The sequence below is a fragment of the Phoca vitulina genome, unplaced genomic scaffold (assembly GCF_004348235.1).
Source record: "Phoca vitulina isolate PV1807 unplaced genomic scaffold, GSC_HSeal_1.0 scaffold81, whole genome shotgun sequence".
Classification (NCBI taxonomy): Eukaryota; Metazoa; Chordata; class Mammalia; order Carnivora; family Phocidae; genus Phoca; species Phoca vitulina.
In genome coordinates, this window is record NW_022589784.1 from 5365215 (window position 1) to 5432682 (window position 67468).

General features: G+C 53.3%; 5 protein-coding genes across 10 annotated transcripts in view; 3 read left to right on the forward strand and 2 right to left on the reverse strand.

The window, feature by feature from the left end:
- Window positions 1-7502: 7502 nt before the first annotated feature.
- Window positions 7503-19751, forward strand: KANK3 (KN motif and ankyrin repeat domains 3). Of its 4 annotated transcripts, none has more exons than XM_032394725.1 (13): window positions 7503-7537; window positions 9814-9953; window positions 10049-10180; window positions 10477-10538; window positions 11353-12642; window positions 12720-12819; window positions 13022-13294; window positions 13402-13486; window positions 13996-14212; window positions 17943-18085; window positions 18204-18404; window positions 18488-18586; window positions 19384-19751. In XM_032394725.1, the coding sequence occupies exons 4-13, from the start codon at window positions 10505-10507 to the stop codon at window positions 19459-19461; spliced, it is 2520 nt and encodes an 839-aa protein (XP_032250616.1). In that variant the 5' UTR covers window positions 7503-7537; window positions 9814-9953; window positions 10049-10180; window positions 10477-10504; the 3' UTR covers window positions 19462-19751. The 4 variants fall into 4 exon arrangements, with proteins under 4 accessions (XP_032250616.1, XP_032250617.1, XP_032250615.1 ...); XM_032394726.1 differs by having other exon boundaries at window positions 10491-10538; XM_032394724.1 differs by lacking the exons at window positions 7503-7537; window positions 9814-9953; window positions 10049-10180 and having other exon boundaries at window positions 10412-10538.
- A 70-nt stretch (window positions 19752-19821) lies between these two features.
- Window positions 19822-20958, reverse strand: RPS28 (ribosomal protein S28). Its single transcript, XM_032394731.1, has 4 exons — window positions 20878-20958; window positions 20734-20781; window positions 20105-20238; window positions 19822-19906 (listed from the first exon to the last, which is right to left on the reverse strand). The coding sequence occupies exons 1-3, from the start codon at window positions 20914-20916 to the stop codon at window positions 20116-20118; spliced, it is 210 nt and encodes a 69-aa protein (XP_032250622.1). The 5' UTR covers window positions 20917-20958; the 3' UTR covers window positions 19822-19906; window positions 20105-20115.
- Window positions 20959-21042: 84 nt separating this feature from the next.
- NDUFA7 (NADH:ubiquinone oxidoreductase subunit A7) lies at window positions 21043-28397 on the forward strand. The gene is made up of 4 exons (XM_032394729.1): window positions 21043-21126; window positions 21538-21587; window positions 24702-24851; window positions 28175-28397. Exons 1-4 carry the CDS (start codon window positions 21076-21078, stop codon window positions 28263-28265), a joined length of 342 nt encoding a protein of 113 aa, XP_032250620.1. The 5' UTR covers window positions 21043-21075; the 3' UTR covers window positions 28266-28397.
- A 2604-nt stretch (window positions 28398-31001) lies between these two features.
- On the forward strand, window positions 31002-35400 carry CD320 (CD320 molecule). Its single transcript, XM_032394728.1, has 5 exons — window positions 31002-31260; window positions 33738-33851; window positions 34195-34428; window positions 34688-34846; window positions 34948-35400. Exons 1-5 carry the CDS (start codon window positions 31134-31136, stop codon window positions 35088-35090), a joined length of 777 nt encoding a protein of 258 aa, XP_032250619.1. The 5' UTR covers window positions 31002-31133; the 3' UTR covers window positions 35091-35400.
- A 20938-nt stretch (window positions 35401-56338) lies between these two features.
- Window positions 56339-67468, reverse strand: part of CERS4 (ceramide synthase 4) — a 33214-nt gene continuing 22084 nt past the window's right edge. For 2 of the 3 annotated variants that reach the window (XM_032394694.1, XM_032394695.1), the window contains exons 2-11: window positions 65199-65372; window positions 62234-62351; window positions 61448-61566; window positions 61286-61343; window positions 60955-61005; window positions 60507-60599; window positions 60120-60248; window positions 59678-59784; window positions 57980-58136; window positions 56339-57889 (exon numbers count right to left, since the gene is read on the reverse strand). In XM_032394694.1, the coding sequence (XP_032250585.1) occupies window positions 57713-57889; window positions 57980-58136; window positions 59678-59784; window positions 60120-60248; window positions 60507-60599; window positions 60955-61005; window positions 61286-61343; window positions 61448-61566; window positions 62234-62351; window positions 65199-65371 (1182 nt within the window). In that variant the 5' untranslated portion in view covers window position 65372 and the 3' untranslated portion in view covers window positions 56339-57712. Of the gene's footprint in view, window positions 57890-57979; window positions 58137-59677; window positions 59785-60119; window positions 60249-60506; window positions 60600-60954; window positions 61006-61285; window positions 61344-61447; window positions 61567-62233; window positions 62352-65198; window positions 66993-67468 lie in introns of those variants that run through there. The other variant, XM_032394693.1, reaches the window with a different exon arrangement.

Genomic DNA, 67468 nt, shown 5'->3' on the forward strand with positions numbered 1-67468 from the left:
GGGTGGCTCAGTCGTTAAGCATCTGCCTTCGGCTCAGGTCATGATCCCAGGGTCCTGGAATCGAGCCCCGCATCAGGCTCCCTGCTCAGCGGGAAGCCTGCTTCTCCCTCTCCCACTCCCCCTGCTTGTGTTCCCTCTCTAGCTGTCTCTCTCTCTGTCAAATAAATAAATAAAATCTTTAAAAAAAAAAAATAAACTACAGACTCTGTTCAAATTTTATCAATCGTCCAATAAGAGCCTTTAGAACAATGTTTATTTTCAGCTCTCTGGTCTAATCCAGGATCATGTATTGCATTTGGAGGCCATGCCCCCTGCTTTTCAAATTAATTAATTACTTAATTAATTTTTAGAGAGAGAGAGAGAGTTGGGGGGTGAGGGGCTCAATCTCACGACCCTGAGATCATGACCTGAGCCCAAATCAAGAGTTGAGTGCTTAACTGAGTGAGTCACCCAGGCTCCCCGTTGCCCTTTTAACTTCCTTCACCTGGAACATTCTTTCTCCTTTACCTGTCTTTCGTGACAGTGACATTTTTGAAGATCATAGGCCAGTCATTTTATAGTATGGCCCTGTTTGGGTTTGTCTGACTTTTCCTCATGATTAGATTCGGGTTCTGCATCTTTGGGAAGAATGCTGCCAAGGTGATGATGTGACCTCTGTGCATGATATCAGGAGGCAGGTGATATTCATTTGCCCTTTTACCAGCCATTTTAACTACCTTCGCCTGGGGCAGACCCTATCTGTTTCTCATCTGCAGCCTTACAATTTTCTCCTTTGTAATCAATATGTATCGTATGGACAGATATATTGAAGCTCTGCAAAGATACTGTTTCTCCTCAGACTTGCACCCATTAGTTTCTTGCCTGCATCATTGTCCAGATTGGTTGCTTTAAATTGCTTTAAATAAATACTGAATAAGGACAAAAGGCTGCTTTTAACCTAGGTGTGAAGTGTACGAAATAACACTGCAACACACATTTGTGTAACTTTCAACCAGGCTAAGAAGGAGACACAGCAGAAGGAGAGAAACTCCAGCACCACTTCTGCCTGATGAAAGATACAGATTGTTCAAAGCTCAGGGGTGGGGCAGGAGGGCAGCAGGGAAGCCTGGGGGGATGGGGTCCTGGATTCACTGGACATGGATTCCAGAACTGTTCAGGTGGGGCAGCTAACAGGATGTGGACGGGCTGGATTTGGAGTCTGCAGAGAAGGATGGTGGCTGAGGCTGGGGAGTGGGTGAAAGGAGATACTGTCCTTCCAGACTCCCAACTGGCACCAATCAGCTCTCAGGTTTGGGGGAGTGAGTGTTGAGGGGTAGACACAGCCACTCCGGGGCAGCTGGACAGTCCAGGCTGGGGTGCGGGCTGCTCCGGAGTTCCCAGGAGGCCCTTGATCTGGCAAAGGGGCTGAAAGTGGCTCCCAAAGGGTTCATGTGAGTCTGGAGTGGCCAGGAGCCCCCATCTCTTCTTCTCTGGCTCAAGCCTCAGCTGGACAGGATGGGACAGAGAAGTGTCACATTTTCTACTGGAATGGTGTTAGGAATCTGGAAAAAATAATGCTTAACTTTTTGAGGAACTACCAAATCGTTTTCCAGAGTGGCTGTGTCATATTACCCTCCCACCAGCAATGGATGAGGGTTCCGATTTCTCCACATTCTTGCCAACACTTATTTTGATAATAGCCATCCTAGTGGGCGTGAAGTGCTATCTCATTGTAGTTTTGATTTGCATTTCCCTAATGACTGGTGATGTTGAACATTTTTTCATGTGCTCACACAGCATTGTATTGTATATGGTATTCTCCCCTTTTCCACGGAGCATATGCTCCAAGACCCCCGATGGAGACCTGAAAATGCGGAACGTACTGAATCCTATATGCTATATGTACTGTATTTTCTCTTATGCATATATACATATGCCAAAGTTTAGTTTATAAATTAGGCACAGTAAGAGATTAACAATAATAACAAATAATAAAATAGGACAATTATAACAATATACTCTAATAAAAGTTGTGATGGTGGTCTCTCTCTCTCTGAAAATATCTTAAATTGTACTGTACTCACCCTTCTTTCTGTGATGATGTGAGGTGATAAATTACCTAAGTCATGAGATGAAGTGAGGTGAATGACATCAGCATTGTGATGTAGCGTTAGGCTACTATTGAGCTTCTCACCATACGTTGGGAGGATCATCTGCTTCCTGACCATGGTTGACCGCAGGTAACTAAGACTATGTAAAGCATTGGGGCGCCTGGCTGGCTCAGTAGGTGGAGCATGTGACTCTTGATCTAGGGGTCATGCGTTTGAGCCCCACGTTGGGCATAGAGATTACTTAAAAAAGTAAAATAAAGAAATAAACCTTTTCCTTCTCCTCCTACTACAAAGAAGTCCTTCCCCCCCCCCAAAAAAAACCCATAGAAAGTGAAACCGTGGATGGGAGGGGTGACTACTGTATCTTCTTTGGAGAAATATATATTGAAGTCCTTTGCCCATTTTTGAATTGGATTGTTCATCTTTTGGTTGTTGAGTTGTAGGAATTCTTCATATATTCTGGACATTAATCCCTTATCAGGTATATGGCTTGCAAATATTTTCTCCCATTTTGTGGGTTGTCTTCTCACTCTGTTGATAGTGTCTTATGATATTGTATGATTATATATTGTGATTATTACATATATTATGAACGATATATTAAAACATATGTTATAGAGTATGCACATTATATGTACATGTAAAATATAATATATATCCCCTCCAGCTCTGTTCACTAAAAAGTCTGGACACAATTACCAACCCAGTAATGAACATTCCTAGCGCCCAAACTAATATACCTTCCCACCAAAAGAAACTAGGGTTTCTTGGAGTTTCTATCTGATGCAAGTGAGGGACAGAAGGTGTCTGAGATGAGCCTGGAACATCTGGTCATACGAGAGAGTAAGAGCACTATCAAAGACCACTAGAAACATTTTATTTTATTTTATTTTTTTAAAGATTTTATTTATTTATTTTGAGAGAGAGAGAGCGAGCATGAGCAGAGGGGAGGGGCAGAGGGAGAGGGAGAAGCAGACTCCCCGCTCAGCGGGGAGCTCCATGTGGGATTCGATCCCAGGACCCTGGAATCATGACCCAAGCCGAAGGCAGACGCTTAACCAACTGAGCCACCCAGGTGCACCCATTTGGTTTTATTTTAAAGATTTTATTTATTTATTTGAGAGAGAGAGAGAGAGCACAAGCAGGGAGGAGGGGAGGAAGGGAGAGGGAGAGGGAGAAGCAGGCTCCCAGGCAAGCAGGAAGCCCCACTCTGGACTCAATCCCAGGACCCTGGGATCATGACCCGAACTGAAGACAGACACTTAACCGACTGAGCTACTAGGTGTCCCCGCTAGAGACATTTGAAACAGGTCCCAACCTGCAAAGGCTCCCACTGGCCAGGTGGGCCCATCAGTGAGGATAACTACAATGGACTGAAACATGATGTGTTTAAATCCATAAACTTGTGATGATTTTTTTATTTTTATTTTTTTCCTTCTCTAAGTTTTTATTTAAATTCAAGTTAGTTAATACATAGAGTAGTATTGGTTTCCGGAGAATTTAGTGACTCATCACTATATAACACCCAGTGCTCATCATAACAAGTGCCCTCCTTAATGCCCATCACCCCTCTAGCCCATCTCCCACCCACCACCCCTCCAGCAACCCTCAGTTTGTTCTTTATTATTAAGGGTCTCTCATGGTTTGCCTCTCTCTCTGTTTTTATCTTGTTTTATTTTTCCTTCCCTTCCTCTATGTTCATCTGTTTTGTATAAGGACTTTTTAAATTATTATTATTATTTTTTTTAAGATTTTATTTATTTATTTGACAGAGAGATAACTAGCGAGAGAGGGAACACAAGCAGGGGGAATGGGAGAGGGAGAAGCAGGCTTCCTGCGGAGCAGGGAGCCCCACGCGGGGCTTGATCCCAGGACCCTGGGATCATGACCCGAGCCGAAGGCTGACGCCTAACAACTGAGCCACCCAGGCGCCCCTATAATGACTTTTTTTAAATAAAGATTTTATTTTTATTTATTTATTTTTTTTAAAGCGTTTATTTATTTATTCATGAGAGACAGAGAGAGAGAGAAGCAGAGGGAGAAGCAGGCTCCCAAGGAGCAAGGAGCCCGATGCGGGGCTCGATCCCAGGACCCTGGGATCATGACCTGAGCCGAAGGCAGACGCTCAACCATCTGAGCCACCGAGGCGCCCAAGATTTTATTTTTAAAGTAATCTCTACACTCAACGTGGGGCTTGAATTTACAACCCCAAGATCAAGAGTTGCACACTCCACCGACCTAGCCAGCCAGGCGCCCCCATAATGACATCTTTATTTATTTATTTTTTAAAAGATTTTATTTATTCATTTGAGACACAGAGATACAGAGAGAGAGAGAGAGAGAGCATGAACGGGGGAGAGGGAGAAGCAGGCTCCCCGCTGAGCCAGGAGCCCGATGCGGGGCTCGATCCCAGGACCCTGGGATCATGACCTGAGCCGAAGACAGACACTTAACCATCTGAGCCACCCAGGCGCCCCATAATGACTTCTTTAAAAAGCCTAATTCATCACCTTCAGAGGACGATGGGGAATGAATTCATTATTTTGAAGAGTGGTATATGAAGGGAAAAAAATCAAGCACTTGTCTTGCCTTTCTTATATGAATGCTCCACTGGGTAGCCAAATGGGATGCAAGGAGAAGCATCTGGCAGGGGAAGAATTCTAGATTATTAGTGAGGAAGAAAGGCTAGGAGGACATCACTGTGTTGCCGCCCCAGAGAACCGCTGGATCAATGGCTGCTAGCCCCATGCCGGAGAGACAACTAAAGTGTGGGGCTTTGGTGGAAGACCCTAGCACACCCTGAAGTTGTGCCAGAGGAGAAAGCTTGAGTCTGACCCCAGGTCCAGACCCAACTGCCAATTTGCAGGGAATGTGGAGGACAGAGGAACACAAGTGTGGGATCAGCAATACCTGGGCCGTGGGAAATGCTCCAGGACAAACAGCCTGAGTTGAGCAATTGATTTATCGTAAGGGAAGGAATGGAGGGGTGGGGGGGGACACGACACTGTGAATTAAAAGAGACTTAAAAGACATATCATTTCCTTTTTGGATGTGCAAGACTAAACTACAGTGTCTGCAGACCCCTACTTGGGTGACAGGCTATTCAGAAACACAAAGCAGGGATTATTACAAAAGTCACAACGTTGGGGGCACCTGGGTGGCTCAGTCATTAAGCATCTGCCTTCGGCTCAGGTCATGATCCCGGGGTCCTGGGATCGAGCCCCACATCGGGCTCCCTGCTCAGCGGGAAGCCTGCTTCTCCCTCTCCCACTCCTCCTGCTTGTGTTCCCTCTCTGTCAAATAAATAAGTAAAATCTTTTTTCTTTTTTAAGATTTTATTTATTTATTTGACAGAGACACAGTGAGAGAGGGAACACAAGCAGGGGGAGTGGGAGAGGGAGAAGCAGGCTTCCCGCCGAGCAGGGAGCCCGATGTGGGGCTCGATCCCAGGACCCCGGGATCATGACCTGAGCCGAAGGCAGACGCTTAACGACTGAGCCACCCAGGCGCCCCCCTTTTTTTTTAAAGTCACAACACTGGTTACTTTGTGGAGTGAGGAGTCACTGGGATTGGGATGTGGGGCATGGAGGGACTTCTGGGGTCGCTGGTGACACGCTACGTTTTGACCTGGGTGGGGGTTATCATGATGCTCACCTTCAAGCTGGGTTTCTCAAACTCAGCACTCTGGACATTCAGGCCAGATAATTCTTGGTTGGGGTGGGGGGGGGTGTGCCCTGCGTATTGCAGGATGTTTGGCAACATCCCTGGCCCCCACCCACTAGATGACAATAACAGCTCTCCCCCACCCCATCATGACAATCCAAAAATGTCTCCCAGATATTGTTGGATGTCTCCTAAGAACAAAATCGCCCCTGGTTGGGAATGCCCTCTTCAGTACTTCCAAAAGCTATGCATTTGGTTCATGTGGGTTCCTGGATCTGACTCTGTGTGTGTATGTATTTTATTTTACAATAAAAACTACTTTTAAATTTCCAGTGGAGTTTTCATGGGAAACTCAACTGACATCGGCAGGAAAAAAAAAAAGAAAGACAATGGAAATAGTCCAGGAATTTTGTAAAAAGAGGAGTATCAGATATTGAGCCATACCCTAAAGCTGTAGTAGTTAAAGCAGACTGGCACTGGGACAAACAAGACAGATGAATCTAGAAATACAATAAGCTCCCCATCTATGGAGCTTTGTACTTCTCCTTTGTATGTGCAGTTTATCCCATTTGGAGCACAATTCTGTAAGTGTCACCAGTACTGGCTGCCTCCCTGGATCGTGAAATTCAAGGATCAGTCCCTCCCTTTCCCTCCCATCCCATCCTGTCACCCCCTTACCATAAACCTTACCTTGAAAGTCTATCTCTGCCTCTCAGCTTTGTGGCCCAGGATGGCAGGAACTGTGACCCCTCAGGGACCTGCACAGTGCCTGGTGTATATTAGGTGCTCAATAAATGCTAAATGAATCAGGAGATGGGTTAAAGAATTCAATCTAATTTAAAATCATTCAACAGGGGCGTCTGGCTGGCTCAGTCAGTAGAACATGCAACTCTTGATCTCAAGTTCGTGAGTTCAAGCCCCACACTGGGCAGGGAGCCTACTTAAAAAAATTTTTTTTAATACTAAAAAAAAAAATCATTCAACAAACATTTATTAAGCACCTACTGTGTGCCAGGAACCCTGGATGAAGCGGTGACCAAAATCAATCAGTTCCCTGTCCTATGGTGCTGACACTTTAGAGGGGGAGACAGATGGCAAGCAAGTAAACAAATAAATGTCAGAGATTCTTTTTGTTTCAGATAATGAAAGTAGCTATCAAGTTAATAAAACAGAGCAAGGGAAAAGACAGAAACTGGAGAGGGACCACATTAAGCCTTTAGGGGTGGGAACACACAGGTTGAGCCCTCCAGAATAGAAAGTGCCCATGTGAACATGTGCAGGGAAGAACAGTTCAGGAAGATGGAACAGCTTGTGCAAAGATCCTGTGGTAGGAAAGAGCCAGGGTCCTGGTACCTCACCCAGACACTGGGACTTGAGCATCAGTCCTTCTAGCTTCCACACGAAGGATCTTCCAAACACACAAATCCCATCGGGTTAGTCTCTTGCTGTCTTCCCACGGCTCCCTAGCGCCCAGTGGATCAAATCCAAGCTCCTTAGTCCTGCGCTGGGCGGCACTTGGCCGTCCCCCCCACGCCCCCGCCCCCTACCTACCCTTCTCTGCCAGTAGGCGCACGGGGACAGTCACTTCAGGCCCCGCCCACAGCCCCGCCCCACACTCGGGCCCGGGCCAGCACCGCCCACCCCGTCACCATTGGACAGCTCGGAGAGCAGCGGGTGCTGGTTGGCTGGCGTGGCCATCAGTTAGGGTCGAGGCCTTGATAACCCGTCCCCGAGCTTCGAGGGGGCGGGCTCGGGTGCGGGCGCGGCGGGGGCTGCGGCTTCAGGTAATGCGCCAGTTTTCGGGGCCACCGATGGGGGTTCTGGGGGGCATTAGGGGACGTACCGGGAAGGGGTACTGCGCCTCCTGCGGGCTCAGTGCCCTGCGATGGGGCGGGCTTCGTGTCCTCTGGCTGGGACCCCTCCCACACTGGGAGCCCCAGGTGGGCAGCGAGCAGAGCTGGGGACTCTGGATTCGTGAGATCGCCCTTCACCCGCCCTTAGGAGCCAAGTGGGCGGCTTGTTCGCCCCCTAGCGCCCCAACCGACTCCGGGACTTTCCCAGCGTCGCTCCTGGAGAGCTTGGGGACCTGGTTCCAGCCCCTCATTCTGGACCTGGGTGTGGGGGGTGATACGGAAACGGTGTTGGGGGGAGGGACGGACGGCCCCCGGGCCAGCAGACAATGGGTAGCGGATGGAACCGCCCGGCGGCGTTTCCTGCAGGAAACTGCTCTGTCTCTACGAGGCCCTCCCGGGGGTGGGTGGGTGGGTGGGTGTGTGTGTGTGTGTTGGGGGTGGGAGGTACATGAGTATCTCCCCCTCCCACCATCATCAGCCTCCACCCCCACGTCAGGGGTCTGAGAATCCCGCCCCAACTGTAGGGGGTGCTACCATTCGGGGCCTCAAGCCGGGAAGAAACCCCTATCCCCAGGACTGGGATCCGCACTACCCGCCGAGTCCCCCACCCTTCGGGTTTCCTGATCACAACTCCGAGTCCCGAAATAGACCCTGGGGCGGGAGTGGGGGCGTATGGCGTCGGCTCTGACGGCCTAATGAGGGGGTCTCAGGCAGAGGATCCGATCTAGCTGACATCTCCCGCAGGGAGCAGAGAAGAGGGGAGGGCAGCCGCGCCCCCATTCTGGTGAGGCTGCAGACCCTGGAGCCGCCGCGGTGTGGGCCTGCTTCTTCCCCCATTAGGGAAACACGCAGGGATAGGTAGGGATGCAGGCAGGGAGGGATGAACCCCCTCCGGCTCTCTGCCCCTGCCCTGGAGGGGAGGGCTGCTTCTAGAAGGCCATCAAGTGGGTGGCCAATGCAGAAACACTGGCAAAACTGCCTGAGTTAAAATCCTGCCGCTGCCTATGTGTGACCTCGGACGAGCCACTTAATCTCTCTGTGTCTCAGTTTCTCCATCTGTGCAAGTGGGGTAAAGGATAATGATAAGAAAACTTCCCTCAGAGGGTTTAGCTAGGATTTTTTCTCTTTTTAAGTCAATAGCCATAAATTGCTTATAGTAGAGGGTGACCCATAGTAAATGGCAAAAGTATTGTTGTTGTTGTTATTACTTAGCCCAGCGCCTGGCCCAGCTGCTCTAGCTGATTAGGGTCTTAGGGATGGCCCACCGCTGTTTTTTTTTTTGTTTTTTTTTAAGTTCCCAGGGCCTCAAATTTGGGTGTGACCAGGTCACCAGAGGAGGGGGCTGAGCCCACTGAGTCACACCGCTGGCTGTGGGACCCAGACCCCTACGTGTCCCTGCTCACTATATCCCAGGGCCCAGACCCCTAAGTCAGCCCAGGTTTTTTTCCAGGACACAACTCTTCCCTGGCAGTTTCCTGAAAACAAGTTGTGTGGCTGCCCTGCTGGCCTGCCCCTCTCAGCCGGTGTGAGGGGGCAGGAAACAGCTGCTTCAGGACTGGAAGGGGCCCTGTCTGCCTTGGGGTGGGGTGAGGGAGGTTTTAGGGGCATAGGTCGGGAGTGGCAGAGTCCCCCAAGCAGTGGAGCAGGGGGTATTCAATGGCTGGTGAGTGTTAGCCACAGAGGTGGTCATCAGGAGTGCGGGAGGCTGGAGGGGGGTGATGACAAAGGTTGCCAGGTGGCTGGCACATTGAGCACGGGGTCAGGGAGAGGACAGATGGGTCCGGCAGGCACCTGATGGTGAGGCTGGGTGGGCAAGGGGTCCCTGGAAGATGGGCAGAGCCCAATCTGAGGGCATTTCCCACAGACAGCTGACCTATTTGCTCTGTGCCTCGGTTTCGCCATCTGGAAGATGTGAATGATAATACCTACCTTGCAGGACTGTATGGGGGTTGCATTTAATCAGGCGGAGCATACAGTAGGCACTCAAGACAAGCTGCTTTCCCCTCCTCGAAGGTTTTTCATGTGGGCTCTTCAAAGCCCCATCTTTCCTACCCTGTGCTTTCTGATTGTCCTTGTTAATTATCACATGAGATGTGGCCCAGTCTCCCTCAGTTTCTTAGAGCCTCCGTCATGTTTCCTGAAGAGTCCTCCCAGCCCCACGTATAGCCACAGCTCTGACAACCTGGGTACTTATGGTTCCATTACAGACTCTTACAAGCCAGGAGCAGAACACCGTGGCACTCCACTAGAGACATCCTAGGGAGATCGGTATCCATTGAGTTGCATCCTTGGTGCATCTGGCCCACAACCTCTCCATCATTCCCATGAGGCTCTCACAAGTGACTTGGTAAAAACTCAGATGCACAATTATATTTTGTTTGCATTTCTCTAAGGAGAAAAGAATTCAAATGATCCTATGTTTGTTCTTTTTTTAATATGCAGAATCTGACCAGATGATTTTCTCATGAGCCCATGAAGGGCTTCCAACTCTCACCTTCTTCTTCTGAAAGTTCACACCTCATCCCTTTGAGCATCAATTTCTAATTTTGCCCTGGGACTGACACAACTCGGCAGGTCTGGAATGACCCTTCCCTGCCCCCACACCCAGTTACTCATGTTCTCTGATCACTCTCCTCCCTTATCCTCTTGATGCCCTTCCTGCCCCCTCCTCCCCAGCAGGCTGAGGCCTGGACGTGGAGATGCCCACATTCATTCATTCCAAAGTTTCAAGGCCTCTTGAGGGAGCAGGGAGGACAGGACATATGTGTGTGGGAGGGTGGGTGGGAGTCTGTTTACTTACTTAGAGTCCAGGTTGACTCTAAAGGGATGGGGCCAGCTCCATCCTCAACCCCTCTGGGGACATTTTCCAGAGTGTGTCTTGCAGCTACTTCAGAAAACATGGCCAAGTTTGCCCTGAATCAGAACCTGCCCGGTGAGTGTGCAAAGTGGGATACATGTGTGTGCATGGATTGATACTTGGTGCCCATGTATAGGCACAGCCCTGTGGTTCCCACCTGTGCATGTGGCTAGAGAGCCCTTTCTAAAGGTCCATTGGATAATGTCACAGCCCTGCTTCAACCCTGCTTATGGTGCCCTATCACACGTGTAATATAATCCCAACTCCTCATTGCGGCCCAGGGAGGCCCCCCACGATCTGGTCCCAACCCACCTCTTCTACTCCTCTCCCTTCTTTCACTCTGTTTCGGGCACCCTTACCTCCACCTCACTGTTAACTCCTGCCCACCCTGCTCACTATATCCCAGGGCCTTTGCTCTGTTTTCCTTCAGGAACCTTCTGTCCCCAACTGTCATTTCAGTGCTTGACTTTTAAGTCCCTTCCACAGGAAACCTGCCCTGACAACTAGAGCCAAACTCACACACCTTCTCCAGTTATTCTGTATTTCATCTGTTATTATTATTAGCCCTAAGCATCATTTGGAATGATCATGTTTATTTATCTCCTATAAGAGGACAGGGGTTTGCCTGTCTTGTTCACTGATGTGTCCCCAGCGCCTAGAAAAGTGCTTGGCACATAGTAGGTGGGTGGGATTGCTTGACTGTTTGGTGCAGACAGGCATTTGGTCCTCTGGCATGCATGTGCGCAATGGCATGTGTACAGGGTTTGCTGCAGGGGGAGGCCTGCAGGACTGTCTCGCGGCGGTGGGGGACGAGCTCTATCTGTCCAGTTTCTCCCGGGTCGTCCCCCTCCCCCAGCCTGACGCCCATAACACCCCATCATGCCTGCAGACCTGGGCGGCCCTCGCCTGGGCCCCGGCCCCACCGCGGGCGCCCGCAGCCCGAGCTCGCCCTACTCAGTGGAGACGCCGTACGGCTTCCACCTGGACCTGGACTTCCTCAAGTACGTGGAGGAGCTGGAGCGCGGCCCCGCCCCCCGCCGCGCCCCGGGCCCCCCGCCCCCGCGCCGCCCCCGTGTACCCCGGGCGGGCCTCGCTGGCGCGCGAAGCCCAGGCGCCTGGACCTCCAGCGAATCCCTGGCCAGTGACGATGGGGGAGCGTCGGGCGCACTCTCCCCGGGCGCGCCCTCGGGGCTCCTGCTGCCGCCGCTGTCGCCGTGCGTGCCCGTCCGTAACCCGCGCGTCGAGCACACGCTCCTGGAAACCAGCCGGCGGCTGGAGCTGGCGCAGGCGCAGGCGCACGAGCGCGGGCCCAGCCCCGCCCGCGCCGTCCCGCGCAGCCCGCGGGGATCTGGCCGCAGCAGCCCCGCCCCCAGCCCCGCCTCCAACCCCGCCCCCGCCTCTCCCGGTCCCGCGCAATTGCAGCTGGTGCGCGAGCAGATGGCCGCGGCTCTGCGGCGCCTGCGCGAGCTCGAGGACCAGGCGCGCGCGCTGCCCGAACTGCAGGAGCAGGTGCGCGCCCTGCGTGCGGAGAAGGCGCGGCTGTTGGCTGGACGCTGGCAGCCGGAGCCCGACGGGGAGGCCGAGGCGCGCCCCGACAAGCTAGCCCAGCTGCGGCGCCTCACCGAGCGCCTCGCCACCTCCGAGCGCGGCGTTCGCTCCAGGGCCAGTCCCTGGGCCGATGGCCCCGACGGGCCGGCTTCTAGGCGCAGTGAGGGCGCACTCGAGGTCCCCGACGGGGCGCCGCAGACGCGGGAGGCTGGCGTCCAGGCGGTGCCCGAGACCCAAGACGCTAGGGCGCAGGCGGTGCCGGAGACCCGGGAGGCCAGCGTAGACGCGGCCCCCGAGACCCTCGAGTCGGACGCGTGGGTGACCGAGGCGCTGCTGGGGTTGCCCGAGGCCGCCGAGCGCGAGCTGGAGCTGCTCCGCGCCAGCCTGGAGCACCAGCGCGGGGTGAGCGAGCTCCTGCGCGGCCGGCTGCGCCAGCTGGAGGAGGCCCGCGAGGCTGCCGAGGAGGAGGCAGCTGCGGCGGCCCAGCCCCAGCCGCGCGAGGCTGCCACCCAGACCCCGTGGGGTTGTGCCGCGAAGGCCACACAGACCGAGACCCTCGCCGAGGCCCGTAGCCTGAGTCAGGAGAACCCGTCGGGACCCACGGATGGGGACAGAGCCGTGGCCCCTGCGGGTGAGTCTCAACCCCTGCCTAAGCCCTGGCTTGATGGCTTCTGGACTCGAACTCAGTACCCTCATCTGACCCGCCAGGCATCCTCAAATCCATCATGAAGAGGAGAGATGGTACACCTGGCGCCCAGCCCAGTCCAGGACCCAAGAGCCTGCAGTTTGTTGGGGTCCTCAACGGAGAGTGAGCACTTTACCCCTCCCCATGGCAGCATCTGCAGGGACATAGACTGGGGTTTGAATCCTGGCTCTGCCCCTGACGCGCAGTGTGGTCTTGGAAAGCCTATTTCTTCTTCTGTAAAGTGGGGACACACACTCCCACCTCGCAGGACGCAAGAATGAGCCCACAGGGGAGGCTCAGCGGCCGCCTCCCACCCTGCCCCCAGGTACGAGAGCTCATCCAGCGAGGACGACAGCGACAGTGACAGCGACAGCAGCAGCGAGGATGGTGCTCCTGAGCCTCCAAGGAGCAGCTCGTCCGGGTATGACAGCGGCAGGGATGTCGGGGACGACAGTGGCAAGGATGCCCTGGACCCCGAGCCTGAACCGGAGCCCGAGCCCGAACCCGAACCCGAGCCCGAGCCCGAGCCCGAGCCCGAGCCCCAGCCGGAGCCCCAGCCGGAGCCAGAGGCGGAACCTCAGCCTCGTGCGCAGGGGAGGTGAGCGGCGTTAGGGACACGGAGTGGGGACGGGGGCTTTCTTTCCTGTCCTGCGCGCACCCCCTCCCCCCCAGAGCCTCCTGAGCCTCTCCCGGCCACCTTGATAGGTGCGAGCTGAGCCCGCGTTTGAAGGAGGCGTGCGCAGCGCTGCAGCGGCAGCTGAGCCGGCCCCGCGGAATCGCCCGCGATGGCGTGAGTGCCAGCGAGAGCCCTTCACACATGGAGTCGCGGGCCCCATCGGGGACCTCCCCTGACGCCCTCTAGGGGAAGCCCATCGGATTTCGTAGAGTTGGGGGGGGGGGGCGGTCTCAAGTTCCACCCCTTGGCGCTTAGACCTCCACTGATCTCAGGCTCTCCAAAGGGATCTCCGCCCAGGGATAGCGCTGAAGTTTTCCCTGTTTCCCCCAAAAGGGTGCGCCCCAAGCCCCAGGCCCACCCCCATACTCCGCAAAGGCAAGCGCTCACCGCCTTCCTCCACTCTGGGTTCTCCCACAGGCTCTTTCCCAGAGGGGAGGACCCCCGCTGGCTTGAGCCTGAGACCCGCACTGGCTGTACTCTCTCCTGCAAAAGGGTGCGGCCCACGGACCCCCTCAGACAAGCAGCGACCATCCTGCCCCGCCTCGATTCCTAGCCCCGCCCCCACGCCCTCCCTGCCACCGCAATCCGGACCATCTCTGACGTCTTTCCTCCGGTCCCGGCAGGGCGCGGCGCGCCTAGTGGCCCAGGAGTGGTTTCGAGTGTCCAGCCAGCGGCGCTCTCAGGCGGAGCCCGTGGCTGGGGTCCTGGGAGCGGTGGCGCGCCTGGGACCCGAGCTCCTGGCGCACGTGGTGAACCTGGTAGATGGCAACGGGAACACAGCCCTGCACTACACCGTGTCCCACGGGAACCTGACCATCTCGAGCTTGCTGCTGGATACCGGTCAGCACCTTCCTCCAGGGTCAGAGGATCCTGGTGTCCTGGGGAGATTGTCAAGGGCCTTTAGACCTCTCCACTTTGAGCTCTACCCTGACACCTGCCTCTCACTTTGCAGGGTGCCAGAATACCCGGTTTTGAAGTTAGGTAGACCTAAATTTAGAGGACTTAACTTAGTGTCACCAGCCTTAGCTTCCTCATCTGGGAAATGGGATGCACCACCATCCTCCCTGGGCAGCTGTAATAACAGGTGTAGAATAGCGCCAGGCACGCAGGAGGAGGCCAGTCGCTGGTCACCATGCATTCTGTTGCTGAATCTCCAGTCCTGATGCTCACCTCAGTCCTGGGCCCCAATACCCAGCCACCTGCCTCTCCCACTGGTCAGGGTTCTGACCACCCTCCCAGGCTGGGCCACTGTGTCCTGTCCTCCACCCCCACATCCTGCATTGACTCCATTTTACACATTTCTATCCCCTGCCACTTGCTTGCTCATTTCCTGCCCCAACTTTCCCCCTCTGGAGCTGAGATACACACACCCAGGTGTCCCTGAGCCCACAGACATGTATTAAAAACCTACTAGATACTAGTATGGTGCTGGGGTGGGGGTGGGCCACCCACATACAGCTACTTTCCCCATGGGACTCACAGCAGAGGGGACAGTGCAATAGACAAACTGCCCACCAAGAGCCCTCCTGGGTGTCATCCTTCAGGTCCAGTATCTGCTGGGGCCTGCCCTTGGAGGCTTCTCACTCTCACTGCAGGCCAAGGCAGGTCCCACTGTTCCCTCCCTGACCCCACTGCCCCCAAACACACAGGTCTGTCCCATCCCTGAAGATCTTGGTGACCTGCTGGACCAGGAGCTCAAGCTTGGGAGGAGGGGACAATGCATGATTCAAGGCATCTGCCTTAAAGGGGACTGGGGACTGGGACAGGCAGCCATGGCGGTCAGTCACAAGAAGCTCAAGCCTTCATGGACACCTTTTATTCCTTGCATTCAACCCCCCACCCCACCCCCCAGGCTCCAACTCCCCAGACCTTGCCCTGGGCATTCTAGTTCTCACATCGATCATTCCCTCTGCCCCTGTCTGCTTGCTGCCATGTCCCTCCCCTCCCCCAGGGCCCTGAGACCTTAATGTACTCCCCAGATAGGGGCTGTTTCCTTTCACCTCCCTGGCACGCAGGGGCTGGACGCGACTGTGTATCCTTGCCCCTCATCTCCACCTCCAGAACTTTTCCCCTTCCTCCCTCAGCCCTACCTTGGAGCCTCTTATTGATTAGACCCCTATTCCCTCCACCACCTCTTCTGGCTTCTCCCTCCAAAGTGAGATCACTCTTCCCTCCCGGGGCCAGCTCTCCTTCTTTGCACATGAACCCTCACCAGTTTCAGTATCCTCATGGAGCATCACTCTTACCTCCAGGCTTCTCAGTTCCTTGACCCCCCTCCTCCCATCACCTTGGCCTCTGCCCTACATCAGCCTTACACTTTTTTTTTTTTTTTAAGATTTTATTTATTTGACAGAAAGAGACACAGCGAGAGAGGGAACACAAGCAGGGGGAGCGGGTAAGGGAAAAGCAGGCTTCCCGCTGAGCAGGGAGCCCCATGCGGGGCTTGGTCAAGACCCGAGCGGAAGGCAGACGCCCAATGACTGAGCCACCCAGGTGCCCCCAGCCTTACACTTGTAAAGTCACCCCAAGATCTTGATGTCACTGTAACCATGCCCCCTCCACAGTCTCGTCTCTTCTCTCACCTCTCAACATTTCGGCTCTCCAGTTGCCTGGCCCTAACAACCCTTGGCCCTCACAGGACCATTGTCTGTTGCTCCCCCTGCCTCCATTTTACTGCCCACCCCCCAGTCCCCTTGCTTCCTTGTTCACCCTCTGTCATTAACTACTCGTTTATGTCCCCTTTCAAACTCCTCCCCACGGCCCTCCTCCACCTCACCCTACTTGCGCGGCAGGCCCCAGCACGAACACAGTGATGGTTGAATGAATGAGCAAGCTCGCATGAGGGTATGGCTGTGAGCCTGTGCCTTGTGGGGAGAGGGGGAGTGGAGATGGACAATTATCAAGTAAAAACATTAAACAATTACAAATCGGGATAAGGGCAACAACAAAACATAACTAGGTGAGGAAATCAAGTGAGGTGATCCTTTGGCTTAGGAAGGCCTCGGGGGAGGGGAAAGGAGAGGGTAGGGGCAGATGGGGGGTGTCTTGGCTAGCCTGCAGAGACCCGACTCTGGTTACTCCTGTGTGCCTCTCCCCACCCAGCACACTCCACCAGTGTCACAGAAGCTTGTGGAAGCAGTGAGCACCTAGAGGGCAGGCCACACAACTAGGAAACCCGCCCTCTTCCTTTAGATACTCCTTAACCCTTTTTCTCCCCAGTCCATTGCCTGAGTCCCTCTCTATAGGGCATCCACTCCATGACCCTGATCCAAGCGCCCCTCCCCAAGCTTTTGTAGCCTCGTGGAACTTTCCAAACAGTGGGGGACAACAGCATCAGTCACTTTGGTAACTGGGCCCAGAGTAGGTGCTGTGAGGGACAGGCAACAGCCAGTAACCACGGTGCTCCTTTCCTTGAGCTGCTGTAACAAAGTAGCACAATGTGGGTGGCTTAAGAAAATGGAAATTCATTTTCTTGTAGCTCAGGAGGCCAAAATCCAGGTTGGCAGGCCTGGTTCCTTCTTAGGAGTTCAGAGCAAAGCAATCCGCTCCATGCCTTTCTCCTAGCTTCTGGTGGTTGCCTGCAATCTTTAGCATCCTGTAGCTGATGGCAGCTTCTCTTCTCTGCCTTTGTCTTCACCTGGTCTTCTGCCTGTCTCTGTCTCTTCTAAGGACACCAGCCACACGGGATAGGGCCTACCATAATGACCTCACCTTAACTTGATTACATTTGCAAAGACCCTATTTCCAATTAAGGTCACGTTCATAGGTACAAGGTAGGTAGGACTTTGTATCTTTTGGGGGGGGACACAACTCAATTTGTAACACAGGCTTGGAGGAGAAAGGGTTCCAGAGGAAGGGACAAAAGTTAGGTAACAGCCTCAGAAGCCATGGTGGACAATGGCCTGTATTCCAGGAGAAATGGGGAGATGTGGGAGGGTTTTAAATAGGTGGCTGGGCCAAATTTCTCTTGATCTGCTGCATGGAGATGAGTGGATTTGGACACCAGAGTGGACCAGTTGACATAGCTTTGTTTGTTTGTTTTTGGGGAGGGGGCGGGGACAGAGGCAGAGGGAGAATCTTAAGCAAGTTCCACTCCCAGCGCAGAGCCTAACATGGGGCTTGATCTCACGACCTGAGCCAAAAATCAAAGTTGGACGCTTAACTGACTGAGCCACCCAGGTGCCCCAAGTTGACCTAGTTCTCTGGGAGGTGGGGGGCCAATAATTGTGGCTTCGTGGGTGATAGCCACAAAAATAGGAACATCGGTTTATTGAGGTTGTACTATGTGGCAGGTTTTGTTCTAGGTACTGGGGGATACAACAGAAAACCAAACCAAGTCTCTGAACCAGCTTGCAATAAGCAGACTTGAGCAGAACCCTGAAGGGGAGGGAGCCACGTGGCTCTTGGCTGGGAGCACCTTGGAGGCAGAGGAAACAGTGAATTCATGATCCAGTTATCATCCCCATTACATTGATGGCAAACCTGAGCTGTGGGGGGAGAAGTAAACCAGGCTGGGCTGAGGGTGTCAGCTTCTTGGTTGACTGACTACCCCCCACCCCCACTCTCCCAGGGGTCTGCGAGGTTGACCGTCAGAATCGGGCTGGCTACTCAGCCCTCATGCTGGCTGCACTCACCTCTGTGGGGCGAGAAGAGGACATGGCCGTGGTTCAGAGACTCTTCCATATGGGCAACGTTAACGCCAAGGCCAGCCAGGTGCGTGGACATTTCTTCCCTGGGTCCCGGTCTGCTAGAGTCACTTCTACTTTGGGTTTGTCTCTGACCTCCCTTTCTCCAGAGCCCTCCCCAGCCCTGTCCCCTTCTTCCTCCCCAGACAGGACAGACGGCCCTCATGCTGGCCATCAGCCATGGCCGCCAGGACATGGTGGCGGCCCTGCTGGCATGTGGGGCAGATGTAAATGCCCAGGATGTGGATGGGGCCACAGCGCTGATGTGTGCCAGCGAGTATGGGCGCCTGGACACGGTCCGGCTGCTGCTGGCCCAACCAGGCTGCGACCCGGCCCTCCTGGACAATGTGAGCCGCCATGGGGTTGACGTGGGGATGGCAGGGTACCCATGCCTTGGTCCAGGGACCTGACTGTCCCCATTGTCCCTCAGGAGGGCACCAGTGCCCTGGCCATTGCCTTGGAGGCTGAGCAGGACGAGGTGGCCGCTCTGCTGCATGCCCACCTGAGCTCGGGCCAGCCTGACCCCCCTGTGAGTGCAGCCCCTAGCCCGGGGAAACCAAGCCTCCCAGCTGCACGATGGGTTCAAAGAGGATACCAAGTGTGCCCCGGGAAGGAGGCCTCCCTTTCTGCTCCCCTGGGGAATCAGCCAGGATTGGGAACCTGGGTTTGAAACTCTTGCACGTGGCTGGGATCTGATGTTCGCCCTGCAAAATACCCATGAGACACACCTCCACGTTACATGAGCCCGAGGTCTCCAGAGGGGAAGTGCCCTAAGATCAGACTAGAGCTGTTAGACCTAGCTCAGACCTTCCCTGTCAGTGGACTCCCGCTACTGCCTCCAAGAGGCTTCCACCAAAGAATAAGGGACCCTCCAGAATTAGGGAGGGGAAGTGGGGTGCAGGCTCCCTGCAAGCCAGAGTTTGCCAGAAGCAGGGAGGAAGGAGGGAGGGCCAAGCCAGAAGTAGAATACTCAGTTTACCTCCAAGTGAGAAAGGCTTATTCTCTTTTATAAAACAAGTGCCAGGCTGTTCTCAGTACTACTTAATTAAACTCATCCAATCAGCCTGCCATCCTGCACTCCCCTGTAGAGATGTGGGGAAGGAGAGCTGGAGGTGCCTCTTCCAGGTCAGATGGAGGCAGAGGCGGATTCAAAACCAGGCAGCCTGGCTCCACTGTAAAAGGTGGAGTTCCTCCTTAAGTGTGATCACAGGGTAGAGGGACAGAACCTCCATCAGGTCAAGTATCCCTGAGTGAAGGGACTGAAAGAAACCCTAGCATCCTGCCCATGGGTGACTGACAGGACCCCTCCCCCACCTCTCTCCCTAGTCAGCCCTTCAGCCCCCCACAGCTGTGCCTGGTGAAGGAGAATGCAGTGACCACAGAGAAGACCCCCAGCCTCAGTGAGCAGCCTGGCACCCTGGACCTGGATTGGGAGAGTCTGTTCCGTCCTCCACCCCAGCCTCTGGGGCACAGCAGGGGCCAGGGTTTGCTATCCAGATGCTAGCCCTGGGCCAAGAGAAAGGCTTGGATGGCTCAGTGTTCAGGAGAGGCTCACCTTGGACCAGCAGGGTGAGGAAGGGGCTGAAAAGTGACAAGGTCCCTGAGTCCACCCAATTCCAGAATAAAACATTACTAACTCAACTTGTGTCTTGTTTTGGGGACACATACACATAGCTCCCCCTCCCCCCAAGTCACTGGAGGACAAAGGGTGGGAGGGGCTCCCTCTGGAAGATTTTATAAGCCTAGTGACAGCGAGACAAGATCCCGAGTTTACATACAACATAAACGCTTTATTAACAATCGCAGATCATCCCTGTGAGCCAAGTGGTCGACCCAGACATCCAGGACCCTGTAAACAGACCCAAACATGAGATTCTGAAGGGACACCCAGCAACTGGCAAACTCCCACCCCCATCTCGCAAATCTCAGCAGACTCTTTCTACACTTCCCACCCCAAGAGCCTCTCACCCATGGATTTGGCGAAGCCTCCCTACCTCCACCAACGGTCTAATGGGCCCGCTGTTTCCCACCCCTGTCCCGCACTCACCAGCCACAAGTTCAGCGCAACCTCCGAGCTTCTCGCTCTGACTCCAATAGGGTGAGCACGTCCCCCTCGCGCACGGGGCCTTTCACGTTGCGGATGATGGAGCGGCTCGTGTCGTCCATGAACTCCACGCGCACCTACGGGACCCATCGGGAGGACGCAAACGAGTTAGGGTCAGCCGCGGGTAAGCACCGCGGGCTGGGCAGCAGGTTTCGATTCAGAGAACATGTTGGGACCGGCCCAGAGATACTTAGAAAGGGGACTCCGTCTGGGAGGCAGAGCCGAGCCAGGAAGGAAGCCCAAGAGAGCCAAGTCGTGGAGAACAAAGTTCTCGAGCGGCAAAAGCAGTCACCAGGAGGGAGAGCTGCAGCTCTGGTCCTGTTCGGGAGGGGAGCACACTCGGCAGGGCATGGAGCCACAAACAGGTCGCAGGACGGGCTAAGCCACGAGAAAAAGCAACGTCAGAGCCTGGGGAGTGAGGTCGACGGAGCTCAGACCCGGTGGGCAGGGCCCTAGTGAGGTCTCGGGGCACTCCGGGAGCCCTGGGATATAGGGACTCCGGTTCTCAGGGTCCAGCTGGCCAAGCAGTCAACAGGGCTCAGATCCCGGGGCGTCCCCCCCAGCGCGCTCACCTGCGTGCACTGTCCTTGCGAGCCGGTCCTGCCCAGAACCTTGGTGACCTGGCGGAGAGAAGCTGGGATCAGACCTGGGCAGCCCGACCCCCCCACACCCCATCTCTCTTCATCCCAGCCCCCAAATCAGGACCCCCACCTCACCCTGGCCAACTTGATGGGCTGCACACGGCTCGTGTCCATGATGGCGGCGCGGCGGCGGTCGGGCGGAGAGGGGTCACGTGCTCCGAGAAGAACTTTTATACTACATTCTAGCCCCTCCCGCTCTCGCGAGACCATCAACGTTCTTCCCAGCAGCCCTCGCGGTAGAGAGTCGCCACCGTCCTTCAGTGCAAACGGAAGATGGCGTCCGCTACCCGCTTCATCCAGCGGCTGCGGAACTGGGCATCCGGGGTGCGCGGGGCTGAAAGGGCCATACGGGGCGCGGAGGGGGCGCTGTGGGCTCCGTGCGCCTTGGACCCGCTCCCGCTAGTCCCCTTCCTCCTGCACCCTTGGGCCTGAGGCTTTTAGTGCCGAGATCCCCCTAGGCCGGAATCCGTGTCTCAGCCCGGGACCCCTAACCCGTGACTCCTTCAGCCAACACACCCACCTCCACCCCAGCCCTGGACCCATTCTGGCCTACTCCGGGACCTTCTTAGCCCTGTATCTTGTGGCCCCGGCCCTAGATTTCCTTTTCACCTCCAGGGCCCATATCCCTGTACCATCGCCGACCTTCCCTTCTCCACCCTTGGGATGCCCCTGTTCCCTCGCCCTCTCCTCTCCTGGAGTGCCCTGCGGGTTGACCTCCTTCCTCTCCTCCCACAGCACGATTTGCAGACGAAGTTGCAGCTGCGCTACCAGGAGATCTCCAAGCGGTGAGCCAGCCCCGCTCGCTGCCCACATTCCGTCCTTGTCCTGTTACTGTTACATCAAGAACAAAATTCGTATTCCGTTAGACCCCCTTTGCGCTAGGCCGGAATCTTGCTTCCGGTCCCTGGCAGGATGTGGAAGCAGAGGTTTGCTTTTAACTTTCCTGTACTCAGAGCCGGCTGCGCGTGGAACGGTCAGGTTAGACATGAATTCAGCGCGGGGATCGTGTAGCTGTTCAGACCACAGTCCTCAGTGTGGTCCTGCCAGTTGATGTTATCTTCTCCAAGCTACAAATGAAAAAAATGTGAGGTTCAGCGAGACAGTCATTTGCTTAAAAGTCACTCAGAAGCTAGAAAGTGACAGCTGGGATTTGAACCCAGAAGTGTCTTGATTCCAAACTCATTTATGTCCAAAGATTACTTAATATTTCCAAGCCCCTGCCATGTCCTCAGGGATACCAGCACCAACAAGAAAAGTTATTATCCTCATTCCTTTCATGGAGCTCAAGTTCGAGGAAGAGTGAAACATAGGGAAATAAACGCAACAGGTAAAAAGTATTCTGGAATTCTGTGAAGACAAAATGAAGTAGAGTAAGCTGGAGGGTGGCTACCTCAGGTCAGGTGGTCAGGAAAGGTCTTTTTTTCTGGGATTGACGTTTGAATCACCTGAATAATAAGGAGCCAAAGGGTAATTATTGAAAGAATATTTGGGACAGAGGGAACAGTACACGCCAAGGCTGTTGAGGCCCGACAGAGCCAGAAGTAGGAAGGAGGCCAGTGTGGCTGGAACAACACATGGAGCAAAGGAGGGATAGCCGTATATTGGAAGTCAGAGGAGTAGACAAAGGTAAGGCAGCCATTGAGGATTAGGATGAAAGGAAGACAACTGGCATTTGAATAACCAAATTTATGTGAATGCCTACCTGTTGTAACTAATTCCAAATATCAGAAGTTTGAAGTTGCTTTCTATCCAGGGTAATTGGTGGCCCAGTTAAGGAAACCCGTTTATAAAATTTCCAACCTCCTTAGGGTAGTGGCGCCCCCTAGTGATTCATGTGTGTCTGTTGGGCACCTGATTCTTAACCCTTTTGCTAGGTGGCAGAAAGCTATGGCCACACCCACAGGGGGGGTCATCTGCACTCCAGAAGTTAAGCAAATTCTAATTGCCCCATGGGATATTGCCTTTTTTTTTTCCTAAGATTTTATTTTTAAGTAATCTCTACACCAAACGTGGGGCTTGAACTCACAACCCGGAGATCAAGAGTCGCATGCTCCACAGAGCCAGCCAGGTGCCCCAGGATATTGCTTTTATTTATTTTTTTTTTTTAAAAAGATTTTATTTATTTATTTGACAGAAAGAGAGAGATAGTGAGAGCAGGAACACAAGAAGGGGGAGTGGGAGAGGGAGAAGCAGGCCTCCCGCAGAGCAGGGAGCCCGATGCGGGGCTCGATCCTGAGACTCCGGGATCATGACCCGAGCTGAAGGCAGACGCTTAACAACTGAGGCACCCAGGCACCCCTATTTATTTATTTTATTTTATTTTATTTTTTAAAGATTTTATTTATTTGACAGAGACACAGCGAGAGAGGTACACAAGCAGGGGGAGTGGAGAGGGAGAAGCAGGCTTCCCTCTGAGCAGGGAGCCCGATGCGGGACTCGATCCCAGAACCCTGGGATCATGACCTGAGCTGAAGGCAGACGCTTAACAACTGAGCCACTCAGGGGCCCCTATTTATTTATTTTAAAGATTTTATTTATTTACCTATTTAGAGAGAGAGAGTGAGAGTGTGTGCACACACGTGAGCTGGGGGCAGGGCAGAGGGAGCAGAAAGAGCATCTCAAGCAGACGCACACTGAGTGCAGAGCCTGACGGAGGGACCCTGAGATCATGTGGGACACTTAACCGACTGAGCCACCCAGGTGCCCCAGGATATTGGTTTTAATATTAAATTTTTATATTTTTATGTATATTTCTCATTTTTTTAATACAATGGCTATCACTTGTTTTAAGAAAAACTTGAGTCCTGGCAAAACAGTTACCAGACAAATCATTTTAAAACATGGTTGAATGAAAACCTGATGATTTTATGATTTCTCCTATTTTTTCGACCTTTCCTCTCTGCTATGTTTTCCAGGGAGGCTTCTCTTCTTTTGAGGTTAGTGTTTCCATTTTAGGCTTCTGGCTTCTTTGTAAATTCACCCTAGGTTTTAACCCAACCCAGGACAGAGCTCTATTCACTCGTCCACCCCCACCCCCTACCGCAGCTCTGGCTATAGTGTTGGCGACCAGGCAGGAAATGCAGGGACCTCAGAGGACAAGGTGCTCTTTGAGTAATAAGCCTTGATCCCAGTAAGGTTCTTCAGAGAGTTCCTGAGATAACCAGAAACCCAGGAATTCTGGAGCCTGGCCTTTGAAAACAAAGACCCTCAGAATAAGCTAAGTCTGGGGCTGTTGCCCAAGCATTTATACGGTGACTACTGGATATGAGGTGGGCAGAGCCTCAGACCCTGGCCTCTTCATTTCCTGAGCTCCTGCAGGTGGAAGTGAGGCCAGATGCAAGCTTTGGGCCATGGTGGGGTGGGAACAGGCCTGGGTGTCCAGTCTGGGCTGCCCCCTTCCCTGAGAAGCTTCAGAAAAGGTCCTCCATACATTTGGGGCATATCTAGGCCTTGCCTTCCAGCACCTTCACATTCAAAGCAGAGACTGCTCCCTGCTTCAGGGCCTTGGATCCTCCCTACCCGTACATCCACGACAGTGTGCCAGGGGATTCCCCTGGCCTGCAGCCCAGTGACTGAGGCGGCCGAGGCCAGCCTAGCCAGAAAGAGTGACTTTCTATTAGGGGTTCCTGGGGGGCTCATTCAGTTAAGCGTCTGACTGGGTTTCCGCTCAGGTCATGATCTTGGGGTTGGAGATCAAGCCCCCTGTCAGGCTCTGTGCACAGGGTGGAGTCTGCTTGAGAATCTTTCCCCCTCCTTCCGCCCTGCCTTCCCCTCTCCCCTCCCCTCCCCTCCCTTTGGGTGTGTGCGAGCATGCTCGCGCTCTCTCAAATAAATAAATAAAATCTTTTTTAAAAAAGTGACTTTCTGTTAGCTTCAATGGTGGTGTTTTTTTCCCTCAGAACTCAGCCTCCTCCCAAGCTCCCTGTGGGCCCCAGCCACAAGCTCTCCAGCAACCACTACTACACTCGTGATGGCCGCCGGGAAGCCATGCCGCCCTCAATTGTCATGTCCTCACAGAAGGTATTGGCGTCAGGCAAGCCTGCAGAGAGGTGAGGACATCACAGCCTGAAACGAGCCCTTTCTCTTGCTTGTGCTTTTCAAGGTCCCACTTACTGAGCCATCAGCTGTGTCAGGAACTGTGCTTCCGGGGCTTTTCAGGGGAGAGCTCTTTGAATCCCCACCCAGCCCAGGGTAGGGGTTGGGCCTCAGCCAGGGGAGTGTTTCCTACAAAGCAAATGAAGCTCCAGGCTCCCATTAAGGGCTCTGGGAGAAGACCAGGCGTTGTTTTTGTAGTGTTTTTTTTTTGTTTTTTTTTTTTTAAAGATTATTTATTTATCTGAGAGAGAGAATGGGAGACAGAGAGCATGAGAGGGGGAGGATCAGAGGGAGAAGCAGACTCCCCGCTGAGCAGGGAGTCCGATGCGGGACTCGATCCCGGGACTCCAGGATCATGACCTGAGCCGAAGGCAGTTGCTTAACCAACTGAGCCACCCAGGCGCCCCGAGTTTTTTTTTTTTTTTTTTTAATTGAGGCGTAATTGACATATAACATTATGTGAGTTTCAGGTGTACAATGTAAAGATTTGATATTTGTGTACATTGTGAAATGATCACCACAGTAAGTCTTATTTACACGTTTTTTTCTTGTGATGAGAACCTTTAAGATCTACTCTTAGCAACTTTCAAATATGCAAGAGTATTGTTAACTACAGTCACCATGCTGTACAGTACATCCCTGGGACTTATTTATTTTATAATTGGAAGTTTGTACCTTTTGGCCCCCTTCACTCATTTCACCCACCCCGTACCTGTCTCCTGCCTCTGGTGACCATCAGTCTGTTCTCTGTATCTTTGAGTTTGGTTTTTTGTTTTGTTTTTAGATTCCACACATAAGTGAGATCCTACAGTATTTGTCTCTGATTTATTTCACTTGGCGTAGTACTCTCAGGGTCCATACATGTTGTTGCAAATGGAGGATTTCTTTCTTTTTTTATGGCTGAAAAGTATTCCATTCTGTGTGTATACGTGTGTGTATTATGTATGTGTATATATACACACAAAGCGCACATCTTCTTTGTACTCTTCTTAAAGAAAGAATTGTATTTTTTTTTAAGTAGGCTCCACACCCAACGTGGGGCTTTTTTTTTTTTTAAGGTTTTTATTTTTTATTTATTTCTTCATGAGAGAGAGAGAGAGGCATAGGGAGAAGCAGGCTCCCTGCAGAGCAGGGAGCCCGATGCAGGACTTGATCACAAGACCCTGGGATCATGACCTGAGCTGAAGGCAGACACTTAACCGACTGAGCCACCCAGGCACCCCCCAACATGGGGCTTGAACTCACGACCCTGAAATCAAGAGTCAGATGCTCCACCAACTGAACCAGCCAGGCGCCCCAAAGAAAGAATTGTATAAATCTCAGGCCCCTTAAAATCGGTTTGGTCCCTGGCCTCAGGTGCCTTCTCTTAAATAAATGGGGACGATAACAATATCTACTTTAGGGAGTTTATCTCAGTCCACTTGGCTGCTATGACAGTATCATAGACTGTGGTGGCTTATAAACAACAGAAACATCTTTCCCACAGTTCTGGAGGCTGGGAAGTCCAGGATCAAGGTGCTGGCAGATTCCATGTCTGGTGAGGGCACTCTTCTTGGTTCACAGATGGCATTTTCTTGCTATGTCCTCACACGGTGGAAGGGTTAAGGGGTGTCTAGGATCTCTTATAAGGGCACTAATCCCATTCATGAGGGCTCCTCCTTCAGGACCTAATCACCTCCCAAGTGCTCTACCTCCAAATACCATCATGTTGGGGGTTGCAGTTTCAACATAGGAGTCTGGGAGAGACAAAACATTCGGTCTATAGCAGAGTTGTTATGAAGGTTAATCTTCATAATTAACATCTGTAAGGTTTTAGAATGGAGTCAATGCCATGCCTGCCTACTTACCACTCCACAAGTTAGGCAGTGATGGCCCCTGTTGGAGAAGAGGAAATCGAGGCACAGAGAGGCCACGTGACCTAACCGGGTCACACAGCTAGTGGGGAGCAGAAGCAGGATTTCAAACCAGTTTGCTCAGACCCCAGTGGTGTCTGGGCTCTACAGCCAGTTCATGGTGTGGTCTGCAGCCAGTGTTTCGGCTTTGTTGAGCCTCCGTTTCTTCATCTGTAAATCAGGGGTGGTGGGCTTGCAGTGTGACAAGCTCTGTAAGGTGACGAGGCCAGGTAGGGCCTGCTGTATAGTTAGAACTCGGTGAATGGTCCTTGTTACCTTCTGATTCGCCAGAGTCCAGCACCAGACTGGCACACTACCCAATTCCCCCCAGACCCCCTCACTTGCCCCTGGGATGCCTGCATTTCCTAGGGAGGCTGCTTCTGCCTCTTCCACCTCCTTCAGACTCCTGGGAGGGTGGGAGGCCCTGGAACCCCTGCTCCTGGGAGCGTCCTCCACAATGAGAGCCTGCCCGCCCGCCTCCTCTCCCTTTGGACTTAACCGTGTGTGCAAGCCTCTCCAGCCCTAGGCACCAGGGGCTTGGGTGTCTCAGGAGGCACCTGCCTTGGATTTGTCGTCACAGTGTCTCTCCTTGGGGCTCACTCTGGGCCAAACGGTGTATTCTTCTTCTTCTTTTTTTTTTTTTAAGATTTATTTATTTATTTTAGAGAGAGAGCGCTTGCATGTGCATACACACACAAGCAGGGGGAGGGGCAGAGGGAGAGAGAGAGGGGAAGTAGACTTCCGCTCACTGGGGAGCCTGACGCAGGGCTCAGTCTCAGGACCCTGAGATCATGACCTGAACCGAAACCAAGAGTCCTACGCCTAACCGATTGAACCACCCAGGCGCCCCAAGAGGTGTATTTTTCAGTTGCACTTGACTCTCAGCCTCATTAGACTATGGCCTGGTCTTAGCGCTGTGCTGGGGCACGTGCCAGGCCTGCCACGTGGCAAGTGTTCAGCACCCAAGGTAGGAGACAGCAGTGGGCACACGTCGCCTGATTGCTTGGCCCTTTTGCCAGTGTCCTGTTTGGGGGCAGCAGGAATGGGGTGCTCGTCCACCCTGGGGCCACAAGTGGGAAGGGGTGCTAGAGGAGGAGCCCAACTATTTATGGCTGGCTTTGAGCTCAGGAGCCAGGGCAGGTTGACTGGGGGTTCACATGGGGGTTGGGCAGGAAGGGGGCTGGCCAGCTCCCAGCAAGGGTTGGCTGACCCTTTGGGGGACCCTGGTGAAGGAGTTTGGGCGCTCTGAAACACCCTCACTCGGGCCTGCAGACCCAGAGTCTCGGCAGGCGTGGTCTTGCTGGGCACAGGTGTGGGCTCCCTCACATCCCTCCTCGCTGCTCTCTGGAGACCCGGCCCTAAGCAAAGTCTCTTTTCCCTTTCAGCTCGGCTGCAGCTGCCACAGGGAAGAAGGCTGTGCCCCCAGCTCCTCCTATGAAGAGGTGGGAACTGTCCAAAGACCAGCCTTACCTGTGACTCTGCGCACCCCCACCCCCACCCGGGGCACCTGGCTGGGCCCTCAGGGCCACCTGACTGCTTCCCCTCCTGGTATTCCTTCCCGGGAGAACGCGACCTAACATATGACAAATACACCTAGCTCTCCAGTATCACTTCCGTTCTAACTTTTGAAGCCCCGTACGACTTACCTGGATTTCCTGGTGAAGTCTCTTCACTCTGCCAGCACTCCAGGGGCAAAGGAGGGAGCAGGGATTCGTGAGCTTCAGTGTGACACGCTGTCACTGGGCACCGAGTCTGATGCCATGGGGTCCAGGGGCTCCGGCATTGTCACCATCCCTTCCCTGGGGTCCTGGCTAACCTAGAGAGCAGTACGCTGGGTTCCAGGGCCTGTGGGTGTTTGTGGGGGCACTGATGGTGAAGGACTGCGGGGCTGAACACAAGCTGCTCCCTTAGCTTTCTCAAGAGCTCCTGTTGCCGTTGCTCATGAGGACACTGGCCAGCACCCCTCCACCGCCACCCCCATCTGACTGTGAGCACCCTACAGCTTGGTGGGGGTGACCAAGGACAGCAGGGCAACTCCCAGGGAAGGCTCACCTAGGACAGGTGAGGGAAGGCCTCCCTGAGCCAGAAACCTTTCTGTGTGGGCCTGGGGAGCGAGGCGGGGTCAGCCTAGGAAAGGAAGGGGCTGGACCTTGTGGAGGAATGAACAGTTGAGTGAAAGCCAGAAAAGAAGCAACCCAAGTCTGGCCGCAGAAGGAATGGGGAGCCATGTAGGGACCTCAAGTGGAGGTGTGTCATGGCTGCCCTATGGAGGAACCCCACAGTCCTTCAGTAGGCAGAAGAGATGTGTGATGATCAGGGTGTTGAGACTGCCCTGCTTTCTGGAAGCGCAGAGCAAGGCAGGAAAGGGTCCCAGTCCCAGGCAGGATGTATCCTGGAGCCCCACAGTGGGCCATATAAATGCTAAAAGCTCATCTGGGAGAAAACCCTGGGCTGCAGCCCCAGGGCAGGCTTTCTGGAGGAGGTGGGACTCTAATAGGAGCAAAGGTTGAGTCAGATTCAGAAAGGAGATTGGGAGGGAGAGGAAGTCTGAGGGCACAAGGAAGGCAGCCCTGAGGGCTTCCACAGACTGCAGGTAAGATATGCCATTGAAGGTTTCTGAATAGTTCTTATGCACAGACTTGAAATTTCACAAGGGAGTGGGGGTGGGAAGGAGGTCTGATACCTGACCTCTGCGTGCTAGGTACTGTTTTGAGCGCTTTCAGGATCTCAGCTCCTTCGTGGAGCAATCCCGTGAGGTCATGGCTGGTGCCACACCCCCTCAGCAGAAAAACAGGAATGGAAGGACAAGAACTAGCTCAGGCTCACTGAAATTGAGCCTGGCAGCTGATGAGTCTGCCTAACTACTACAAATCCATGGCTTCTTCAGCTTTTATCCCTGCACCCCCGAGACCTCTGAGCCTCAAAGATGGGACGCTCCCCACCCCTGCAGTACACAGTCCTGTTTGTCACCTTTCCACCTGCCTCTGCACCTGTACACCTTAGCCTCTTACCCATTTCCCCTGGGAATCTGGGAGGTTTTGAAACAACAACCCCCCCCCCACACACACACACATATAATATACACTGTCCAAAAGCAGCTGTAACTTTCAACATTTTCAAATAGTGAAGCTTGCCAACAACCTGCAAACAGAGCCCCTTGTGGGAAAAATCTGGATGCTTTAGTGTTGCTTCCCAGGAAACGGGGGGTGCGGCGGGGGTGGTGGTGGTGGTGGTAAATGCTTGCATACCTAACACTGAGGGGCCGCCACTTGTCTTGGGGTTCTGCTGGCCGTCCGACCCGTTGCTTCTTCTGAAGGCAGAGCTATCTTTTTTTTTTTTAAGGTATTTTTTTTTTAAGATTTTTATTTATTTATTGAGAGAGATAGTGATAGAGAGCATGAGAGGGGGAGAGTCAGAGGGAGAAGCAGACTCCCCGCCAAGCAGGGAGCCCGATGCGGGACTCGATCCCGGGACTCCAGGATCATGACCTGAGCCGAAGGCAGTCGCTTAAACAACTGAGCCACCCAGGCGCCCGAAGGCAGAGCTATCTATAAAATATTTATTTTCAAGAAAATACAGCCTCTGATTGGCTAGAAGGTTTGTATTTTATGTGCTTATTGGTTGAGCATGAGAAGAGAAAGCCCACGGGCTGCCTTTGCACATCTTGTTCCGGAAGAATAATACCCACCTACCTGTGAGGAAGACTGCAGGAGGCAGTGGGCGTGGGGTGAGCGCATCCAGGTGCGAGGGACAGGACCCTTGATGGAAGCCAGGACCTTCTGGAAGTGTTTCGTTCATTTATTCACTAAATATTTAAGAGCCTACTATTGTGGCAGACGCTCTGCTAGGCACCGGGGATGCAGTGAACAACACAGCCTTCCTGTCCTGCAGTTGACCTTCTAGTGAGTCATCAGACACTAAGTCAAAGTAAGCAAGGTAGAAAAAGCTGGGTGCACAAGGGAAGCGGGAGGAGGGAGGGGCTGCAGCCTGCCTGAGGGGAGGGGCTGCCATATTAAATATGATAGTAACATTTGCTGCAGGATGCATGCAACACGGTCGATACTGTAAGTAGACAGCGACGAGTTCGTTTACATCCCCACAGTTTCTAACTTCAAATGGGCCCAACATCTTTCGATACACCTTGTCACTGGGAAAAGTGGGTTAGAGCCTCATATTGTGGGTCCCCTCGTATTCGGATGTTTACGGTACTCTTAGCCGCGGGCGCCGCGGATTCTCGGGGCGTGGGCCCCGCCCCCGACCGCGGCGCGCGTGCGCGAGGATAAAAGCGAGGACCCGTGGGTGCGTGGTCAGTGCCAGGGCGGAGGCGGTGCGGCAAGTGGCTGCATGGCGCAGGGCGGAGTGCGGCGGACAGCGGCCCTGGGCCTGACGCTGCGGCTGCTTCTCGGCTTCGGGCTGGGCCTGGAGGCCGCCCCGACCCCGGTCCCGATCCAGTTCTTGGCCCTGGTGCCAGGTGAGTGAGCTCCGCGCACCCCGCGCGCCGGCCGCGCCTCGCCATTGGCTGTGCCGCTCGTTCGTCCCGGACACTCCCCCAGCACGTGGCTGGAGACTGGCGTGCAGGGATCCCGGCTTGTGAGCGAGCCGTCTCCAGTGGGGGACGGTCGCCTGGGTGGCGCTGCCTGCTCACACCCCACTCCTGCTCTGCCTTGGCGGACCTCTTTGTCACCTCCAAGCCGCCCTTCAGCCCAGCGTGGGCAGGAAGGCTCGTTGTAGGCTCTGGTTGTCCGACCTCTGTGCATGGCCGGTCACCTGGCGCCTCTTGCAGCAGCTGCGCCCCTACACCCTTGTCCGACCCTGAGGCCATATGGCTGAGTTTCCTGGGCGACCAGCCCCCGCCCTCCCCATCCCTGCGCCTTCCTTCTCTGGCCTTAGAGAACAAAAGGTTTTTCTCCCTCCCTGTGACCCCAGGCCCTTGGACACCTGCTCCTGGGTCTAAGTGATCTTGATGGACCTCTCTGATGTTCCCAGAGGCAGCTGGGTGGGATAGAGTGACCTCCCTGTAGGCACAGGTGACCTGCCTTTCAGCTGTGAGTTCCCGTCTGATGTGGTCTCCTGCCTCACCCCAAAGCCCCTGCCTTTACAGGCTAAATGTTCCTGGTTCCTTTAAGGAGGCAGGACTCACTTTAACCAAGTACCAAACTCAACAAGTGGTCTCCTCTCCTCAGGACACTGAGATAGGGACTCTTAGTGTGCTCCTTTTACAGGGGAGGGAACTGAGGCTGGGAGGGAAAGTCACTGGTCACTTTTAACGCCTGTCTGACCCCACAGCCCTAGGAGGCCTGGTCTGCTGTGCTCTGCCTCCCACTTTCCAGGAAGAACACACTCCAGGGAGGGAAGTCTGGAGGTTGGCAGGGCTGAGAATGGCTAGGCTTGGAGAGGAAGCCGCACCCAGAGACCGCCAGACGCCCCCCCTCCCCAAGTGGGTAGGGAAGGAAGCCAGCTCCAGGTCTGGCCACAGCTCTTCCTGGCTTCAAAAGCTCAGGGACTGTGTGGGCCACAGGTATCATTGGGCCTGGAGGCCTGTGGAGGGACTGGCGATGGAGAGAAGGGGGTTTGGGGGCTCAGGCCCTCGGAGTAAAGGTGGAAGTGGCAAGAATACCAGGATCAACTGGAGTGCCACTAGGTTGGGGCCAAGCAGGTATTTGCACCCCCCTCACTGAGCCCAGGAAGAGAGCCTTAAAGGCCATTCTTTTCCTCAGTCTGTCAGGCTCCCTCCTGCTGGCCCACGTTCTAGGCCCTTCTGTGCTCCTCCAGATCAGCACGTAGCCCGAGCCTCACTACCTGGGGTCCAGGAAGGCTCAGATCTCAATCAGGACACAGCCTTGATCCTTGTGTGACTTGTATCTGTACCGCCCTGGGCTTGCATTCAGTACCGACCCTTATCTTCACTGAATGTCCAGTCTGTGTGGATACCAGTTTGAGGACCATTGTTGTAAGTGGAAGGCAGAGCTTCAGGCATCTCTGAGAGGTGCGTGAGACCCTTTCCAAGAAAGAAGCTGAGATCTGAAGGCTGAGGAGGAATCACCAGTTGCAGAGTGGGGGGAGGAGAGGAGGCATTGGGCCAAGGATCAGCACAGGCAGAGTCCCTGAGGTGGAAACGAGCCGGGACTCTTGGAGAACAGCGAGGAGTCCAGGACAGAGGGAGCTGGATGAAGAGGAAGAAGGAGGGAGGAGGTGAGGTCCAGGAAGGGTTCATGGCAGCGGGGCTGGGCCAGGCCTTGCGGCCACATAGACAAAATAGGGATTTGGTGTGAAAAGGGTCAGGGGACCAGGGCATGGTTTTGAGCAGAGGGGAGGGCAAGGGCAGGAGACTGAATGATGTGACTCAGTGAGGTCCCCAGTGTCCAAATGGAGATGGGGACGGGGCCTGGTGAGGAGATGGCACATTCAGGATGGGGAAAGTGGTCGGATCTGGAAGGAATTTAGGAGGTGAGTGGACAACCCTTGGTAACTAAGCAGGTCCTCTGCCCAGGGCCTCTGTTTCCCATTGGCTAAGCAGGTGGGCTATAACAGGCCCTGCTGACCCAGACCATGGGCCCGGTCCAGGGCAGGTTCAGAGATGGCCCGTACCCCAGTCTGTTTAACCGTGGATTTTGGAGGGCCTCTTGGGGAGACCATCCGGCCTGGAGCCTGCCTGGTAAAGACTCTGGGATCAGTGAGACCTGGGTTCATACCTGGGCTCTGCCACCATTCCTGCAGCCCGGGGCCTTGCCTCTCTCCTCCGTGCCTTCTGCAGCATGGGGATGGCAGTAGAACCTGCCCTCCAAGCCTCCCACGGACTAGGTCCTCAGCAAATGGTGGCTACCAGTGTCATTCCAACGCCCTGGGACCTGGCCTGCCTCCTGGTGGTCGCAGTCTGTAACCACTGTGCCCCTGGTAGTGGGGGGCGCGACTCGGGCCTCCCAGACCTCACTTGTGTGCATCTTGCAGGCTCGTGCCCGCCCACCAGCTTCCAGTGCCGCACCAGTGGCTTCTGCGTGCCCCTCACTCTGCGCTGCGACAGGGACGAGGACTGCCCCGACGGCAGCGATGAAGAGGAGTGCAGTGAGTAGCCGCGCTCCGGGGGCGGGGCTTGAGGGGGCGGGGCCGCGGGAGGGGAGGTGCTGTGTGAGGGGTGTGGCCTTCAGGCGGGAGGGATGATGGGGCGGGGCCTGAGGATGGGCAGGACTTACAAGAAGAGGTGGGTTTACTGGGAAGCGGACTTAGCGGAGGCCTTGGGAAGAGGGGCTTTCAGGGAGGCCAGTCCTTGGCAGGTGGAGCTAACAACAGGGAGTCTTTAGGATGCGTGGGTTTTCTAGGGTTACCTGTTTCTGGAAGGCCGGGTGGAGGGGCGTACTGCAGCACTGTTGGGTGGGTGTTTGGCACCTGACTGGCCTTGTAACCCCAGGAATCGAGCCTTGTGCCCAGGGCGGAGAGTGCCAGCCACCCACTGGCAGCCCCTGCCCTTGTGACAACGTCGATGACTGCCCAGATGGCATCGTGGAGAATGTTCACAACTGCAGTTCCCAGCCCTGCCCGGCGGGGGAGCTCCGCTGCCTGCTAGGCGGTGCTTGCATCCCACGCACCTGGCTCTGCGATGGCCATCCGGACTGTCCCGCCTCCAGTGACGAGCTTGGCTGTGGTGTGTGTCATGGGACCTCCGCCTGCCTGGAGGGCTGGGGAGGGCTGGGCGTTAGATAAGGACACCTGACACCTTCCGGTGGGTGACCAGGCTGAGGGTGTGGACGCTTGCATCTCCCGTGCCTGCATCCCCGTGGGGGCAGTGGAAGATGAGCCCCAAGGCCCCCCAGGCATTTGGAACACCTGTTCGTGTCCGACCCCCCCCACCCCCCATCCTCAGTGCCCACTCCCCAGCTGCTGAATGCCTGGACTTATTGCAGGAACTGAGACCCTCCAGGAAGGGACTGCCACGTCCACGGGGACCCCTGTGACCCCGCACAGTGTCCCTTCTCTCAGGAATGCCACAACGAGCCCCGTTGGGGACCAGGATTCCGTCCAGTCTGGAAACCGGAGTGCTTGTGGGGTTATCGCGGCTGCGGGTAAGATGACCAGGCCCTCCCACTCCTGGGGCCTGGGGAGGGGACAGGCTGCAGACGCCCCTTCTCCGTGTGGCTGACTCCTGCCTGTCTGTCCCCCGCAGTGGTGCTCAGTGCCGGTGTGGCTGCCATCTCCCTGTTCGTGCTCTCCCGGCTCTGTGCCCGGGGGTGCCTGCGCCCGCTGGGGCTGCTGATGGTCGCGAAGGAGTCCCTGCTGCTGTCCAACAGGAGGACCTCGCTGCTCTGAGGATGAGCTCTTGCCACCACAGCTGGTCCCTGAGCAGGGCCAGCTATGAGGACATGTACCCCCGCAGCTGCTGGCGCACCAGCCCTCAGACGTGGGTCCTTCTGGCCGGGCAGCACCCGGACCTGAGCTCCTGAGCTGGCCCCGGAGAGGTTGGGGGTGCCAGGACCCTCCCCCTGGATTCAGGGAGCCTGGGTGGGGAGTACGTCACAGCTGGAACTGAGGGGCTGGCCCCAGGCTGCTCCCGGGGGCGGCCCCACATGTAGACACTCCTGCTGCCCCCATCTGAAGGTGCTGATTAAAGTCGCTTCACATCGTCTGCCTGCCTTTGGGCCTCTGTCTCCCTCTGCCTGGGCAGCCAGGGGTCTCCATTCCAGCCCCTCCTCCGTGGTGGACGTGTCCCGAGAGAGTGGGACTCGGGGACCCAGCCCTGGGTGCTCCCTCGGCCACTCTGCCTCTGGCTTCCTGGGGTAGCGGGGTGGTCCGCATTACCCGCCGGCTCCTGTGCAGAGGAGAGAACTTGGGCAGGGCCCCCCGGAGTCCTGGGGGGCCGCCATCCATCAAGGCTTCTTCCTCTTTGAGATGTAAGCTGGGCATCCCAGGGTTGGTCTGGGCTCCACCCAGTTTTAAAGTGTAGGCTTGATTATTGTGCAGGTGTAGGCTGCCATTGAAAAGACAGTTCCCGAAAGACGGTGGGGCGCGGGGTGCACACTACACCACACAGGGGAAGGAAGCACCAGGGTCAGGAGGCAGAGGGAGGAAAATGTGGGCAAGAACTTTTATCGTGGTTCCCGTGAGAAGGAACGGGTGAGGCAGGGTAATCGGGTTTGGGATTGGCTAATTTGAATAATCCCAGCGGGCTCTGGGGCAGTGCTGTCTGTCCCATAGGTACCAGCTTGTTGACAGTGACACCACTGGCTAGGAACGCGTGGGGCATCCGCCTGGGTCTGTGCTCTGCGTGGCCAGCCCCCAGAGACCTTAACCATCTGCAGCCAATGCTGTGGCTGGGCCGGCCCTTGTGGTTCTTGTCGCTGGACGCACTTCAGCAAAGACTATCTGGGAACTTCGAGGAACGAGGGTGATGACTCACAAGTCCTCACAAGAGGGCGCACGGCACCCTCGTGGGCCACACAGCGAGATCACAGGTAAAGAGAGGCAGTGTAGACCTGGGGCTCTGCCTCTGTTAGGGTCCCAGGGTGGGGTGTCCAGGGTTTTGTGGGTTCACTCTTTACTGGTGAATTTATTTTTTTAAAGATTTTATTTATTTATTTGAGAGAGAGCAGGAGCAGGGGGAGAGGCAGAGGCAGAGGGAGAAGCAGACTCCCCCCTCTGAGCAGGGAGCCCGATGCGGGGCTCGATCCCAGGACCCTGGGGTCATGACCCGAGCCGAAGGGAGATGCTTCACCGACTGAGCCCCCCAGGCGCCCCTTCACTGGTGAATTTAAAGCATAAGAAGATGAATTGGGGCGGGGAGGGAGAAGTGGGGTCACTTGGGCAGTCAAGTATCTAGGGCACCCAGGGCTTTCGGAAAGAGGGAGCTTCAGGGGCCGGGCAACCGAATTCCTTATCTGGCGGTGTTGCTCAGAGCTGGGTCTTACTGCTGGCGATGATATTTAATCTGGAGGGACACTGGCAATCAGCTTGATGTCAGGAGCTGACAATGCACTGTCCTCAGCTGTCTGGCAATGGGCCCCGGGTGATCAGGGCAGCGGGATCCTGGCTCAGCATGTGGGCTCTGGACGGATTGGTTTGCACGTGAAATGTGCACTCCACTGGTGAGCTGTTTGCTGTCTCTGGGAACTGGCTAACTCCATGAGGGACGGTCCCTCCCGGTCAGCGAGGCCCCGGATGTGAGGGACAGTCCCTCCCGGTCAGCGAGGCCCCGGATGCCAGAGCATGAGGAATACAGAAAATCTAGATCATACGCACCCTGACTGCTGGGTGTTGAGGGCAAGGCTCTTACCTAATCCTCATTTTCCTCATTTCCAAATGGCATGGCCAGGGCCCCCTGTAGCCTCCTTTGCCAGGGCAGGACCTTCCTGACATCCCTGAAGCTGAACTGGGTGTCTTGCCCCCGGCCGGGCCCGTGCAGCCCACTGCTGGGAGAACACCCAGGGTCCCACGTAGGGTGTTGGGGCTCCCACATCTGGCAGGCAGGAAGCTGGCCCCTGACGATGAGATGCTGGGGAGGGGTAGAGTGAGCAGGTGCACCAGGGAGGGCTTCCTGGGGGTGATAAAGTTTGGCTTTGGGGCCCCACCTACCTCCCAGTGTGGGGAAGGTGGTTGAGGTAGGTTTTGGAGTCTGGGCCTTGGGCAGCATATGGGGGGCTGAGCGCTCCATCAGGCAGTGCGGGTGGGGGGCAGCGGGAGTGAAGGCTTGGGGGGTGGGCTGCAGCGACCATAGGGGTCCCATCTCCTGGGGTACAAGGCCTTCTCTTGGCACCTGCTCAGCCAAGGTATACTGAGGCAGAAGGAGAACAAGGGCTTCTTCCCGCTGACAAGAAGGAGTCCTACCACAGTGTAGGATTTTCTTGTTTTTAGGTTTTTCTCCCTTTTGCTCAGGCAGGGTCAGCGTCAGTGGGTCAGAGGGTGGGGGGGGTGGGTAGGAAGCCACTTGTCACATGCCACCTAAGCAGAGGTCTGGCTCCTCCGCGGGCGTCACGTGGACTCGGTGGAGCAAACCTCCCCCACGGGTTCGCTGTCATGGGTGCTCTTCTGTTCCACGTATCAAATGGTGTCCTCTGGGGGCGGCTTGGACGTCAGCATCTAGAATTTCTCTGTCATGTCTGGTGCCTTGGGGTGGCCGGGCAGCAGGACCACTCCCTCTCTCTGTGGCCCCCTGAGCAGGACGGCCTTCTTTCCTTCGTGGCAACTCAGGGCTCCTCAGAGTGCAGCGAGGAGACCACCAGATCTCCTCCAGCTGGGTCCTGGAACCGGGCCAGCGTCACTTCTGATGCATTCTGTTGCTTCCATGGAGTCCCAGGTCAGCCCAGATGGCGTGGGGACCACACAAGGGCGTGAACCCCAGGAGGACCCAGATTGCGGTGCCATCCTTGCAGACCAGCTTCCGTGAAGGGGGCAGAGGGCATGAGCTGGGGACGGGGCAGGCAGGGTGGGGGGCTCCCTGTCCCCTTGAGCCAGCTGACTATTGTGGGCCCATGGCTTTGCTCTCGGGGACAGCTCTGTCATCTGCACGCTGGGACAAGCACAGGGACAAATGTCTGTTGCTCTGAGCATGCTGGGGTTTCAGCTACCTTTGTTCCTCGGAGCGGGGCTTGCTCTGCTGTCCCGTGCAGTGAGTCACTTCCAGGAAACTGCAGGGACGGCCCAAGGTTTAAAGTGGGGAGGGTGTTTGGGGAGCCTAGGAGGAGGGGGCAATGGGCCAGGGCAGGTGGCTGGGAGGGGGTGGGGCAGGGCGGGGTGGGGCTGCAGATGAGGTTGGGGAGCAGGATGGAGGGGTGTGTGTGTGTATCTGTAACTCTTGCCATTCCTTTTTTTTAATTGAGGAAAAATTCACATTAATCAGTTTAAAGTGGACAACTCTTTGGCATTTAGTACACTCACAGTGTTGTGCACCTAGTTCCAAGACCTTGCCATGCTCCCAAAGGAAACTGCCCCCATTAGCACTCACTCCCCATCTCCCTCCCCCTAGCCCCTGGCTCCTAATAACCCACTTTCTGTGTCTGTGGATTTGCTTGTTTGGGATATTTCATATGGATGGAATCCTACCGTAGGTGGCCTTTGATGCCTGGCTTCTTTCACTGAGCATCAAGTTTTCAAGGGTCTTCCCCCAATGTTTCCTTGTGCCCCTTTTTATTACCCGCCCCCCCCCCATGACCCAGGCAACGATTGATTGGCTTCTGACACTATAGATTCGTTGCATTTCTACTTTTTATTTTATTTTATTTATTTATTTTTTAAAAGATTTTATTTGTTTATTTGACAGACAGCTAGAGAGGGAACACAAGCAGGGGGAGTGCGAGAGGGAGAAGCAGGCTTCCCGCCGAGCAGGGAGCCCAATGCGGGGCTCCATCCCAGGACCCTGGGATCATGACCTGAGCCGAAGGCAGATGCTTAACGACTGAGCCACCCAGGTGCCCCTACATTTCTATTTTTTAAAAATATTTATTTAAATAATCTCTACACCCAATGTGGGGCTCTAACTCTTGACCCCGAGATCAAGAGTTGCATGCTCTTCCAACTGAGCCAGCCAGGTGCCCCTTAATTGCATTTCTAGACTCATATAGTAGGTAGCCTGTTTTATCTGGCATTTTTTACCTGACATGCTTATTTTAAGATCTGTACATATCATTGCATGTACTAAAAGTTAACTCATTTTTATTGCTAAGCCGTATTCCGTTGCATGGCTGTCCCACACTTATGTACCCAGTTCCCCTGTTGATGGATATTTGTGTCCTTTCCAATTTTTTTTTAAAGAAGAACCTGCTGGAAGAATTTTTTTTTTAAGATTTTATTTATTTATTTGACAGAGAGATTGAGCACGAGCAGGGGGAGTAGCAGGCAGAGGGAGAGGGAGAAGCGGGGAGCCTGACGTGGGGCTCAATCCGAGGACCCTAAGATCATGACCTGGGCCAAAGGCAGCTGCTTAACTGACTGAGCCACCCGGGCACCCCTCCTTTCCAATTTTTTATTATTACAAATAAACCTGCTATGAACATTTAGGTCTAGGTTTGTTCATCTGCTCTTATTTCTTTTGGTTAAGTACCCCAGGAATGGGGTGGTTGCATCACATGGTAGGTATATATTTAATTTAATTTAATTTAATTTAATTTTTAAAAGTAGGCTCCATGCCCAACATGGGGCTTGAACTCACAACCCTGAGATCAAGAGTTGCATGCTCTACCCACTGAACCAACGAGGCACCTCTGTATATTTAATTTTGAAGAAACACCAAAATGCCTTACAATGTGGGTGGACTCTCACTTTCCCTCCCCCAGCAATGTATTTATTCTTGTCCCTTCACTTACTATGGGCAAGCTTTTAAATTTTAGCCATTCTAATAGGTGTGCAATGGTGTTACACTGAGCCATTTTTTTATTGACGTGAAATTCATGTAACAGAAAATCATTTTTAAAGCGCCCAATTCCGTGGCATTTAGCACACTCATAATGTTATGCAACCAGCACCTCTAACAGGTAGTATGTGAATCTTTTCATGGGCTTGTAGCATCTCAGAAAATATCTACTTGGGACTTTGACTGGGATTGCATTGCATTTCTAGGTTAATTTGTGGAGGAGAACAAATATTCATTGAGCACCGACTGGGTGGCAGGCATTGTAGGTGCTGGAGACTGGCCTTGAACCAAACAAGGCCCCCCCCCCATGGAGGGGAGTGAGTGGAGGTAGGGTGAGGGGGCAGATGGTCAGCTACTAAACCCTACTAAACCAGTGCATCAGTGTCAGATGGTGCTAAGTTCTGGGGACTAAGAACCAAAGGAGGAGGGATGGGCATGCTGGGTTAGGGGAAAGAAGGGTCACTATCTTTATATATGATAATCTAAAGAGGCTTCCAGAACAGAGAGACATTCGAGTAGAGGCCCAAAGGAAGTAGATGAACTGTGCAAGTATGTAAGTGGAGAGCATTCTGAGAAGAGCAGACAGCAAGTGCAAAGGCCCTGAGGCAGAAGTGTGTTCCAGAAACAGGAAGTCTGGAGGGAGTGTGGAAGGGGTGGTGCAGTGGTAAGAGATGATGTCAGGGGGTGGGGGTGGGGAAGCACAGAGTGAGTGTAATGAGATGGGTCCTTTGGGAGATTTCAGCAGAGAGGCGCATGCTCTGACTTAGGCTTTTAAGGGTCTTCCTGCAGTGAAAAAAAAAAAAAGCCCTCTTTAAGGAAGTGATTTATTTAACTGAAAGCTTCTGGCTCAGGACTATGTTTTCTCGTTTGTTTTGTTTTTGCCAAATTGGTTTAATAACAGCAGTGTCTAGGTACACTTTGTTCTGAAGCAACAATTATGTTAATTTGTCATGCAGAATGAAAAGCCGTGCTGGGGAAGAAAGGGATCTTTCTGATACTTTCTTCTATTCTCATTACAGTGTGAAATTTCCACTTGGATGGAGTACTTTGGGTTACATGATTAAGTTTCTTCATTTATTCAAAATGTATTTGCTATAGATGAATGTTCCCAGCCAGACAATCGCCAAGAGCCCAAATGTAGAACCAGCCGAAAGGTCCATCATCGGATGAATGGATAAACCCGATGTGGCCCATCCGTACAACGGGGTATTATTCAGCCATAAAAAGGAATGAAGTCCTGTTACGCCACAGCGTGGATGAGCCTTGAAAATATCATGCTAAGTGAAAGGAGCAGAAGGTCAGATATCATATGATTCCATTCATATGCCATGCCCAGAATAGGTAAAGCTGTAGGGGCAGAAAGAGAGTGGTTGCCGGGGGCTGGGGGAAAGAGGGATTTGGGTGGGTAGCTAGAGGCTATGGGGTTTCTCCTTGAGGGCTGAAATGCCCTACATTTCCTTGCAGTGCTCACTGCACAAAATCTGCAAATATACTAAAACCAACCAAATTATACATTTAAGTGGGTGAATTCTAGGGTATGTGGCTTGTTGTGGGCTGAGTCGTGTCCTCTCCAAACTTCTGTGTGGAAGCCCCAGTCCTCTGTACCTCAAAAACGTGACTGTATTTAGGGATGGGGCCTTTATTATTTATTTTTAATTTTTAAAATTCTGACACGGCCTTTAAGGAGGTGATTCAGGAAGCCATTTGGGTGGGCCCTGATCCAATATGTCTGGTGTCCTTCCAGGCAAAGGAAATTTGGATACACAGAGTGGCCTCATGGATGTGAATGTGGAGGGTCGACCACGTGAGGACACAGGGAGAAGGTGGCCACCTGCCAGCAGAGGAGGGAGGCCTCAGAGGGAACCAGTGGACTTGACCTTGGACTTCCAGTCTCCAGGACTGTGAGAAAAACGTGTGTTTAAGCTCTGGAGTGTGGGGTATTTTGTTATGGTTGTCCTAGCAGGCTAAAATGTGTGTCATATCTCAAAAGCTGTTTTATTTATTTATTTATTTTTAAATTTTATTTATTTGACAGAGAGCATAAGCAGGGAGGAGGATCAGAGGGAGAGGGAGAAGCAGGCTCTCTGCCGAGCAGGGAGCCCGACGCAGGGCTTGATCCCAGCACCCTGGGATCATGACCTGAGTCGAAGGCAGATGCTCAACTGGCTGAGCCTCCCAGGCTCCCTGCTCAGTGGGGAGTCTGCTCCTCCCTCTGTCCCACCCCCCAACTCATGCGCTCACTTGCTCTCTCTCTCTCAAAAATAAATAAAATCTAAAAATAATAAAAACTATTTGTTAGATTAGTTGCAGGTTCACAGCAAAATTAAGAGGAAAATACAGAGATTTTCCATATACCTCCTACCCCTCCCCGACATGCATAGCCCACAGTATGGATATCCTGGTCAGAGTGGTACGTTTATTACAGCTGATGAACCTGCCCTGACCCTTCGTTATCCCCTAAAGTCCATCAAGGTGCACTCTTGGTGATGTACATTCTGTGGGTTTGGACAAGTCTGTAAAGACGTGCGTCTATCATCATAGGATCAATTACAGTGTTCTCACTGCCCTAAAAATCCTCTGTGCGCTGCCTCTTCATCCCTCCCTCCAACTCTGGCAAGATCTTTTTACTGTCTTCACAGTTTTGCTTTTCCAGAATGTCATAGAGTTAGGATCATACGATCTGGAGACTCTTCAGATCAGCTTCTTTCACTTGGTCAGATGCATTTCAGTTTCCTCCATACAGTTTCGTGGCTTGATAGCTCATTTCTTATTAGCGCTGAATAATATCCCATTGTCTGGATGTCCCGCAATTATCCGTTTACTTACTGAAGGACATTTTGTTTGCTTCCAGGTCTTTGCAAATATGGATAAGACTGCTACAGACATCTGAGTGCAGGCTTTTGTGTGAACATAAGTTTTCAATACCTCTGGGTAAATACCAAGAAGCATGATTGCTGGATCGTATGGTAAGATAGTTTTTGTAAGATAGTTTTGTATGATATGTTTAGTTTTGTCAGAAATCGCTAAACTGTCTTCCAGAGTGGCTGGACCATTCTGCATTCCCACCAGCAGTGAATGAGAGCCCTGTTTGCTCCACAGCCTCGCCAGCATTCGGTGTTGTCAGTGTTTGGGTTTTTTTTTTTTTTTAAAGATGTTATTTATTTATTTGACAGAGAGACAGCGAGAGAGGGAACACAAGCAGGAGTAGTGTGAGAGGGAGAAGCAGGCTTCCCGCCCAGCAGGAAGCCTGATGTGGGGCTCGATCCCAGGACCCTGGGATCATGACCTGAGCTGAAGGCAGATGTTTAATGACTGAGCCACTCAGGTGCCCCTGGTTTTTTTTTGTTTGTTTGTTTTTAAGATTTTATTTATTTATTTGAGAGAGAGAGATAGAGCAAATGAGTGGGGAGAGAGGCAGAGGGATAGGGAGAAGCTGAATCCCCACTGAGCAGGGAGCCCAACGTGGGGCTCGATCCCAGGACCCTGGGATCATGAGCTGAGCTGAAGGCAGATGCTTAACCCAATGAGCCACCCAGGCGTCCCCAGTGTTTGGGTTTTTAATAGGTGTGTGGTCGTATCTTGTTTTAATTTGCAATTCCCTGATGACAGATGATGTGGAGCATCTTTTCGTGTGCTTATTTGCCATGTGAACATGTTTTGGAATTAGACAGTGTTTGCACAGCCTTGTGAATACAGTAATGCCACCAACGTTTGCCTTTAAATGTACTATACGCCACTGAAGTGTAATTTTATGTTATGTGGATTTCATCTCAATAATAAAACCAAACCAAAAAAAAAAAAAGGTGAAAGATGAATCAGCATATCTGTGTGCTGATGGGAATCATCTGGTTCAGAGGGAGCACTGTTGGGGTGGCTCCTCGCGTAGGCAAGTGGGTTTGGGAGCGGGTGGCCGCCTGGCTTTGCCTGGGCTCGGCGTGTGTTGCTTGCTCACAGCAGTGGAGGGAAGGCTCGGCTGGCATGTGGGTCTAGATGCAGGCTGGCAGACTGGTGGGAGTGATGACTATGGATGTGTCTTATTTTTTATTTTTTAAGATTTTTTTAATTTATTCATTTGAGACACAGAGATACAGAGAGAGAGAGAGAGCATGAGCAGGGGGAGAGGCAGAGGGAGAGGGAGAAGCAGGCTCCCCGCTGAGCCAGGAGCCCCATGCGGGGCTCCATCCAGAACCCTGGGATCAGGGCCTGAGCCCAAGGCAGACGTTCAACCATCTGAGCCACCCAGGCGCCCCTCGGATGTGTCTTTCTGCTGGTTTCTATTTTCTCGGTGATGCCTCTGTTCTGCCGCAAGGGTGGGGGAATGATGTCCCCATAAGGATGGGATGTCTGCGGCTTCTGCGCGTTTTGCCGGCGCCGCCAGGATCGCAGCGAACTACCTGTAGGTGGCGCTCTCTCCCTTTACCATCCAGCCATGAGGCTCCTTTTCACCACGTGCTTCCTTGGTTCATTTCCCGGTTCTTCCCGGGCGGGGTGGGGGGGGGGGGGCGGTGTCCAGTGTTTTCTTTTGTCTCTAACCTTCCTCGCTCGCTGTTCCATCAAGTGACCTTCAGCTTTGTGTTTTTCTTGTTGCAAAATATACACAGCATGGGGGCGACTGGGTCGCGCTGTCAGTTAAGCATCTGCCTTGGGTTGAGGTCATGATCTCAGGGTCCTGGGATTGAGCCCCACGTGGGGCTCCCTGCTCAGCGGGGAGTCTGCTTCTTCCTCTCCCTCTGCCCGTCCCCTCCTCGTGCGCGCGCTCTCTAATAAATCTTTTTAAAAATATATACATAACATGAAGTTTACCGTTTTAACCATTTTTAGGTGCACATTTCAGTGGCATGGTGTGCAACCATCACTACCGTCTACTTCCAGAACTCTTCATCTTGCAAAACCGAAACTCTGTCCCCGTTAAACGCTGACTTCCCACCCCCTGCCCCAGCCCTGGCTCCCACCATCTACTCTCTGTCTCTATGAATTTGACTCCTCTAGGAACCTCATAGAAATGGAATCATGCAGCATTTGGCTTTTTGTGCCTGGCTCATTTTACTTACGTAGGGTCTTCAAGGTGTGTCCATGTTGTAGCAGGTGTCAGAATTTCTGTATTTTTTTTTAATTTTTGAAAGGCTACCTTATTTCCTTCCACGTATTAGAAATATAACAAGTCTTTTAAACTGTGCTAGTGTTTATCTTAAGCTGGTTTCTGCTTTCCTCAATGCTTTGCTAACAGACTTGCAAGGACGTTGTGTGGGCTGCCCCAGCCCTGGGTCTGCACCAGCCCTATCATGCACAGGTCTGAAGGTGTCGTGGCAAAAACAAGGGTCTTGTCAGAAACAAGCCTGTCAGCTGCCAGAGATAAATTACCCTGATTTTCTGAGGTTAACTCATCTGTGCTTTTCTGGCCAAATTGTCCTCTGGTCATAATGTCACCCTACCCCCCCCCCCCCCCCCCCCCCCCCCACATCCCGCCCCATGGTGAGATTTGGATGGCAGTATTTTATTTAGGATTTCTGCTTCTAGGTGACAGTATTGAAGATTGGTGTCAATTTTCCTATCTTGGTCCATAGTCTTTCTTACCTGTTTTTATTTTTATCAAGGTGAAATATACATAAGAAAATTAACCCTTTGAAGGGCACCCGGGTGGCTCAGTCGGTTAAGCACCCGACTCTTGATTTTGGCTCAGGTCATGACCTCAGGCTTGTGAGATGGAGCCCTGCTTTGGGCTCCGAGCTCAGTATGGAGTCTGCTTGAGATTCTCTCTTGCCCTCTGCCACTCCCTCTGCTTGTGCGTGTGCACTCTTTCTCTCCCCCCACCCTCAAATAAATAAATAAATAAATAAATAGAATCTGGAAAAAAAGAAGAAAATTAACCCTTTGAAAGCAAACAGTTCGATGACACGTACGTAGTACATTCACAATGTTGTACAGCCACCACTTTTGTCTGGTTCCAGAACGTTCCCATCACTGCAAAAGGAAACCCCATACTCCTTAAGCAGTTGCTCCCCCCCCCCCCCCCCCCTTCCTTTTTCCCTTGGTAACCACCAATCGGCCTGTGTCTCCATGGATTTGCCTATTGTGGAGATTTCATATGAACAGAATCATGCATATGTCGCTGTGTGCGTCTGGCTTCTTTCCCTTAGCATCGTGTTTTTGAGGTGCGTCCGCACTGTACCCTCTCTGGTTTGGTTTGTGGGTTACACTATCCTCCGAAAGGAAAGCAGCTGTCCCCCTCCTCTTACTTTTTTTTCCTGTTCCTGGTTTCAACCTGCATCAGATGGGAATTATCTGCTACCTGAAGTGCCAATAAAATTTGATCGTAAAACCCTCTGGGTTCTGTCCTTTAGGGAGAGGTCCTTGTCCCCCCTTTATTTCCATGTCGGTCACATTTACGGATCTACTCAAGTTTTCTGATTCTTCTTGGTATGATTTTTTGCATTCTGTTTTTTTTTTTTAATTTAAAACATATATTTTGCATTATGTTTCCCCATAAATGTATTCATTTCATCTAGATCTTCAGATCTATTGGCTTATAGTTCTTTAGTTTTTTGTTTTTAAATATTTTATTTATTCATTTGAGAGAGAGAGAGACAGAGGGAACACAAGCAGGGGGAGAGGCAGAAGCAGACTCCCCGCTGAGCAAGGAGCCCAATGCAGGGGCTTGATCCCAGGACCCCAGGATCATGACCTGAGCTGAAGACAGATGCTTAACCGACTGAGCCACCCAGGCGCCCCTATAGTTCTTTAGTTTTGTTTCAGTTTTCTGTTTTGTTTTGTTTTTACCACCCCTCACCCACCACCCCTGCAGCCACCAATCGGTTCTTTGTATCTGAATTTGGATTTTTTTTTTTTTTTTTATTCCACAAGTGAGGTCATGTGGTGTTTGTCTTTCTCTGTCTGACTTATCTCACTGAACAGAATGCCCTCAAGGTCCATCCATGTTGTTGGAAATGACAGGATTTCCTTCTTTTTTGAGGTGAATCCTATTAGGTTGTATATATTCATTTTCTTTATGCATTTCCTCAAATGCATAAATACACTTAGATCCTTTCCCTGTCTTGGCTCTTGTGAATCATGTGGCAGTGAACCTGGGGGTGCGGATATCTTTTCATGACAGATTTTATTTCCTTTGGGTAAATACCCAGAAGTGGTAGTTCTAGTTTTCATTTTTTGAGGACCCTCCGATACTCTTATCCTGCATACTGTTAGTTGCACCCATTTGCTTTCCCACGGGCAGATGCACAGGGATCTCCTTTCTCCCCCGCCCGATGCGATTGTTAACTTCTCATTGTTTTGATCTATAGTTGCTCTTAACTTCATGTATATTTTTAAAACTCTTCTCACTTGCCCCTGTTCGTTCTCTCCAAGTGTTTATCTCCTTAGTCTTCCCAAAGAGCCAGGGTTTGGTTTTTATTCTCGGCATTTTTGTTCCTTTGCCCTCTGTTTTGTTGATTTGTGCTTTAATCTGTGTTACTTCCTTGTTTTCTTGTGTCGGGTTTTCTCTATTGTGCACTTGCTGGCCTGCCGCCAGGTCCCCTCTCTGGCTGAGCTCAGCCTCCTGCCGTGGAAGTGCCTGGCTGGGTGCCTGTGGTCAGGTTCAGAGGTCCTGGCCAGGCTGATCGACTCTCAGTCCTGGATTGTGAATCTAGGGGCTGCATGGGTGAGGCCAGACTTCTTAGGGCTGAGTGATGGGGCAGGGCTGGGGACTTAGGTACAGGCAAAGGGGTGTTGCATCCATCAGGGGGGTGAAGCCAGTGGAAGAAGAGATGAGGGCAATCCCAGAAGGCTTCCTGGAAGAGTAGCCTTATCTGGGCTGAGAGGTGGGTGGAAGTGGGCCTTGAATGGTGAACCTTTAGCATCTTGGAAAGGGCTTATGGGGCCCTCTAAAGAATGGATAAAAACCTTGTACCTAGAATCAAATAGGACAACTGTAGAGAAAGCACACAGACACACAGGACAGCATGCCTAGGTCACTAGTGTGCAAAGAGAAACACTTGATGACACACTGGGGAACACGCTTGAGCATGTATGGGCTGTAAGCAGCGTGGCCTCAGTGAGCACCCAGAACACACCTGACCTGAAAACAGCTCTTCAAATATTTGCACACGAATGATCACAGCAGCGCAGTTCACAATGGCCAAAAGGCAGAAACAAGCGGAATGGCCGTCAGCACATGAATGCGTAAACCAAATGTGACCTAGCCATACAATGGAATATTATTCATCCATAAAGAGGGACAACATAATGAACCTGCAAAACATGAGGCTGAGTGAAAGGAGCCAGACACAATAGGTCACGTAAGGTGTGATTTCTTTGCTATGATTCCATTGCTTGGAACAAGCAAACCCACAGAGACAGAAGGCTGGTGGGTGGTTGCCAAGGACTCGAGGAAGGAGGAGGGGGGTGTGAGTGCTAATGGGGTGGGGTTTCTTTTGGGGGGGATGGAAATGTCTTGGAACTGGGTAGAGGGGGTGGTGGTATGCCACTGAATCATTCACTTTATTTTATATTTTTTAAAGATTTATTTATTTGACATGGAGTGGGGGTTGGAGAGCAAGCACAAGCAGGGGGAGTGGCAGGCAAAGGGAGAGGCAGGCTCCCCACTGAGCAGGGCCTGGGATCACAACCGCTTAACAGACTGAGCCACCCAGGTGCCCCCGAATCATTCACTTTAAGGTGATTAATTTTATGTGAATTTGACCTCGATAAAAAAACATATACCAAGAAAAACTTTTCCATCTTTTCGGTAGATTTGGAGTATGAAAAGAGAATCTAGCATGTTCTAGCCGGCAATGTGCCTGCTTCCTCTGTGCAGTTTTTGTTTTTTTTTTTTTTTTTTTTAAGTAATCTCTATGCCCATTGTGGGGGCTCAAACTCACAACCCGGAGCTCAGACTCACAACCCAGAGATCAAGAGTCCCATGCTCCGCCGACTGAGCCAGCTGGGCGCCCTGCCCCACCCCCATGCAGTTTTTGAAATCTTTTTATTGTTTTATTGTGAAACGACATCTATAAAAAGGTACATAAAACAAACTATGGATACTTATAAAGTGAACATCTGCTTACACCCACTTTTCAGTTAAAAAGCTTGTTCTCCCATTCTTTCCCCTCCCATTTTGTTTTATTGGAATTTTGGGTAACATGAAAAACAGAAACATATTAATAGAAAAAAGAAAGTACTAATCATCGATATCTCTACTGCTCCAAATTCATTACTGTTGATATTTTGACATATTTGCTTCTACTATTTTCTGTGCATATTTCCTAAAAATATGCAAATGATTTGGGCGCCTGGCTGGCTCAGTTGGTAGAGCGTGCGATTCTTGACCTCTGGGTTGTAAGTTTGAGCCCCACATTGGGCGTAGAGATGACTTAAAAATAAAGTCTTAAAAAATTATACAAGTAATTTATAAATAAATGTATCCTTAAAAAGTAGGAAGTTATAATGAAACTGCCTTCTGGTCTTCAAACTTCGTTACCGCCAACTACATAGTCTTTATTTTTTTTTTAAATTTTTTAAAAGATTTATTTATTTATTTGACACAGAGAGAGAGTGAGAGCGAGAGCACAAGCACGGGGAGCGGCGGGCAGGCAGAGGGAGAGGGAGAGGGAGAAGTAGGCGATGTGGGGCTTGATCCCAGGACCCTGGGATCGTGACCCGAGCCGAAGGCAGATGCTTAATGACTGAGCCACCCAGGCGCCCCCCCCTTTTTTTTTTAAAGATTTTATTTATTTATTTATTTGACAGAGACAGCTAGAGAGGGAACAAAAACCAGGGGAGCGGGAGAGAGAAGCAGGCTCCCTGCCGAACAGGGAGCTCGATGTGGGACTTGATCCCAGGACCCTGAGATCATGACCTGAGCCGAAGGCAGATGCTTAACGACTGAGCCACCCAGGCGCCCCCCTTTTTTTTTTTAATTTTTAAAAAAGATTTTATTTATTAGAGAGGGCATGAGTGGGGAGGGGGAAAGGCAGAGGGAAGGAGAAGCCGACTCCCTGATGAGCAGGGAGCCCAACTTGGGGCTTGATTTCGGGACTCTGGGATCATGACCTGAGCTGAAGGCAGATGCTTAACTGACTGAGCCACCCAGGTGCCCCCTACTATGTAGTCTTTAGTCCAAATTAGAATATTATATATATATTCCATAATTTGTTTTGTATTTTTATGTAGATGTTGTGATTCTCTACATATTTTTGCAACTTGTTTTCCTTTACTCAACAGCATGTTTTTGGTGCCTTTTCAGGTTGATAATATGACTATAATTTGCAGTGATACAGAGCACTGAATCGCATGCATTTTGCTAGTACATTTCCCTGTTACTGGCCTGTTGGATAGCTTTCCTTTCTCCTACTAACCACAAAGCCCCTGCAGCCTCAGGCATTGCCCTTGTGTCTGAGATGCTGAGAAGCGAGGTCTGGGCTCTTGGGGTCAGCATGTTTTCAACTATTTTAGTTAGTGCCTACTTGTCTTCAAAAATGACCTATGTCCAGGGGGCACCTGGGTGGCTCAGTCGTTAAGCATCTGCCTTCAGCTCGGGTCATGATCCCGGGGTCCTGGGATCGAGCCCCACGTCGGGCTCCCTGCTCAGCAGGAAGCCTGCTTCTCCTTCTCCCACTCCCCCTGCTTGTGTTCCCTCTCTCGCTGTGTCTCTCTCTGTCAAATAAATAAATAAAATCATTTTTTTAAAAAATGACCTATGTTCATTTCCACTCCACACCCTGCCCCCCCAGGAAAATATTCCCGTCCTCACCGCCCCCTCCACCCCGCCCGCCATCTCATTAACATTTGATAGTAATGAACTCACATTTTTGTCCTCCCTCATGGTTGGAAAATAAGTCTCATGGCAATTTCAATAAGCATTTTCCTGACTATTAGGGAGGCTGATTGACTTTTTTATTAGCAGACTTTCTTTTCCAGAGCAGTGTTAGGTTCCCAGCAACACTGAGCAGAAAATTGAGTTCCCATATACTGACGGCCAGCACAGGCACAGCCCGCCCCACAACTGACATCCCCACCAGACTGGTACGTTCGTTACAGTCAAACGTATGCCGCCATCATTCTCCCCTGTGGTCTGGACAGTTGCATAATGAATGTGTCCATCATGACGGTAACACACGCAGGACCTTCACTGCCCTAAAAAATCCTCTGTGCTCTGCCTATATTCATCTCTCCCCACTCCCCACCCCCGGAAACCACTGATCTTCTTACGGTCTCTAGTTTTGCCTTTTCCAGAATGTCCTGGAGTTGGAATCATCCATGACGTCGCCTTTTTAGACTGGTTTCTTTCACTTGGTGATAGGCTTTTAAGGTTCCTCCGTGTCTTGTCGTGACTTGATAGCTCATTTCCTTTTAGTGCCGAAGGGGATCCCATTGTCTGGATGCCCCGCAGTATACTTCCCTGTTCACCAACTGAAGGACATCTTAGCTGTTTCCAGGTTTGTAAAATTGTGAGTAAAGCTGCTGTACACATCTTTGTGCACGTTTTTGTGTGGACCTAGGTTTCCAACTCCTTTGGGTGGATACGAAGAAGCGCACTTGCCGGATTGCTTTGTTAGAGATTCGACTAACTCCCTCCCAGAGTGGCTGGACCACTCTGTACCAGCGGGGACCGGGAGCCCTGTTGCCCTGCATGCTCGCCAGCATCCCTGTTGTCAGCACTCCGGAGTTTGGGCATTCTTATTTTTTGTTGTTTTTAAAGATTTTATTTTATTTTAAAGATTTTATTTATTTATTTGACAGAGAGAGAGCACAAGCAGGTGGAGTAGCAGGGAGAGGGAGAAGCAGACTCCCTGCTGAGCAGGGAGCCCGATGTGGAACTCCATCCCAAGACCCTGGGATCATGACCTGAGCTGAAGGCAGACGCTTAACCGACTGAGCTACCCAGGCGCCCAGGAATTTTTCATTTTAATGGAGTCTATCTTATCAATTCTTTTTCTCAAGGACCACGTCATTGGTGGCATGTCTAAGAAGTTCCCGCAAAACCCAAGGTCACCTAGGTTTTCTCCTCTGTTATGTTCTAGGAGTTTTATAGTTTGGTGTTTTTACATTTAGGCCTGTGATTCATTTTGAATTTATTTGTGAATGGTGTAAGGTCTGTGTCTAGATTCATTTTTCCCCTGCAGGTGTCCGTTTGTTCCAGCACCATCATTGCAGGAAAGACCGTCTTTTCTCCGCCAAAGATGAGTTGACTCTATTTATGTGGGTGTATTTCTGGGCTCTGTTCTGTTCCATTGATCTGTTTTTCTGTTCTTTCACCAATACCTCACTGTCTCGGTTATCATAGCTCTATAGTAAGTCCTGATATCGTGTAGTGTCAACCTTCCAGCTTTGTTCTTCTTCAATATTGGGCTGCCTCTTCTGGGGTTTTGCCTGTCCATATAAACCTTAGCATCAGTTTGTCAATACTGAGAAAACTCGCTGGTATTTTGACCAAAAGTGCATTTTATCTGTAGGTCATTTTGGCAAAAACTAATGGGTTGACAATATGGAGTCTTCCTGTCCATGAACATGGATATCTCTCCATTTATTTAGTTCTTCTTGTATTCCTTTCATCAGAGTTTTGCAGTTTTCCTCATATAGGACTTGTATGTATTTTGTTAGATTTATACCAGCGTATTTAATTTTGGGGGTGATAACGTAAATGGTATGCTGCTTTTAATTTCATTTTTTTTTTAAAGATTTTATTTATTTATTTGACAGAGAGACAGCGAGAGAGGGAACACAAGCAGGGGGAGTGGGAGAGGGAGAAGCAGGCCTCCTGCTGAGCAGGGAGCCGGATGCAGGGCTCGATTCCAGGACCCTGGGATCATGACCTGAGCCAAGGGCAGACGCTTAACAACTGAGCCACCCAGGCATCCCTGCTTTTAATTTCAAATTCCACTTTTGGATGGCTGGTACATAGGAAAGTGATTGACTTTTGTACATTAACCATGTATCTTGCTATATTACTATAATGGCTTATTAGTTCCAGGAGGATTTTTTGTCGATTATTTTGGATTTTCTGTGTAGACGGTCATCTCTGTGAACAAAGACAGTTTTATTCCTTCCTTCCCAACTTGTATCCCTTTTATTTCCTTCTCTTGTCTTATTGCATTAGCTAATACTTCCAGTTTGATGCTGAAAGGCAGTGATACATCCTTGCCGTGGTCCTGTTCTTAGTCAGAAAGCTTCAAGCTTCTCCCCATTAAGTATGATGCTAGCTGTGGGGTTTTCGTAGATATTCTTTATCAAATTGAGGAAGTTCCCCTCTATTCCTAGTTTACTGACTTTCCCATGTTTTTTTTTTTTTTTTTCTCTTTTAAATTGTGGTAAGATACACATAACATAAAACTTACTATTGTAACTATTTTAAGTGTATAGTTCAGTAGGTGTAAGTGTATTCACATTGTAACCAATCTCCAGAATTCTTTTCATCTTGCAAAACAGAAACTCTATACCTGTTAAATAATTCCTCGTTTTTCCCTCCTGCCCCTGGCAACCACCATTTTACTTTCTGTTTCTGTGAATTTGACGACTTTAGACACTTCATAAGTGGACTCATACAATATTTGTCTTTCTGTGTCTGGCTTATTTCAGTTAGCACACTGTCCTCAGAGTTGCTCTATGTCATTGCATGTATCAGAATTCCATTCCTTTTTAAGATTATATTCCATTGTATTTTCTCATGTTTAAAAAATTCCACTTCTGTGACATGCTAGTTCATATCCTGTTGACCTCTTTTCTTTTGGGTGGCTCTTCTACTCACTGATATTTGGGAGTCCTTTCCCTTCCCTTCCCTTTCCCCTTCCCTGTAATCTCCATACCCATTATGGGGCTCGAACCCACAACCCCAAGATCAGGAGTCGCATGCTCCACCACTGAACCAGCCGCTGCCCCCCAGGAGTTCTTTAGTAAGTTTCACTCTGAAAAAAAAAATCTCTACTGACTAAACAGTTATTCCCTATTTCCCCCTTCCCTCCCAGCCCCTGGCAACCATAAATGCACATTCTATTTTTTATAGCTTTAGCTATTCTGGATATTTCATATAAAAGGAACCATAAAATGTGTGACCTTGTGTGTCTGGCTTCTCTTGTGTAGTTTAATGTTTTTGGGGTTCATCCATGTTGTAGCATGAATCAGTATTTCCTTTTTCTGGCTGAATAATATGTCTCGGTATGGATATACCACAGTCTGTTTACCCATCTGCCCACTTATGGACATTTAGGTTGTTTCCATCTTTTGGCTATTGTGAATGGTGCTGCTATGAACATTCATGTACAAGTATTGTTTATCTGTTCTCAGTTCTCTGGGGGTATATGCCTAGAGTGGAACCGCTGGGTCATATGGCAATTCTGTTTAACTTTTTGAGGAATTGCCAAACTGTGTCCCACAGTGATTAACCATTTTACATTCCTACCAGCAAAGTATGTGGGTTGTTCCTTTTTTCCACATATTTACCCACATTGTTTTTTGTTTTGGGGTTGTTTTTTCTTTATCCATCCTATGGATGTGAAGTACTATCTTGTGGTTTTCACTTACATTTCCTAAGGACTTACCATGTCGAACCTCTTTCATGTGCTTGTTGGCTATTCGTGTATCTTCTTTGGAGAAATGTCAGTTCAGGGGCGCCTGGGTGGCTCAGTCGGTTAAGCGTCTGCCTTTGGCTCAGGTCATGATCCCAGGGTACTGGGATCGAGTCCTGCATCGGGCCCCCTGCTCAGTGGGGAGCCTGCTTCTCCCTCTGCCTGCCGCTCCCCCTGCTTGTGCTCTCTGTCAAATAAATAAATAAAATCTTTTTTTTTTTTGAAGATTTTATTTATTTATTTACAACAGAGAGAGAGACAGCTAGAGAACGCAAGCAGGGGGAGCGGGAGAGGGAGAAGCAGGCTCCTGGCTGAGCAGGGAGCCCGATGCGGGGCTTAATCCCAGGACCCTGGGATCATGACCTGAGCTGAAGGCAGACGCTTAACGACTGAGCCACCCAGGAGCCCCAAAAAATAAAATCTTAAAAAAATGTCAGTTCAAATCCTTTGCCCACCTTTTGTTTCTTGTTGATGTTGTAGTGTTCCAGGAGTTCTTTATATATTCTGAGTGCTAGGCCCTTTTCAGATCTGTGGTCTGCAAATATTTCCTCCCACTCTGTAGGTTGTCTTTCTGCATATCCCTTCTAAGTTACATTTATTAATATGAGTATCTCTCAGCACGTTTCGCAACTCTGAAGGCTAGAACAGAGGCTGTGTATCTGTCTACCTGAATCCCCTTCTCCTGCCCCCCAAGGTCAAAGGTAACATCACAGTTCTGACTTTGTTTCTATGTCCTGCTTCCTAACGAAACAGCCCTACTGGACAGATGTTCTGGCCTAAACAGTACATCATTTTCTTTGTTGCTTTTGAAACTTGTAGAATGGTCAACAATTTTCCATGATGCTGAATGGTTTTCCAAAAACAGTTTACCAACTCACACTCCCCGCTGTAATAGATTGAGATTCTTGATCCCTGTCTTCTCCAACACTTGCTTTGTCCAATTTCTTTCTTTTTGCCAATTGAATGGGTCTAAAATGGTATCTGCTAGTCTTGCTTTGCATATCCCTGATCATTAATGAGATTGAATCCGTCTTTTCATGTTTATTGGTCTTGACTGTTTTTTCTGCTATAAATGTCCATGTCTTTTGGTCCTATTTTCTTTTGTAGACCTGTTGTTGTTTCTTGCTGATTTGAGTGTACTCAGAACATCTGGATGTGTCTCTAGGGATAATGAGGAAAGGTGTGTGTACTTCTGGTTCTTGCCAGATTCCCCTCTTCAGGGGACTCACCAGGACTGGTCCCTTTTCTATGCCAGTCCCAACAGTGGGTGCCAACAGTGTTTGTATCAGGACAGCTGGTGAGAAAGGGATTTCACTGCAGTCTTCAGCTGCCCCCTGCTTATGCTGAGTGAGCATAAGCGTCCTTCCATTCATACCCTTCCTGTGGACCACCTGCCCGCCTCCTTCCTCCCTCCTCCTCCTCCTCAGATCAGCTCTCTTCACAGATGTTTAAAAACGGAGGGATAATTGACATTGCTTCTCTCTTTTTTTTTTTTAAACAATTTTATTTATTTAGTTGGCAGAGAGAGGGAGAGCACAAGCAGGGGGAACGGGAGAGGGAGAAGACGGCTCCCCGCTGAGCAGGGAGCCCAATGCAGGGGCTCGAGCCCGATGCAGGGGCTCGATCCCAGGACCCTGGGATCATGACCTGAGCCGAAGGCAGCCACTTAACCGACTGAGTCACCCAGGGACCCCTCCTGCTTTGGTTCTTGTTCTCTCCTTTCTCTTCCCTCCAGGTCTTTCCATCTAGTCTTGAACATCTCTCTAGCTCCCCATCCCCCCGCCCGGCTCACGCTGGCTGCCTCCTCTCCTGGTGCCTCTTTCTCCGACCCCTCAGTGTCTCTTCTTTCTCGCCTCCTGTGTGCTTGCTTGTTCCTGTGCCACCTGCAGCTCCTATTTGTGCCCCCTTCCCTGTCCTTCCAGTCCCTCTTCCTGTTGTCTCTCCCAGGGGCAACAAAGCAGGGCCTTTCTCGTCCCTTTTGCTGAGCAGAACGACCAGATCCATACCCCTGCCCTGCTTCCTGCCCCCCACTGCCCGCCCCAGGGCCCAGCTTGGTGGTCTCCTCCCCCTTCCCCCACCCTCCTAGCCCCCCTCTTCCTCTTCCACCTCTGCCCCTCTAGGGTCCTTTCTCTCTTCTTTCTCGCTCTCAATGACCTGGCCTTTCACACACTTCCTCTCCCCCATGTCCCTGTCCTCTGCCACCTCTCAATCCCAGGCCTCTTCTCCTCTTTGGTGCCCCCGGGGGCAGCACATCTGGCCCTGCACGGCGGGGGCGCTTGTGGTGTGATTCCCAGACCCTCAACACCTTCCCGCAGAGCTCCTGCAGAGGTGGTGACCTCACCCAGGCTGATCCTAGGGGAGCCCACTGGAACTCATCCCCTGGGCCCCATTTCAGTGTCTCTACGGAGGCCCTGGGATTCTGCCAGCCTCGAGCAGGGGCTGCCCAGCCTGACTTGGGTGAGCCTAGTGCCTTCTCCCCTTTAAGCTGGGTCTGTGAGTGGCTGGCCAAGGGCGGCCCCGTGTTGGAAAGAGGTGGCTTGGCTCTAGTCTTGGCTGGGAGCCAGGGACTCACCTGGGGGGGGGGGTCTCTATGCACTGCCTGCTGAGTCCCCTGGGGGTGGGCATGTGTCTTGGGGTGAAGATGAGTGTCTCATCAGTAGGATATGTAATTAGAGTCCCCTCGGGGCCTCCGGGGATGGACGAGGAACTCTAACAGGGACATAAGCTCTCAGAGAATTTGGCTCCGTTCGTTTTATTGGACTCCTTCCGGCCTGGAGCTGGCTCTGGCAGGCCGCAGGGGCGGCCTGCTGAGCGCCCTCCCCAGCTCTGTCCAGCTGCCCAAGGGAAGGGAAGGGAGAAGGGAAGGGCGGGCAGAAGGAAGGGGCTGGAGAGAGATCATTAGCCCTCGCCCCGCCTCCCCCGGGTGAGGGCCGTCCCTGTCTCCAGAGCTGGCCCCAGGGCCACCGGTCCAGGCGCCCCACACATCCCAGCCACGGGGCACTGGGGGCCGGCCCTCGAGGCCAGTCCTCGGCTGGCTATGTGGCCGGCGTGTGCCCGTTGGCCAGCCGCCCGCCCAGCCGGCTCCGAGGGCCGTCCGCGGGGGCTGCCCCGGGCCTGTGAGCCGCACCGTTCTTCAGTGGCAGGTGCTCCTGGACCGCCTCCCCATCGCTCGAATCGGACTCCTCCACGTCGCTGCGGACGTCCTTCTCCATCTGGGGAACAGGGAGGGGGCGTGAGGCTTGGGCCGGGCCGGGCCTGGGGGCTGCAGGGGGCACACGCGAGCCACGCCTCCCCGGCCCTACCCGGCCCTTCTTCAGGAAGCTGTAGAGCATGCGGAGGATGAGGCAAGACCAGAACACGTGCAAGAGCTGCAGCACCATCAGCAGGCCGTTGAAGAAGTAGTAGCCGAAGAAGGGGCTCCACTCAGCAATGGACTCGTAGTACGTGGTATAGAGGATCCTACAGCCACGGAGCAGGAGGGAGATGGGGCTTCAGCAGCGGGACCTCTCACTTGTGTGACCCTCCTGGTTCCAGCACCTTCCATGGCCCCCTCTGCCCCCCAGAGGGATAGCGATGTTCTTTAGCTGGGCATTTAAGTGCCCTTCTCACCTGGTCATATTAAATTGTCAGAACACACACTTGCTGACTGGCCATTCGTGACCATGAACCCTAAGGGGATGCTTAGTGGTCTAGCTGCTCCCCTGCGTGTTCTTTCACACCTTCTCTCCCCTCCTCAGAGCCCCCTTGGCCCCCGGCCCCCCAGGCAGTGAGCTTTCGCCCCGCCCCGCCCCGGCTGTGCGGTCACCAGTGGCCTTGCCCAGGCAGCTGGCCCTCCCTTCCCGATGCTCTCCTCCTGGGCCTTCAGGGACCCGCATGCCTGTCTCCTCCACAGGCTGCCCTGCCCTGCAAATATCGGGGGCTCCAGGTCACCCAGTGACCCCATCCAGTCTTGTGGCTGCAAACTCTGGACATGTGCGTCTCTGTCTAGAAGCCTGGGGTTCTAGACAGACCCCTTAAACCAGCACAGCCAAAGCTGAGCACCTGCTCCTCAAGCAGCAACTCTGAGCTCATGCCTGTTTCATGACCCTCGAGTGACCCCAAGTGTACCCACCTCTGTCACCTGCAGTGGTCCAGCCCCACCATGGCTCACCTGGGCCAGCGCAGTCCCCTGGGCTCTACCTCTCCAGGCCTCCCCAGTTCTGCTCAGGCCTCTCACCAGCTGTTCCCCAGCAGCCACCAGAGGGCGCCTATGAGCCTGAGCCAGGTCTGTCCCTCTTCTGCCTACAGCCCTCCAGGGCTCCCTCCTCACTGGGGTAAAAGCCTAAGTCCTTCCTGAGGCCCCCAAAGCCCGGAATGACCTGCCCGGTCTGTCCCTTCTTCCCTGTCTCCCCCTCGCTCACTCTGCTCCAGCCACATGGGCCTCCTTGCGGTACCTCCACAGCAGGCCCAGTCCTGCCCCAGGGCCTTTGCACATGCTGTGCTTGCTGCTTGGACCACTCTTCGCCTATGATCAGTATAGGTTTTCTCTCTCCAGTCTCTCTGTATGAATGCCATCAGTGACGTCTTCCCTGACCAGCCTAATTCCAACTACCTACACACTTCCTGTGCCCTTCCCGACCTCATTTTCTCTTTAGCACATCACTTTCTCATGCTTTATATTCTACTTGTTTGCCTTATTTATTATAGTCCCCACCCACGCCACGTCAGCTCCACTTGAGCAGGTATCTTCATGTTGCTCCCTCATCAGCAAACAGACTGGGCAAAGACTTTAGTGAGTGGGTGCCCAACCCTGCCTCCTCCTCCATGTTCCAGGCACAGGGGAGAATGATTGAGCCCAGAATGCTGTGCCCAGTGCCAGGAACACCTTTCCTTGCCTTCTCCTGGAAGCCTCCCAGCCAACACCCCCAACACCATGGGTCAGGAAACTGAGGGTGAGGCAGGCCTGGATCTCAGACATGCCCTCCCTCCCTGCTCCCCAACCAGCGGGAAGGCAGACTCACTGCGTAGGGAAGAGCACGAGGCGAGTATAGAAGAAGACCAAGGAGAAGATGATGAAGAAGGCGTCGCACACTTTCCGCCTGTTCGTGTAATTGAACATCTTACCGGCCTGGGGAGGGCGGCAGAGAGAAATGGCCTCAGGTCAACGGTGGCGAGGGAGGGGGGGGAAGGGGCGAATAGGTGAGAAGGAGGGTGCTGGGAAAGGGCAGGGCTTCCTCTCCAGGAACTGTCTAGAAAGGTGAAGTGTGTGTCTCCGGGAGTGTGAGAAGCTTCATTTCTCTGGAAGCCAGAAGGGGGCGTGGTCTCACGGCCGGGGAGGCGGGGTGGGGTGGGGTCTCCCCTCCCGGGAAGGCTGGGAGATGGGGCTGGGAGGATGGGGCTGGGGGGGGAGGGTCAGGCTGGGAGGGTGGGGCTGGGGGCGGGGTCAGGCTGGGCCAGGCCCACCTCCAGGAGGGAGTCGGAGGCGTCATGCAGCAGCAGCACCAGGGACCCGATGCGCAGCAGGTTTGCGCTGTAGGAGAACACGATCAGGAGGATGGTCACGAAGTGGTGTGCCACCTGCTCCTTGAAATCCTGCGGGAGACGGTGGGTCGGAGCAGGGATGAGTCTGGGGGGGGCACCCCACCGGGCTGGGGGCAGGCCCTCTCTGGGGGCTGGCTGGCTGGCAGGCATCTGTACCTTGTGGACTGCGGGTCCTCCCGCCTGAGGCACCAGAGGGGGGGTCTCAGGGTAGGGGGTGAGGCCATCCCTCCCTATGCGTGATTGGATCACAACCTCCCCGCCCCCCACCCCCAGCATCACTTCCCAGCCAGATTCTCGGCCCAGCCTCACCTTACGCTTGACATCAAAAGGCAGCGTGATCAGCAGTGAGACGTAGAAACTCAGCTCCAGGAGGTACCAATAGTACAGGGCCGGTTTCAGGGGCTGTGGGGCGTGGGGCAAGGTTAGCTGTGTGGGGGGGGTCGAGGCTCGGGGGTGGCGGGGCATGGCTCAGGGCCCTCCTCGCTTGCTCAGAAGCAGGACCCTTGAATCCCCATGAGTGAAGAAGGTGTAAGCTCCCCGTCCCCGGAGGTAGTCAAGGGCAATGGTTTTGCAGCAGCTCCTGCTCGGAGGTTCCCGGTGTCTAGCCCCTCCCCATTCCGCAGGGGAGGCAAAAATACAGAGTGGAACTCGAAGGGGAGTCGTGTGATGTCCGGGGTTGGCTCTCCCGCCCGCGGCTGAAGGAACTCTAACCACCCCACCCCCCACCCCCAGTCTCCGAGCTCCACCTGCCACTCACCTGATTTGGGTAACTGTCCCAGCACATTGCCGGTGTCCACAGCCATGACTCCTGCAGGGACACGGGAGTCTGAGGCTGCCCAGAGGTCAGAGCCCAGCGCTCTACCCCCCCGGGGGGGCCCTCCCCAGGCCTGCTCTCATTCTAGACCCAGAGCTGTGGGCTGCGGACCCCCAGCTCCCGTGCACAGCGTGTCCTCAAAAGGCACCTGAGCGGACGCTTTTGCACGGGCTCCCTCTGCCCGAACCCCTCCGCACCCCCCAGTCCAGGCCCAGTGCACCGCAAGGGCTTGTGGGTTGGGTGGCGGGGCAGGCAAGCGGCCGGGAACACTCACGTGGTAGAGGATGGACAAGCCACCAAAGAAGGAGCACAGGTAGAAAGCAAACCTCCAGCTGCAGATGGGGAGGGAGCCCATGAGGCAGCCACCGGAGGCCCGGGCTCCACCCCCCCGCCCCGCACCCCCGGAGTCCCCGCCTCAGCCCCACCCCGGGCTTACCTGGCCTCGCAGAACTTCTTGGTCAGGCAGGGCCGGTCCTGGTTCCGGCGCCTCCGGAACCAGCGCTGGGTCTGCTGCAGTGTGAGGCCACACTGGGCCGCCAGGAGGGCCATCTGGGGCTGGGGAGAGGTGATGCGGGGGGAGTCACAGAGGAGGCTTCCCGTCCATGTCCCAGGACAGATGAGACCCAGCTGTGCTTCCCCCTACCCTAGACCTCGCCTGTGGGATTGTCTGCCTATGGACATGGGGGGGGTCCCCCCAAAACAGGCAGTATGAAAATCAGCCCTGCTCACAGGAGAGGCAGGTGGCTGATGGGGACTGGGACTAAAAGCGGCTGGGGGTGGGGCAGACCCCCTAGAGGTTTTCCTATACCCTTCCAGAAGAGTCAGGTCTTACCCCCGCCCCAGGCAGGTAGTTGAGACCTTGCCTTCCACCCCTACCTGCAGAGGGAGGGTGACCACGGAGGGGGAAGGTCCCCTCTACCGAGAGCCACAGTACAGTACAGGTCTGCTGTGGTCGACGCCCCCCAACCCCCAGCAGTCAGGCCTTCCTCTCTCACCAGCTCAGCAGAGACCTGCTCCCCACCCCCCCAGGCGCAGGATCTGCCCACTGGGACAGCTGGGCTGGCTGGTGGAGTGGGGGTAGGAGCGCTGTGGGGGCACAGAGGCTGCCCTGGGCTTTCCCTGTTCCTGACAACAGGCCCCATCCCACTCCCAGGCCCCATCCACACGCCCCCCCCCCCCTGCAGGCCGACGGGGATGGAGAGGGGCATCGGGGGGCTCTCACCTCCTTGGGCTTCCACCCTTCTGTGAGGAAGTACTTCTCCAGAGTGGCATTGGGCTTCACCAGCCTCCTGGCATGATTGCGCACACCTAGCAACCGGCTCAGGGGCATGCCAACAAATCTGGGTGCAGGGGAGACAGAACCTGTCAATCCAGGTGGGGAAACTGAGGCTCAGAGGGGCCAGGTCACACACTGGGAGCCTGGAGGGGTAGCCTGGCCGCTGCACTGGGACCAAACCTAAGAAAGGCAGCTGGGCGGCCAGTCTTCAGGGTGGGGATGTGGAGGTTAGTTTTCGGGGTCTCAGGCAGCTCCACTCAGTTCCAAACAGGAAGGAGAGACCCCTCACTGCTTGTCTCATGGTGGTCCGGGTCCTTGTCTGTCTCCTGCCAGGCTGGGGGGGTCCCCACAGGCAGAAAGGAGCAGGGGCACTCCCACTCAGGCCTCCACTCGGGCCTCCCTTCTCCCAGTGTGGACATGTGGAGGGGCCTGGTCCCTGGCCAGTCATCATACGTCCCACTAGACCCCGCCTCCCGGAACTTCATACCCACCAAACATCAGAGAGGGATAGTAGGGGGCTGATGGAAGGACGGCAGGGGGAGTGAGGTGGGGGGGTGAGGGAGGGATGGTGGGGTGAGCTGGGGGTTGTGGGGGATGGGGATTTGTGGGGGCTGAGGGGGGATGTTTGGGGAACATTTGGGGAACCTGAGGCTCAGAGCAGCTCAGCAAGGAACTCCTTCCAGACTCAGTCATGATGGGGAGTGGGGGAAGAGGGGACTGTCATTTCTTGAGTGCTGACATCTACCAAGCATGGGTCCAAGTGCACATTAGCTGCTGGCTCATTTAGCTCTATTGTCAAAGTCCCCATTGTCCTGATGGGCAAACTGAGGCCCAGACAGTTCAGAGAGATGCCCAAGGTTACACAGCGAGTGGGTAGCAGACTGGCCCAGGATTTACTTCAAAAATGGCGAGAACCTCTGCCTTCGACCCTGGAAAAGCTATCCCATCCCCATGGCCCTTTGAAAGGACACCTCTGGGATGTGAACACAACCCCCTACCTCTGATGAGGCCATTAGTTAAATACACAACCCCCCACTCCAGGTTCCAGTAGTGAACCTGGGCGTAGTCTCACGTCCTCCCCCCCCCCCCCCCCCCCCGCAGGAAAGCTGGCGACTCGCCCTTCAAAGCCTGGCTGACTTGAGCCTTTTAGAATCCCTCAGGCGAAGCCTCAGTCCCAGATGACCTACGGTCTGTGTGACCACAGGCCTCCCTTGACCTCTGGGCCTCCATTTCCTAGTCTGTAAAATGGGGATAATAGTACCACCTCACGGGGTTGCCCCGAGAGCTAAGACGCATAAGCTGCTCAGAACAATGGTGGGCACAGAGTAGGCGCTTAGAGGGTATCTGTTAAATAAATACAACCTCAGTGGGTATTCCTTGGGTCCCCCCGGGGTCCAGGCTGTATCCAGGGAGCCCAGACACCAGGAAGCTCCTCAGGAACCGGAGAGACAAAGCAAGATGCAGAATGCTCCTGTGTCCCTGTGGTCAGGGCAGGACAAAGCCAGGGACCCAAAGCGGAGGCTGAAGGGGGCGAAGGGCTCTGGGGAGTGGGGGAGGGACAGCAGAGGGGCCCTGTGGGCTTCCTGCAACCCAGCCTTGAAGGAACTGCAGAGGGGTGAGTGCAAAGGCCAGGTGGCCGCATAAGAGGTAGTGGACCTGCGGAGGGCGTGGGGAGGGAGGGAGGCGGGAGGGGGAACCTTGCAGGGGTGGCCGATCATGGGGGGCCAGCAGCAAAGGGGCCTGGCAGGGCAGGTCTGAAAGCTTTGACTACAGGGCTGGTCAGGTGGGAAGGGTGGGGCTACCTGGGACCCAGGGAAGGGACGCCAGGAGAGATGTTCTCGAGATGTTCTCGCCCAGGAGACAGCCAGCCAGGGAAAGAGGAGGAGACCCAGTTTGAAGCAGTGTCTGGGTCCCATGAGAAATGACTGAAAATCTACAGGGTTTGGCAATCAGGTTGCTGGGAACCTGTGGTGGGTGGTGGTGACATATATTCGGGGGGGGGGGGCAGCACCAGGCTGCAAGGGGCGGGGGATGGGGACAGGGGAAGGGGAGGCAGGGCTAGTTCAGGCACAAAAGGGGAGGCCAGAGTGCTTTTGCTCCTTCCTTTGGCTACAAAGGGAGGAGGGAAGGTGTTAGGAGCCAGGAGGGAGGGGTGGAGAGGGTGAGGTGGGGGGTGAGAGAGGGATAGTAGGGGGCTGATGGAAGGATGGCAGGGGGAGTGAGGTGGGGGGGTGAGGGAGGGATGGTGGGGTGAGCTGGGGGTTGTGGGGGGTGGGGGTTTGTGGGGGCTGAGGGGGGATGGTGAGGTTGAGGGTCACCTTGCCTATAGGAGAGAGGCAGGAGGGAGTGGGCAAGAATTTCTTTGCTCTTTGCTTTGGTTAAGCGGTTAAGCATCTGCCTTCGGCTCAGATCATGATCTCAGGGTCCTGAGATGGAGCCCCCTCCCCATCGCATTGGGCTTCCTGCTCAGCGGGGAGTCTGCTTCTGCTTCTCCCTCTACCCATCCCCCCCCACCCCCCCGTTGCTGGTGATCTCTCTCTCTCAAATAAATAAAATCTTAAAAAGAAAAAAAAAAGTTTCTTTGCTTGCTGACTGGCCTCTGCAGACCCATGCTTGGTCAGCAAAGCAAGAACACGCCCTCCGGGGCCTCCCCCCATTTGCTGACGACGCCGGCACGCCCAGACCCAAGCGGCAGGCCGCCGTGGTAACAGCAAACCAGCCCCTCAGAGGCTGGAAGAGTGTGGGCGGTGGCGGCTAGGGGCAAGGTGGAGCCGGGAAAGGCACAGGCTCCAAGCCAGGCTCCATCCAGGATGCATTAGGACGAAAACCACACAGGACGGATGGCCAGGGTGAGCACTGCGCACAGGGGAGCGACAGCGGGGCCGGGCACCGCCGAGAGGCGGACACTCACCTCTCGAAGAAGAAGCGCATGACCACCAGAGCCAGCGCCAGGGGCAGGGCTGCCAGCATATCCCGGGGGTGGGCGTAGACCAGGCCATCCCGGTCCTCCAGGGCAGCCCACGAGTTGTTGGGTGGCAGCCACAGCCTCTCCTGCCAAAACCATTCACTGAGGCTGGACCACATCCTGTGGGCACATGGTCCAGTTAACGGGAGCGCGGCTCGCGGGAGGGCCCACCACCCCATCCTCACCGCCTGCCCCCCGGATGCCCAGCAACCTTGAGTTTATTACAGCCTGGGTTAAGGAGGGACTTGGGCTGAGTGCCCTCAGGCAAGTGACCTGACCGCTCTGAATCTCAAGTTCATTTGTCAAACAGGGGCAGTAGCCCACCTGTCAGCCCAGCCTGACAACACCAAGTGCTTCCCCGGGTGCCTGCTAGCCCTGAAAACACACCTCATGAAAAGGGTTATTACTTTGCACTTCACAGGTGCAAAAGAGGTGGCCAGAAGTCAGGGGACTGGCTGACTGGGGTCATAAAGTCGAGTTCTCAAATGTCCAGGAAGGTCTCCCGCCATGTGGGAAAGTGCCTCCAATGCAGCCCAAAGATGACCAGTTGAGGAAATCTGCAGTTCGCTTCCTGAGCATCCTTCCAGGTGTGAACGTCGGCAGCCTCGCTTGCTATGAGGCTGGGCTGCGGCCGGGCAAGCGTGCCTAGTGATGACGTGCTCGCCAGGTCACTGGAGCGGTAATCAGGTGAGCTTTCCTTCCCCTGAGAAGGCTTTCCAGCAGCCATCTTGAGGAGCCCAAGCAGCTCTGCCCTTTTCCGAGATCTTAAGACAAGTGCCCAGACCCCCACACCGGTCCCCACTTGGGATGTTTGTTCATCATTATGTCCGTCCATCCCATCCCATCCATCCATCCATCCATCCATCCGCCTTCTTATCTGTTGATCTACCTGTCTGTCCATCCACTCATTGTCTGTCCATCCATCTGTCCCTCCAACCACCAACCAACCCACCGACCAGTCATCCATCTGTCCATCCAACCATCCAGTCATCTGTTCATCCATCCGCCTGCCCACCTTGTCCATCTACCCATCTGTCCATCCACCCATCTGTCTGTCCGTCCATCCATCTGCCCACCCAGCTGTCCCTCTGTTCTCTGACTGACTTGTTCATGCCAGCATGCGGCTAGGTGTTGGGGACACAGCGGAGAAAAAAGCAGACCCATTCCTGTCCCCGTGGAGCTCTCAGCCCAGCAGGGGGGTCAGCCAACACACAAGTACACAGATTCATAAATGAGATAGGACCGTGTGATGGGGCTGCTTGAAAATGAGCAGGGTACCATGATTTTAAATGAGGTGACCAATGAAAGCCTGAGGAGATACCATCTCAGTGGAGACCCAGAGATGAGGAGGGCCTGGGTTTATGCAGAAGAGAGTAGTGGTGGTAGGGAGGGACTTTCAGAGAAAGCAGCAGCAGGTGCAAAGGCCCTGAGGCAGAACCGAGCTCAGAGTGTTGGGGGAACAGCAAGAGGCCCCTGTGGCTGGAGCGGAATGAATGAGGGGGAGAGAGTGAGGCGGGGAAGGCAGGGAGGGGGACAGGGGCAGGTCATGCAGGGCCTGTGGGCTTCAGGGAGGAGTTGGGATGACTTCCCCCAACATTTGTGATGAAAAATTTCAAACCTAAAGGAAAGTTGAAAGAATTTACAGTGAACTCCCAGAACCCACCACTAGATTCTACCGTCCACATTTTGCTCTACCTGCTCTATTTCATGTCTGTCAGTGCATCCATCCGCCCCCCTCCTTCCCCCACCCATCCGCCCCCCTCCTTCCCCCGCCCATCCGCCCCCCTCCTTCCCCCCAATCAGGCCATCTTATTTTTCCGGATGCATTTTAAAATAAGCAGCAGACATCAAGCTGCATCACCCCTAAATATTTCAGCATGCAGATCATTAGCTAGGCTTCAGTGTTTGCTAATGGTTTTTTTTTCTTTGAAGATAAAATTTACTAGAGCGAAATGCATAAATCCTTAAGTGTACAGTCGCTGAGTTCGGACAAATACAGGTACCTGCATGACGCAGCCTCCAACCACGGATATTCCCGTCCCTCCGCAAAGCTCTCATGCCCCTCTCCAGTCAATCTCCATCTCCCCCGTCCAAAGGTCACCTCTGTCCCAATTTTTGTTTCCATCATGCATTCGTCCCGTCTGTGCTAGAACTTCATAGAAACGGAATCACACACTCCATCTTTGCGTCTGGCTTCTTTCGCTCCGTGTAATGGT

What these genes read in the sequence shown, in the direction of transcription:
- KANK3 (XM_032394724.1), top strand. Translation starts at nt 10,433, where the DNA reads ATGGGGCCAGCTCCATCCTCAACCCCTCTGGGGACATTTTCCAGAGTG. An exon ending in GAGCTTGCTGCTGGATACCG is followed by an intron (nt 14,213 to 17,942) that starts GTCAGCACCTTC and finishes CCACTCTCCCAG; the next exon opens with GGGTCTGCGAGGTTGACCGT. An exon ending in TTAACGCCAAGGCCAGCCAG is followed by an intron (nt 18,086 to 18,203) that starts GTGCGTGGACAT and finishes CTTCCTCCCCAG; the next exon opens with ACAGGACAGACGGCCCTCAT.
- RPS28 (XM_032394731.1), bottom strand. Translation starts at nt 20,916, where the DNA reads ATGGACACGAGCCGTGTGCAGCCCATCAAGTTGGCCAGG. An exon ending in AGCCCATCAAGTTGGCCAGG is followed by an intron (nt 20,782 to 20,877) that starts GTGAGGTGGGGG and finishes TCTCTCCGCCAG; the next exon opens with GTCACCAAGGTTCTGGGCAG. An exon ending in CGCAAGGACAGTGCACGCAG is followed by an intron (nt 20,239 to 20,733) that starts GTGAGCGCGCTG and finishes TGGGTCCCGTAG; the next exon opens with GTGCGCGTGGAGTTCATGGA.
- NDUFA7 (XM_032394729.1), top strand. Translation starts at nt 21,076, where the DNA reads ATGGCGTCCGCTACCCGCTTCATCCAGCGGCTGCGGAACTGGGCATCC. An exon ending in TGCGGAACTGGGCATCCGGG is followed by an intron (nt 21,127 to 21,537) that starts GTGCGCGGGGCT and finishes CTCCTCCCACAG; the next exon opens with CACGATTTGCAGACGAAGTT. An exon ending in TCAGGCAAGCCTGCAGAGAG is followed by an intron (nt 24,852 to 28,174) that starts GTGAGGACATCA and finishes TTTCCCTTTCAG; the next exon opens with CTCGGCTGCAGCTGCCACAG.
- CD320 (XM_032394728.1), top strand. Translation starts at nt 31,134, where the DNA reads ATGGCGCAGGGCGGAGTGCGGCGGACAGCGGCCCTGGGCCTGACGCTG. An exon ending in GTTCTTGGCCCTGGTGCCAG is followed by an intron (nt 31,261 to 33,737) that starts GTGAGTGAGCTC and finishes TGCATCTTGCAG; the next exon opens with GCTCGTGCCCGCCCACCAGC. An exon ending in TGGGGTTATCGCGGCTGCGG is followed by an intron (nt 34,847 to 34,947) that starts GTAAGATGACCA and finishes TGTCCCCCGCAG; the next exon opens with TGGTGCTCAGTGCCGGTGTG.